The sequence below is a fragment of the Rhyacophila brunnea genome, unplaced genomic scaffold, assembly GCF_057557595.1.
Source record: "Rhyacophila brunnea isolate RB1 unplaced genomic scaffold, BYU_Rbru_1.0 scaffold_15, whole genome shotgun sequence".
NCBI lineage: Eukaryota > Metazoa > Arthropoda > Insecta > Trichoptera > Rhyacophilidae > Rhyacophila > Rhyacophila brunnea.
In genome coordinates, this window is record NW_028232806.1 from 6,429,304 (window position 1) to 6,490,251 (window position 60,948).

General features: G+C 34.0%; 2 protein-coding genes across 2 annotated transcripts; one reads left to right on the forward strand and one right to left on the reverse strand.

Moving 5' to 3' along the window:
• Positions 1–4,006: 4,006 nt before the first annotated feature.
• On the reverse strand, positions 4,007–7,593 carry ND-19 (NADH dehydrogenase [ubiquinone] 1 alpha subcomplex subunit 8). The gene is made up of 3 exons (XM_085943024.1): positions 7,391–7,593; positions 5,851–6,026; positions 4,007–4,333 (listed from the first exon to the last, which is right to left on the reverse strand). Exons 1-3 carry the CDS (start codon positions 7,517–7,519, stop codon positions 4,108–4,110), a joined length of 531 nt encoding a protein of 176 aa, XP_085799150.1. The 5' UTR covers positions 7,520–7,593; the 3' UTR covers positions 4,007–4,107.
• A 364-nt stretch (positions 7,594–7,957) lies between these two features.
• Positions 7,958–60,694, forward strand: didum (dilute class unconventional myosin). Its single transcript, XM_085943031.1, has 37 exons — positions 7,958–8,323; positions 12,035–12,276; positions 19,355–19,437; positions 19,697–19,819; positions 21,950–22,080; positions 23,191–23,410; positions 24,391–24,482; positions 24,586–24,735; positions 25,268–25,514; positions 25,635–25,771; positions 26,435–26,633; positions 26,799–27,019; positions 28,068–28,246; positions 29,430–29,510; positions 30,412–30,550; positions 32,049–32,206; positions 32,401–32,575; positions 33,628–33,717; positions 35,520–35,704; positions 36,339–36,595; positions 37,329–37,467; positions 37,596–37,674; positions 40,784–40,924; positions 41,358–41,607; positions 41,944–42,023; positions 45,038–45,147; positions 45,689–45,796; positions 46,695–46,794; positions 48,299–48,416; positions 49,543–49,692; positions 52,117–52,321; positions 53,337–53,482; positions 55,421–55,668; positions 56,141–56,290; positions 58,502–58,633; positions 59,398–59,514; positions 60,418–60,694. Exons 1-37 carry the CDS (start codon positions 8,297–8,299, stop codon positions 60,544–60,546), a joined length of 5,538 nt encoding a protein of 1,845 aa, XP_085799157.1. The 5' UTR covers positions 7,958–8,296; the 3' UTR covers positions 60,547–60,694.
• Positions 60,695–60,948: the final 254 nt, after the last annotated feature.

The window sequence follows — 60,948 nt, forward strand, 5'->3', positions numbered from 1 at the left end:
GTGAGTCCGGATTCAGCAAACCGGTAAGCGAAGGAATCTTGCTCATCTTGGCTCGCTTAGTCGAACTGTAACGCAGTATCGGTAACAATATCTGAATGTGTCTGTTCTGTTAGCCGCTATGAAGGCTTCAGAGAAGTTCCAATTCACTCGGCCGTCGATAATTATCTCAAGAAAGACAGTCAGAGGCGGCAGAAATTCATTAGATGTCCTCCAGATGGGCGATGATAACGGCGCTGCAGCATCCAAAGGTGGCGGACTGGATCGGCGATAGTGGCGGAATTATTTCAACGAAGGTGGCAGCTTCGTATTGAAATCAATCGGCGAAGGTGGCGGAGTTATTCCAATCGAGAAAGGAGGCGGAGGTGGCGGAATTCGTATCGAATTTTCTTTGTGTCGAAATTCGGATCGGAATTATTGTAATCGAAATGTCTTGAAAGCGTTAATAAAATCGAATCTGTATCGGTATTATTACTCGTGTCGTAGCTTGAGGTATGACTGTTCGCGGTGAGTGCCAGTCAGCGAATGGTTTCAACCGTATTATTTTTTATATTTTTATTATTTCATACTTCCTATTGTTGTCTGAAAGTTTCATATTATGCAATGTCATTGTTTGTTTTGTAATATTATAGTACTCAACCAAAAATAGCTTTTTAGTTTAGTTTAAATACAACCTTTGACTAAAACGCATCGACTGCATTCATTGTATTAAACAGTTAGACCATTGTATAAAAGTTACCCTTTAAAATGTAATCTGCTATATTAATCGTAAAAGTTACCTTCTAATAAAATCAGTGGAAATATAAAAAGTGTTTATATATACATGATCCCGCCATTTCATAATAGTACACAACACTTTTTCTGATAGTTTGATGAAAAAGCTACGGAGTTTTTATTAAATATTTTTGATTGTTTGATGTGAAAATAGACATTTTTTTTAAAGGTTAAGTAGGTATCTATCTTTTTAATCTAACTATCTAACAATTTATATCACTTCTTTTATAATGTATAAAAAGCCAATTTGCTATACGTCTTTTAAGTGTACAACGAAAAGGCAAATTAAAATAATATAAAACTGACCTACCAAATCATCGAGCATAGAGCCGACAATGATAATAGGTACATCTTATCAAATTCCATTAATATTGGCGACCATTTAAATTTTGAATCAAGGTATTAACAATAGGTTAACCATGATAATGGTATCGTTCTACTTACTGATATTTCTAGAGTGTCCTCAGCTAAAAGCTTATGTTCCAGTTATTACAGAAATCTGCCGTGTTTTAGTTGTTTACTTATAAAAATATATATAATATTATAATAGATGGCGTTGTATGAAATTTCCAATTAAAGCATCATCATGGCCCCTATATCCTGAAGCGGGCCTCCGGGCTAGTATCTTTAGCAGGCCCCCTTACCTATTGCTAGGGTTAAAGCCAGTGTGACGCTCTACAGTATCGTTTTCCAAGTGGTGTTCAAGGTAATGGTGGGTGGGTATTCAGTGTATTTTTGAATATGTACAAACTAGTAACTATCTTATACCACGATAGTTTATTATAATGGTAGCTTTCAGAAGTCTGAAGTTCAATGAACCTTTCCCAGATTATCACCAGAAGCAGAAGTATCTGGAGGAGGTCCACAGAGAAGAACCTGCCGTGTACCGGTGCTACTTGTGCCTGAGCAGCTTCTCAAGGTCCGGCCTGCGCTCCAGCCACATTCGGAGCAGCCATGTTCTTCTTCAGTGACAATCTGAAGAACCACATGGTAGTTCGAGACCTACACTGCACCGTCTGTGACAAGTCCATTCTCCGGGAGCACTTGAAGATACATTCAAGTGTGAAGAATCACTTCTCTCATGTTTACAGAAGGGCTTTCATGCAAAAGTTTTCGCTCAAGCAGAATTGGAAGGTTTTTAGTCGTCAATGGTATCAACAAAGTGTCAAAACACTGTTTAACGAAGTCAGGTGAAGAGAGATGTGTCTTCACTATTTCCCTGTTCCGATACGTTGAGATCATCAAGTCAAGTTAACACCAAAAATGTGTTTTTTGACTCCTATAAGTATCAAGTTAAAATTTGTCTTAAAAACAACAGTGATGTTTAACTGCTTTGCTGACCGATAATATGGCATTCAGCTCAAACACTCAAACAGGTGAAGAGTTACATCTATTTGAAACAAATGTCTATAAATGCCAGTGGCGAAGTCTGAAGATAGGCTGCGGATCCAACAAAAATAGTGCAGTAGTTTTTGTCGGATCTCCACAGTCCACCTCCACTGTTTTGGTTTGATTTGGGTAAGGGTTAATTGAAATTTAAAAACTAACCAACACCTTCTACACTCTAAAATATGTATTCTTAGTTCAATTGAAACAAATAAGTATAACTGAGAAAGTTTATTGTGCATTATTTATGTTGAATCTACACAGTATACTTGCACCCTTCACCACTGATAAACGGATGTATGTTTGATGAAATTGGTTGAATATCAATTAATAGTGATATGAAAGATATACCAGGCGTTCAATTAAAAAAAAAGACGACGTTTTAGTAGGTCAAACGTGCAACCGGTTGGTTTTATTTTAAACATCAGTTTCTTTATTCCATTTTATTTTATTTTCAAAAAATTTGCCCATTTCTATTAGCTGATAAACTCTTTTTGCAATTAATATGAGGAAAATATAATTTAACATATTGAAATAATCAGTCGTTGGGTTTTTAAACATTTTTTTGTATGATTTTGACGCATTTCTGAAGCGATAGAGACCATAGATCATCACATATTGTGTAAAATTGTTCATATAATAAGTATGTACTATTTTTAAAATAGATTTTGACAGTTAATGTATAGAAAAACTTTTTTGCAAATTTCGTGTGATTAAAATAAAAAAATATAATTTATTTATAATAGTTTTATTTACATATTTAAATAATATCCCTTCATTCAAAATATAACAAAATTGTCCCACTACAAATTTCCTTGCATAAATTATTGTTTTTACTATGTATTTATTCCCTTCTATTATTCTATAGAAAGAAGTTTTTAGTACAGCACTTCTCCTTGGATTATAGAATCATTTAAAACCAAGTAATTACCATAACTACAACCCATAAACAAATGCATCATCAACAAATAAAGCTGAAAGATTTGATGGATTCAAATCAAATTAAAATGTGATGTTCAAATTTCCAGTATTGTTAAATACAAATTCATTTCACTAATAGTATTTAATTGATTTTGAAACCGCTAAATAAATATCATTGTATCATATTATGTAAGTTATGTAAACCGAATGTATTATTATACCTACATTTTGTTATTTTTTGAGCATGCCAAATAGTAACATAGAATAAAAATCAGTACAATATCATAAAACATAATATCTGCTACAAGTACTGATTTTATGATTTAAAAATCTCTATAAATTGGCAACTTTCTTGGAATCCCACAAAACACATCTGTATGACAATGCAATAACGCCCGATCAAATTAAGCTATTGGTATATTATAGGTATTATACATCGCTGGTTAATATCGAAAGAGCCAAATTAAAAAAAAACCACATTCTGTTAATATGACAAGACACATTGTTGGTTGGTGTATTAAAATTTCGGTATGCACCATTTATCAACCATACCGTGGACGAACCATGTTAGAATTACACAAAAGCAAAATAGTACCAACGTTTTTTTATCTCTTGACAATTTTTTAATAAATGGTTCATTTGCAGCATTGCGTTTACACTGACGTTAAATTTTATTCCTAGTCTACAGCTGCGTTAAATTTGTCTATACTAAAAATCGTATAAATAATTAGCGCAATATATTAGGAAGCTCACATTACAAACGATTACCAGTGCCCCGAAATAACAATGCTACTTTAGTGCAAGAACATAGCCTTATAGACATTGCATAGCCAACAGTAAACACATCCAGTGAAAATTATGAGTTTCGGGCATGGCAATAATAAACCATAAAGATGCAATGAAACGAAGAAATAAATAAGACTGTAAGTATAATAATTGTTCAATATTTATTTTATAAATAACACCACACACTAATATACATCGACATTTGTTTAACGATTTCATTCACTGCAAAGTCGGCGAATGTTTCTATTCCGTGAGCCATCCAAACCTGCTGCCGTACTTGGCAGGCGGCTGAGGATAGTCTTCGGGCAGTGCCGGGACGGCATCCGGGTAGACAGCCTTCTTGGGAGCAGGCGGCGCCGGGCGTTTGCTGTCGTGGATGCGAGCGCGGCAGAAGTAACCAAACTCCGGGCGTGGTATGTTCATCTTTGACAGCACGCAATCGTCATACACCACCTGAGTCTTGCGACATCTGGGTAGAGCAAAGGAGACATTAAAAGTTAGTCTAACCGCCTTCAATGAAGCCACATCACTACTACAAGCATTGTGTGATATAAACAATAAGTTCAAGTCGACATCCTGGGATCCTCATTATCCACAACTTCAAGGTCTGTGACAAAAATAAATTAAACCAAAATCCCTTTCCTGAATGGTTGTAGTTATAAACTGCTACATAATACATTCTGCTTGCTGGGAGACATGCTGTCTTACCAATGCATAAAAGTCTAGACATTCCAGACTTTCAGTATCTAAAACACGAAAAAAATTCAGGGTCTCACACAGTAAACATCTGTTGAATACGACAAAATATGAATCTTGGGAAAGATCGATATATTCCCATATAAATATTATAGCAGTGGCGAAGGGTGGAGGTAGGCCGTTAAGATCCGCCATAAATGGTGCACACTAAACTTTGTCAGTCATACGTATTTGTTTTCATTGAAATAAGGGTACAAATTACAGATGGTGTTGGTTAGTTTTGAAAATTCAATGAAACCCTGCGAAAACCAAGCCATAATAGATTATAGTAAAAAAATAATCATGTATCTATAAAATATCTAAAATTATGCAATTAAATCATACATAATTTTGAATATTTTATAGATAGCATAATATTTTGTATCTATTATAGTTTGGTTTAGGCAGGGTTAATGAATTTAAAAAATTGAACCAGCAATATGTGTAATATGTATTCTTAATTCAATGAAAAAAAATAAGTATGAATGAAAAAGTGGGTACAATTTTATCGTATTGCCCAAAATATACAAAAACTATTATGGTTTGGTTAGGCAGGGCTTAATTGATATTTAAAAACTAACCAATACCATCTGTAAATTGTAGTCTTTGTTCAATAAAAACAAATAAGTATGACTAACAAAGTTTAATGTGCACTTTTTATGGCACATCTTAACAGCATACTTCCCGTCCTTCGCTACTGATATAATATAGTAAAAAAATATTTTTTTTGAGTTTTCGATTAGTTATCAAATGTTCCGAGGTTTTCCAAGACATGTCAAATGAAAATATGGACAGTTTACGTCGAAATACTGAAGAAATAAAAGCAGTAAGTAATAATATATTAATTGTTGTACACTTTTTTTTCATAGAAACTACACAAGCACAGGATTATTGCGTGATCACACATTCTCAGGGCACACTTACCATAGAAGCATGACATGTCTCTTCGCGAAATGTTTTTGTTCAATCGATTGAAAATTTTAAAGCTGAATTTTAAAAATATTAATAAAAAAAACTCTACACTTGCACTTGAAAAAATCAATGACCCACCACAAAAGTAACGATAAAAAATATTTTTAGTTTGGATTTAGTACACCATATTTAATATATCATGTTTTCTAAATTGGTACAATTGCATCGCAAATGTTTAAAGGATCATTTTGCATCTAATGGACACGATTACCCGATTTATTGAATTATAATAATTCAGGATAGCTAAGCCAATTATTCTTACTAAGCATGTATACTCACGCAGAGAATGCATAATCGCCTGAGCTCTTGTCCAAGCAATTCGCATGCTGATTAAATTCCTGGAGGCAGTTCTTCTTCATTAATCGGAAGAATTCCAGAGAACAAGCAGTCACTATCTTGCCCTCTTCGATACATTTACGAGGGTCGTTTAACTCTTGGCGGCATAACATGAACTCCTAAAAAGAATAATACATTGTATAGTAGATTATTATAAATAATAGGTATGCACATCACTTTACACCTAAAATATCATCTCTATTATAACTATACACCCACCGTGGTAGTGACAAAGCACTCGCCTCTGAATCTGTGGGGTTTTTCAGTGTGTATAATCCATCAATGGTGTCAAAAAAGTATGTTCAATTCAATTCAATTCATTTATTTTACATATTGTGGACATTACAAATTATAAGTTTAAGACGTTCACAACATGACATTTAGAAACAACGAAATATTATTAAAACAATATTAGGTACATAACAAAAGAGATAGATCAGTATTAAGTTATTCTACAGTATTAATGTGTAAATACAAAAAATTATATAGGTACAAGGAAGTACACCGGATGAGTTAAGCAGACCCTATTTTAAGAATTTATAAAATAACGTCCACCTATACTCATATTCACGTAGATGGAATATATCAACATCCGAAGCAATTTGGTTGAACAGAGTTATTGCCCTCCCAATTGGCATCACCAATGGCAGGTTAATTCTGCTCCTCGGGAGAACAAACAACCGATGCTCCCGATTTCTCAGATAGTTATCAGGGACACACAAGTCAATACTACCAAGAATGGCAGAGTTCTCATTCACACCACGTATAAGTCGAAAAAAATACGTGGCCAAATATTGATATCTTCTAGCACTTAAACTACAGTATGTAAGCATACCTACACTGCGGAGGTTCATATGCAGTGCCCGTCCGTGAGCAAGGTGATCTAGGCAATACCTACATATATCTCCTTAGACAGATTACAAAGCATGCGCTGAATTAGGCCCTAGCATTAATGAATCCAAGACGACGTTAACGATTTCTAATTGAACTAACAAACTTGTCGTCACATGTAGAATGAACCATTTGGAACGAGTGAGCGATTTCAGACTCGAGCCTCAATGCCTCCAGTAGCTGCAAGAAGGAAATTAGGCGAAAAATTTCGATGTCCATGAACCAAGATAACTATGTAAATATAATTTTAGGTTAAGTATCCTATTATAATCTTTAGTAAAACACTACTCGTTTTATTAATAAGTTCTTTAGTTTAGAGTATTTTGTTATTATCGGAAGTATATAAACGCAATTAATGCACTATATTATATTATCCAAAATAATAAATGCAAAATAATAGTTGTATACAAGAATCAGGGGAGGGGTATTATGCAATCATATTAGTTTGAATTAAAAATCAGTTTAATGTAAAAGCAGCATATCGCATTAAACATTTAACAGCTATAAGATAGATCAAGCTGAATGTGGAATAGATACTACATTCGAGCAGGACAAATAACCGAAATATAAAAATTGTCTTCACGATACTGACATTGTTTTTCTCCTCACAGTATTTACCCAGATACACAGACGCAGCGCGCAAAGTCGAAGCAGATAAATTTACTTCGGGAACGGTTAATTCTTCATCAGGAGGGAGGTAAAAATCTTTGGTCACCACCATTTCAAATTATTTTCTAATCCAGGCCAAAGCCTAGACGTCAAGATGAAAATTTAATATTTTCTTTTCTTCGGTGTGACTTGTCGACAAGGTGCTGCCTGATGGCAAAAACAGAATATTCAGAATATTGCCATACAAAAAGTATTTTTGATTTTTTACTTTGGACGCGGAAGACGCACACGGCGCGTAATAACCAGGCGGCCGATCGATGTTATTAACGTGTATTTTAAAGGAGGCAATTAAAAAATCATTATCGACTCAGCAGCTAGAGTTTTAATCGAGTGAAAATAATTTTCTCAAAATAAGTCTTCACATTTAATAGATTTGTTATTTAATTAATTTATTTTTTAAAACCGCCTAACGGATTTTTAGATATTTGTCACCGAATTCTTTTTTAACACATGTTTTTTTAAATGTTTCAACTGGCAATACAAATTTTCTGTCGCATTAATTTTTCGGCCAAGACATGGCCAGAATTTAGTTTTTCGTCCGCAAAATCAAAACAATAAATTCGAATTCGATTTTATTCACAAATTATGAAGTGGACTTCATTTCAATAACCGTGCTATCCGTATTTTCTTAAGTTTAAGTGATGTGCAATCTGCATTTATTTTTTGTTTGACAGCTGTCATCAATAGTGCAACATTTGCCAGTTGTGATTGACTACCCACGATATTTGATAAACGAAACAAAATCAATTTCTTTATATTGTAATTTATTTGTGAATGATGGACCCAATAAATAATTCCGTGTCATAATTGCGTGTTAATTCATTGAAAAATGACTACAAAGGAACTATATACAAAGGTAACATTCAATATTTTTGCAACGTTTTCGTTCATGAATTTACATATATGTTTTGTGACGTCACTGTTCACCTTTAACACAAATTCAAATTATATCTTTAATTTAATATGTACTCGACCACATATTTTTTATGACTTACAGTCTAAACATTCTAAATTTGATTTTTTTCCCTAAAAATCGACCATGACTTTGCTTTCGTTTGTTTTTGTTGTCATGCATAAATACTAGAGGCATGTGAATGACTTATAATTCTGAACAATTACCTATAAGCCTTACTTTAACAATCTAACTGACAATTTTATTACAATATCCTTATTATTATAAATGTTTGTCTCTTTGTAGCTTATTCATTCCATTTTATCTCTGTTATACATTATTTAAATTTTAAGATATTTCATTTATTATTTCAGTAGGTAGAGACAATTATAATAGTGACTAGACATTCTGATCTCTACATAATAAAGTATCTACCAATTTGCAAACATTAAAAAATACAACCATGAAAATATCTATCTTAAGTTGTTGTTGATTGTACACATTTTTAATCATTGATGTTGACAGCTGTCAGGCTACAAACCCATTGTAAAAAACAATATTCTGATGAATTATGTGTTTTAACCGAAAACAGCAACTGTGAACATCAATAATGCAAAAACCTTCTTAAAATTACAAACTACCACATAAACAGCAGTTCCATTGCTTATTAGATATATTATTATTTATAAATCACATAAATATCATGTTATATTTTAACCGTTGCCTATCCAATTTTATAAAAGGGTAAATAAATAATAATGCAGGTAAGTATGCAAGACTTCAGTTGTAAGTCAAGTTTCATACAAAATATTAAACTTTTTGACTAATTCATATTCAAAAATCAAACAATAATAAAACAATATATTTCTCATTAACTTCATTAATTAAATTTTTTTGAAAAAGTAACACACCCTGCAGGAATCGAACCTGCACCCCTTAGGTATCGCGCCCATGCACATAGACCACTATGCTAAAGGAGTCATACTTAATTGCGACAAATTTTAACTAATGGCTTTTAATACTCTCTGAAGCGTTTTCCAAATTGAGCTACTATTTACTATTGGCGATCGGCTTTTATATTTTAAATCAAAGTAGGTATTACTTTTAATTATTAACCGACGTCACGGTTCACTCCCAAGATTTTTTGTTGTAACTTACTTGAACTTGCTAATAATTTTTAATCAACTATTTTTTTTTATTCAACGAATAATTCACAAGATTTAAGAATGTGTCAAATTTGTCGCAATTAAGTATGACTCCTTTGGCATAGTGGTCTAAGTGCGTGGGCGCGATACCCGAGAGATGCAGGTTCGATCCTGCGGGGGTGTCTTACTTTTTTCAAAAAGATTTTTTCTATTGGTTATAATATCGTCTATGTTCTGGCAGAACACACTAACTGGAGAATACTAGTTTTGAGTAATTTGACTTTGAAGTTGTTAAAATGTTTGAAATGGTCTATCATGTGAGTTTATTGAGTAATTGTAAAAAGGATGACTTTAAAATAAAAACTGTTTATTTAAGGTTTCCACACGGTAAAGTTTGAAATAAGGAACATTTTGGTATAACTAACTCAATATGTCATTTTTTCGAATTAGTGTCTTCTGCCAGAACAGTGACGATATATTGTTTTTCCATTACAACTGCGATTCCTCTACTCATTGGTGTGATTTTTTTTTATATTCGTCACAAATTTTAATATTGTAAGTAATAAATTTTTAAACTAAAGAATGTGAATACACATGTGTAAAATATATTTTGCTTGCAGCAAAATAATAATCTAATTTGCAGATAAGAGTTTTTTTATCTTTTAAAACAGACAATACCTTGAATTTTTCCCCTGCTATGTTTTATGATTATCAATATTTTAAAATGATTCATAGAATGAGCCATTTAATGGGCCTGTTATTATTTGTACATTATTATTTAAGTTGATAAGTGATTAAATACCATACCAGTTGCGAAAACTGTAACATTTATTAAATTATGTTCTGTTATAATATATTCTTACTTAATAGGGATTACTTTTTTTGCGAGAGATATGCATTATGGCTTTGCGCCGGATCAAACATATATTAAAAAAACAAACCATGCATTTTATTTCTGTAACAATGGTGGTAGGATTCAGCCACTGGTTTCTAAAATTTCACTGAACACCGGCTCTAAATCACTAAATGCTATATTTCTCTGAAGCCTAGTCCTTCGGAGGCAGAAGGAGTGTTTTCCTCAATGAATAAAAATATATTTCATTATCGGCTGATGCAAAAATATAATTTCTTAATAAGATTCTAAAACAGTACCATATGAGACTATTGGTTTCAGAGTTGCTTACCTCCATTTTTTATTTTTTTTATTTTGATTCTGGTTCTCTAAATACTTTTCCCATCAAATGAATATTCATCAAATATCAAATGCAACTCAGTTTGTCAGTAAAATAATATTAACCATTGGTGATTAACATCGATTATATTCATCAGTTGCAATTTTTTATGTTTTTCGACTTACTTTTTATAATTATTTACCAATATATTTGCAAAAAGAAAGTATTTTATTTTTATTTTAGTCTTGTAGTGTTCGATGTGTGGGTTATGGTGTTGAGAATGATGATGAAGAAGTCGAAGATGTATGCAGGAGCGAGTTTTATTTGCAGCGTAACAGTCGGTACGATAGTATAAATACAATGACAGTACATATTACGTACTGAGATAGTTACGAGCCAGGTACTTAGATTCGAGTGACATTTTGATAAATCAGTATTCGTAATTTATACAGTCAAAAATAATACCTAAACATTATATTCCAGTACATAATTATATTGAACGAGTTAGCGGTTTAAATACGAGTAGCTGTGAATTTTATTTATTATTACAGTCATAATATAATATGATACTATGGGAATGGATATTAGACTAATTTTGCATTGGGATACCGTATTTAATATCGCCAATCAATTTGTAAACACAGGTAAACAGTTGTTTACCGGTATATGAGTCCCTGGGAATTTATTATTGCGGTCGAATAATCTGATACATTAAAAATAGATATTTGATCAATAATATACTGACAGCTACAGTCTTAAATGTGTTTGTTTTTTGCAATTATCTCAAAATTGTAGATGATGGGGATAACCGACTTTGAAACTGACAGCTTCATAATATATAGATACTTTTTTATCCCCTCATTTTTTTTAAATGTCAAGTCTGAAGTGTGTAGATCTCTCTTTTAGCATTACATGCAAGTAATGAAAGAAAGATCAGCGACAGTATCAGAATACATGGAGTATTGTACACTCAGATGAAAGCTGGAAGTCATGTCCTAGCCACATGAGGGACATCACAGTAATAATGTTGAGCTGTGTTTCGTGGCTTGATTAAAATTGGGTACATTCACTGATTGACAGCGAACAATATTAAATTCATATATATAAATGAGTTCGAGCACAGATACTGTATGTCGAATTTTTTTCCAAAATTGAGTTATAGTACACAAAACGCCTGTCTGCATCATATTCTACTTATGTAAAAATATTGTCTCATTCAAATACTTAATAATAATATATTAATTTTGCCTCCCAATTTCAATAGACTCGAATCAAACTTCAAATTCGACTGTTCCAAAACATACCAAACTGGATATACAACATTCATACAACTAATTAATTATTACTTTCTCTTTCAGGGAGCGCGAATATGGATTCCAAACCCCGAAACAGTATGGGAAGGCGCAGAGGTCACCGAAAACTTCAAATCCGGCGTCCTCGTCATCAGGGTAGACGAGTCAGGCGACTCTCGTACCCTGGTCGTGAAGACAGACACAGACCTGCCCCCTCTTAGAAACCCTCCCATACTCATTGGGGAGAATGATCTCACATCGCTATCGTACCTTCACGAACCAGCTGTGCTACATAATCTTAAAGTCAGGTAAGATAAAAAAAATATATTTGAATTCAGACTACTGCCGTAAACTGGTACGTTATTCCAATGTTCTTTTCGTGATCCATTTCGAGTATCTTAACGCCCTACTATAGTCAACCAATGGAGGCATTTGGACATAACATCGCCTAATACTTGTTCATACACAGATCAGTTCATAGCAGATAGAAAGTCCGATCGTGTAAAAACACGTATTATAATGGCACATACTGAAGAAGAACTATTTAAGTAAATGCAATGTTTACTTTTTTTACCCCTTTTGTGCATCAATCAAAAATTGCATTGCACAATGACATATTTTAAATGTTAATATGCCTGAAGTAAAATAGCGGCGCAGGCGATTTTTTTTACTATTATTGAAAAATTGCTATTTGTGTTTATCTCAGTTATCTGGTCAACTCATCACCCCGGGCCCCCAGGCTAGAGCCCTGTCAGCCTCCCCCTTGTGGTGGCCATGGTTTACTATGTATTATATTATACGATAATACCTATTGTATTAATTTTAAAAATAATTTGTATTTAATGCGATGCTTGTGAATGTTCATTAGCACAAAGATTATCGAATATTTAATGTAGGTGTTATTGAGGAGAGTGCTATTAAATGTATCTTTCAATGAAGTATCGCATGATAATTCTATCAATTTTTCCTTTTCAATTGTAAGTAGTCAAAATCCAAATTCACCAGCTTGTACATCGACAAATGGATTCTGTAGTATGTCGTTTTATGAACTATGCACTTGCAAATTGAAAACCAGTGGTTGCATTGTTCAATTTTTCGCACCTCCCTCTGCACTGGCCCGCGCCTCCCAGTTTGGAAATCGCTGCCGTACATAGTACTCGACGAAAATTATAGTATATATAAAATACTATAATTATAGTACGGTTGGCAACACTAGCTAGCAAGAGCGATGGACAACTGACTTCCGTTCCGATCGGATATAAAAATTTGAAATCGCTTTTATCTGCTTTTGCCGTTATTCAGCGCATCATGCTATAAAGGCGCCAATTTTAAACAAAAATCAAATTGGCCCTGCTTTGGTCAATCAATCTTGACTACAATAATACTTACATAGAATATAAAATATTTGTTATAATTATAATTAACATAAATTCTATAGTAATTGTTTTATTTACGATAGTAATATTATTTGTTCAAAGAAGCCATATATATGTAATTTGCATTCAGTACGTTTTACAATTAAATGACTTATATTTCTAAATTGTTTATGACTCTGTTATTATTCCATTAATTACCGAACTACACACTTTTTATTGGCGGGAATTATATTTTCATAATACTTTTGACGATAGATTTTATTGTGTGTGAAAAAGTTGGATGATATACGGGCTTAAGGCATTCGAAATCGAGTGAAATCCAACACCGAGTGTCCAGCCTTCCGAAGCCATTCATCTGTTTTGTCAGGGATCAACCACCGTTTACATGCCCAGCGTAACATATTATTAAGTGGTAAGGGAGCGCTATGGCAACACTGCATAGTTTATAATATATTATAACTATGACTAAAACCAATTGGATAAAGTTATTGTCAAACTTTTTTTCTCGATAATACCTAATAAACGAATTGAATTTGCAATAAGTGCAAATAGTAATCTGTATCATTTTTCAGACATATTTATTACGCACTACTTCATTTTAATCACAAAAATTTCAAGGTAATCAAAAAACAAGTTGTAATTTCTCATTATTACTATTATGAAATGTCTTAAAAATGCATAATTCATTTTGACTTGTTTATCATAAAAAAATGTAAAAAATTTCACACATATTTGAGCATTTAACACATTCAGACCAAAGTATCTTATTATAATTTTCATATACAATTATTAAATTTAACAAACATTGTCTTATCTGATTTTAAAATATACTTACAAGTATGTTTGTCTAACACAGTGGTTCCCAAAAACATTTAAAATTATTTCAGTTTTTACCTAACCCATTAACGAAAAGAAAAGTGGACATACCTACATACAATATAAAGAATGAATAGACTGATTCGATTTAAATGTATTTTATCCATCCATTATTATTTTTCTTAAATATTTAAGATAGCCAACAGTTGGATCTAGACACGTGCCAACTCACTGCACCGCTCCACCGTTGCTATCTGCACTTTACATACCCGTGATGAATTGTTGCAAGCTGTGCAAGTGTCATCAATATTGGTCCAGTAGTTTTTAAATTATAGCGGAACATATAGATATCATGACAGAAATAGTCAAAACGCTCATCAAAAACCAAATACAGTAAAATCTTGGATTACAAGCGCGAAGCAAAATTTTTTAACTTATGTCTTAGTCTTGCGATATGAGCAAAATTTTGTAGGGTAATGAAAATTTGACATACAAATGCTTCGGATTGCAAACAAGTATCCAAAACGAATTATGCACGCAATTCAAGGTTTTACTGTATTTAGAAATCACAGATGTACACTTACATTTTATTTATTAGCATAGATTGAACAACTTTATACAAAAACCCGTTACTGTGATGGTTATAACTGCTGTTTTTTCACTGTTTAGTTTTCTTCCATAATATGTTCCAAAATGTACATTCTTTGATGTGACAAAATATTAGAGCTGCAACTTTATTGGTCACATTGTAATGTTGAAAGATATCTGCATCTGACAAAATGTGAAAAAAGTTAATATGGCAAAAAGATATATCTGCAATGCAAGATAAATAAAACTTCAATTTTTTAAAAGATATGATTTCAGGTTTGTGTATATGGGATACTCATCCCGCTTATTTTGATATAAAATACTTCAAAATATCTTATTAACTAACTCTTGTCAAACTAATTTCAAAACTTTGTTTTGGTCTCCTGTAAAATTTTGTAAACAGCAGTTATAACCATTTGCCATCACAGTACCGAACTGTTATCGAAAAATTATCACAAAATAATATATAGGTACACAATGTTTTTAACCAGTAAACAGTGAAGGGCAGTTTGTCAATGTATTTACCTCTCTGATTTTTAATATGTATTAAGTACACCTTCTAAACACGCAGAACCTGTACTCTTTGGCCCTTTACAAAACATGTCTACCAATCGTTAGTGTAGATCGTCAAATGTGTAGAACAATTATTATTATGGGTTTATTTTGAATTTTGACATGGCGCAATGCATTCTCAATGATTATTCTTATTAAGTTTATCCGGAATGATTAGACATACATAACAAATAATTTTATCAGGCATTTCCGATTGCAACAGGTACTCAAAGTGTTTAGACACTTGAATAAACATTACTCATGAAGTAATTTAATACTCACTGTAAAATGAAATGTTATTTAATCTAAAGTAGTCTTTGCTTTTCATTGCCAGAGTTGTATAATAATAATTCTTATACAACTTTATATCCATGATAATCCAATGTATGTTGATTTTTTTTATAAGCATGTAGCAGCGCTCGAAATGGAAAGTTTACGAACCGGAGCGCTCGAGAATTTTCTGAAGATATTTACATACTGTCCGACAACAAGATCTCGTCGATAACCGGAAGCCGCTGTAGTCGCATATGGAAGATTTCTCAGTGACGTATCTGTCATGGCGGCATCGCGTGTTTAAATAATGTATCGGCTCTCTTTTTAGATGCAACTCCTTTTCTTCTTCACAATAAACCAAAAGTTTACTAATAATAATTTTAATATCACTCCTGATCATTTTATATATATATTTTTATTATTAAAAGTGTGTTAGATTTTCTATTACATGGCACATCTAGCTCAGATGGTCAAAATATTTTTTCTAAGAGACGGAGCGATAATTTTACCGATTTCACGAACCGAAACGGCGCTCCAGTGCACTCCGATCATTTTGAGCCGTGCCATGTAGCAAGAATGGCATAATTTGTCGTGTCATTTCAAACTTAATTAATAATTCTTACGGCTCTTTTTAGTGGAGTGTAGGAAGGGGATGATTTAGATTCGGGGGGAGGGCAGTTACCAGGGATTCAATCTGGGCACTAACCTTTATTTGATATAGCGGGCGCGCTGGGCTGGTTCTGTGTTCACGCACTCAAACAACTAGTATGATCATTCTCACGGTTACACTGTACTTGTGACGGTTAGATGGTATGAATTTACCAAGTTAAATTGATAGGCGCGGCGGACCATATAATTGTCATTCGTAATTGTTTTATGATCACTGTGATGTTGACGCTTTGATGATCTGAAGGTAACTGAATATGTTTATAACATGCCTGGACGCACAACAATGATTGTGAGAGGTTGGTTAGGAATTTGTATGGGATTAGCTCTATAATAATTGACCCAAACAAATTCCAAATCCTGTTCACTGCCAGATCGCATTCATACGGACACTTTGATCTAGCAAATAGAGTATTCAATAGTGGCGAAGGGTGACTTTTTGAAAGAGGTAGGCTGTGGGAGTAACCATGCTTGTCAGATAATATCTGTAATAAATATATTATATTTACGGGAAATAAGAAGATAACCCAATATTACTACTGATAGGTGAATAGGTACGCTAAAACGAAGAAATTTTAAAAGCTTAATTGGTTTGTTATAATTAGTTTATAAAAATAAGTAATTAGTTTGAATTACTTATGTATTTTCCTAAACATTTATAAACGTAACATACACTCAAAATATATTACCTATCATCTTTGAAAATATCAGTTGTTGTGTATATACCATATCAGATATCTAAATTGTCTAATGAGTGAACTAACAGATAAATAAAAATTACGAGATAAATTATTTTATATTTTTAACAACAATCAATACACATTTACGTGATTGAATCCCATAGAAATTATTTTCTTATTAATTATTTTGAATAAATGTGCTCTAGCGATCTAAGCGCTAACGAAACCACTTGTAGATTTTTATGCGGGACGCCAGACATTTTGAAATTATGAGAAAAAAACTTCATATTGCAAAACCCGACGATTCACGCCAAAATAATCCTATACAAAGTATGTGAAGCGAAACGCGGTGTGTTTTATTTTTTTAAACTTTCTAGAGATGCCATATATGGTGCTTATTGAAATATGGGAAAAGATCGTAAAATTATGACAATTATACGATATATGTCTTTGGGCATATTGAATATATTATTATTTGTGATTATATAAATACATCAATATGAAAATAAAAATTATTTTTCTTAAGAAGGTAGGCTTTAAATAATCGCCTAGTATGGAGTCTTTGCCACTGGTATTCAAGTTCTGATTCCCAACTGGATCAACAAATATGCCCAAATTTTGGCCTAGGCAATATAATACAATATTATAATAGCACAATATTTTTAATGTAGAGCAAACCAAATGTATTAATTATGGTTGTATCAAGAGGGTTTGTGGTATTTTCAGGGCGCACAATGGCCCTTTTAATAGGGTCAAGAATATTGTATACCTGTGGTCATCTATTGACACGGAAAGTGGCCTAGAAAACGAAATTAAAAGAAGAATTGTGTAAAGTAACAAATATTGTTTTGGTCTAATGAAGGGGCTACTTTCCAAAGCATTTTACCAACCCTTAAATTCATCTTGTCATCATCATCATCAGCCTGAATCTATCCACTGCTGGATGAAAGCCTCTCCAAGCTGATTCCACTTCTCTCGGTCTTGTGCGTTGCGTTGCCACGTACTTCCGCTGAACTTTTTCATTTCATCTATCCAGCGGCCTCTAGGTCTACCTTGTGAAGTCGATGAGTCGAAGACCTGGTGCATGACTAAAACCATACAAAAAGTGTTGGGCTCATTTTAGCGGACCATGCTGCATTGTATTTTCAAACCAATTAATGACGCACAGTTGGGGTGGAACATACAATTACGAACTATACGCTTTGTACAGTTTATCAAATCGGGCTGCCTTAGATGACTGAGCCATGTATATAAAATGGGTGAGTCACACATGACAAAAAAACTGATATTCGGGTAGCCGTAAGGCAAATGAAGACATGGTCCATCTCGTGCAAGTTTGGGGGATAGTGTTAAGTTGGGTTTAAAGACCTTGGTCATCCTAAACTGGAGGGAAGTCACTTTGGACGGACCTGGATGGAGGCAGATGCTAGATGGGGCCAAGACCCACATTGGGTTGTAGCGCTAGTAAGAAGAAGTTTTATCAGAAGTACTATCACTTGAATAATAGGATAAATAATAATTATATTGTATATAAATTAATACATGAAAAAAAACATAATATACGATTCTGAATAGAAAAATTTCGATTAACGGCCTAGAATACCTAAAGTAAAACCCTCTCACATTGAATTGTGAAGGGAAGATTTTCAATTGACCACCACAATAAAAGGATCTTTGAGGACTCTTTGATGCAGAGTAAAAAACCATGCCCTCGATCCAAACACACATATTGGTTGAAAAAACAACTACAGTCAAACTCAGTTATTACGATCTCGGAGATAGCGAGATCTCGGATGTAATGAGGAAACATTCGTTGACATTTTGGTTTATGATTTTCTCCATACATTTATTCACTGCTATAACGAGCAACTTATCGGATAAACCGAGCTAAAATGTGTCAATCGTTTAAAAACATTTTGACCCTAAGCAATAAAATCCGATCGGACAGAATGCCGCCAGGGTCGGATTACGTTTATGACACTAGTTAAGTGTCTAAGTACCTACCTAATTGGTGTTTCGCCGACAATAATAAAAAAGTATCCACGCATATGGTTGAAAAATCCAAAGTTTGTGAAGTCCGTAGGTGCCTACCAGCGTTCATTACAATAAACAACTTCTTTTGTAGTTTATGAATGCCATGCTTGGTTCGGGGAAAAATTCTAATTGTGTATTTTTGTTTAAATTGCGACTTTTTGTGTTATGTGACCGCTCATTTAAAAATACCTATTCTCTGATATAACGAGTAACGCTTATAACGAGCAAATTCAGTCGGTCCCATCTTCCTCGTAATAACCAAGTTCGACTGTATTTTTACAATTACCATATGTATTTTAAACATCCTTATATCCATCCAAACCCACAGTTTCCAAAATAAAGCTTTTGTTCCGTTGCGTTTCCGAGTACCTACATAATTTAATTTTCATTTTGTTTTTCAGATTCTGTGATTTAAATGCCATCTACACGTACTGTGGCATTGTTTTGGTGGCTATTAACCCTTACGATGAACTGCCTATATATGGTAAATATAAAACTAAAAATCAATAAACACTGTACTTAAAAATAATAATATGCTATCAATATAATTAAAAGTGTTTCACCTCTGAAGCCGTGGGTTGTGGATTTTAATCCCGCGTCTAGTATAATTCACATGTAGTTTTTTCAATTTATGTTTGTATGTGATTCAGAGCAATGACCCAATAGGTTGGACTGGAATAACAGAAAGTGGTAATTAATTGGTATGTATCAATGGGTAACTTTACAATATTGTTTTTGTTCAGGTGAAGACACCATCCTTGCCTATCGAGGCCAGGCCATGGGAGACCTGGACCCTCACATTTTTGCCGTTGCTGAAGAGGCTTACACCAAATTGGAGAGGGAACGGAGAGATCAGAGTATCATAGGTAATAACTGAAACACGTTTCATCATGTTTTGTGTGTTTTGAAGTTCCATCAATTATGGCTACCATCTTTATAATTTAAATCAAGGTAATAAGAACGATCGGTCCATCGGTTTTTATAATTTTTCTACGTACACCTGGATACATCTGCTCTCAAACAAATTATACAATTGAATGGTGTATTTCGAAAATGTTACATGTCACACTTTAAAAAAGAGTGACGTAAGTTGCAAAAATCTTCATATTACCTAAATACACAAATGTAAGGCAACTTTTTTTGTAGTTTTTTGAAGACTTTTACTATAAAATAATATATTTTACAAAAAAACTATTTATTTTTATATACTTAGGTAAGAGATTGTTTTCACTATTTTGACTAAAACAAAATTGTGACTTGTAACGTTTTCGAAATACAGCATTCAATTATTTGTAAATTTTGACCCTACACACAAATGCACTAATTAATGTTTTTTAGATGTGCTTCACAAACGTTTCTTTGAAACTCAATGTATTTCAAATTGTAAAAATTTGTGCTGTATAATCAAAACAATACTCTATGAGACTATTTGTTGTTCTACATCCGATGAAAGTAATACGAGTAAAACAATTTAAAGCCTTGTAAACAGTTTCTATACATTTGTTTATTTGTATGCTAGCAAATTCATATACCTAGGTCTGTTTTAAATTTAATATTTTGTATGATTCCTACGCTTTTATGAGTATGTAAAATAATTGAATTAATATGTCGAAGTGTACTCTTTCGGTAGTTCCATTTAACATTGTAATGTATTTTTTTAATGAAATAATATACAAGGGTGGGTCAATAAGTCCTTAGAAAAGCCGACAGGTGGCGCGACTAGTACTGTAAGCGGTTTGTTTTCATGCAGCGGCACTACCGATTCAGTATGCTGCGAAGTTTCAATCAGATTGGTCGGGTTGTTGTGTGTTTCTCGTACATTTAAAAAAAAAATTTGCTTGTTTACAAAAAAAAGGAGAAAATTGAGTTTAGAGCTGTTATTAAACATTTTAATATAAAAGGGTTAACAGCAAAGGAAATAAAAAATGAGTTGGATTTAGTTCACGGCATATCTGCTCCTTCACTTGCAACTATTTATAACTGGTTAAATGAATTTAAACGTGGTCTTACATCAACAAAGGACGAACCACGCTCAGGACGTCCTGTAGAGGTGACTACACCAGAAATGATCAATAAAATCCACGATATGGTGTTAAGTGACCGAAGATTAAAGTTGAGTGAGATAATTGAGGTTACAGGGATCTCAAAAGGTAGCGTCATTTCTATTTTACATGACAAATTGGGCATGAAAAAAATTTCTGCAAGATGGGTGCCGTGTTTGCTCACAGTCGACAATAAACGCAATAGGGTGGTGGCCTCTAAAGCCCTGTTGTCGCTCATGCAACGCAATCCGGATGATTTTTTTCGTCGCTTTGTGACTGTAGATGAAACATGGATACACCACTATACTCCCGAGACGAAAGAACAGTCAAAGCAGTGGATTGCGAAAGGCGAACCATGTCCAAAGAAGGCGAAAACCGTAAAATCAGCTGGCAAGGTTATGGCTACTGTATTTTGGGATGCACGTGGAATTATTTTCGTTGACTATTTGGAAAAAGAAAAAACAATAACAGGGGATTATTATGCATCTTTATTGGACCAGCTAAAAAACAAAATTGAAGAAAAACGGCCTCATTTAAACAGGAAAAAAATCCTCTTTCATCAGGACAATGCCCGTGTTCACACATGTTTACGATCAATGGCTAAAATTGAAGAATTGAAGTTCAAATTGGTCGACCACCCACCGTATTCGCCAGATTTAGCCCCCAGTGACTTTTTCCTTTTCCCAAACTCAAAAAAATGGCTGAGTGGACAACGTTTTTTTTCAAATGAAGAAGTCATCGATCGGACAAATGCTTATTTTGAGGACCTTCCGAAAACTTATTTTTCTGACGGTTTAAAAAAAATTGAGAAACGTCTAACCAAGTGTATTGAGCTCCAAGGAGATTATGTTGAGAAATAAAAAAAAAATACGAAAATAAAAACTTTTTTAATGCTTTTTTCTAAGGAATTATTGACCCACCCTCGTAATATACAATGTATTCCTCCTGTTTTAGTGAGTGGTGAGTCCGGCGCAGGTAAAACAGTGAGTGCAAAATACGCTATGAGATATTTTGCAACAGTCGGGGGCAGCACGACGGAAACGCAAGTCGAGAAGAAGGTCCTGGCCTCCAGTCCTATCATGGAGGTAATATATCTGTTCGCATTCTGCAAAAATCTATCGAATCATAATTCATTCATTCATTTCGACCATGTCCGATCCTAATAGAATCATATGGGCTTCCACAAAGTGGAAGTTTGTATCAACAGATTTTTTTTACGAGAAATGGATGTCAGCCACTTGCTCAACCTATTAGGTTCATACTCTAACTCAGGGTTTCCCAAACTATGTTCCGCGGAACACCAGTGTTCCACCGAACCTGAATAGGTGTTCCGCGACGGCGCGACCATTTGGAAAGGTTTATAGACTGCAACACATTTAAAGATCTTCTACTAAGTAGAAGTAAAATAAGTAAAACTAAAATAATTAAAGAATTTACTTCATATTGAAAGGCGAGTGATGATCAATCTCCACTGATATTTATGACGTCAAGTATCTAGATAGGTCATGGGTCCCACAAGGGGTTGGGGGCCTGGGCTTACGGGGGGTCCGGTGTGAGATATCGACCAGCCAAGTGAGATAAACATGTACTAATAGTAAAAAAATGTCGCCTGCGGCGCTGTTTCACTTCAGGCATAGGTACTAACATTTAATAACATGTGGTTTTGCCATATTTACAATTTTTGATTATTGTCGATATTTGATATGTCCATAATTATTGTGCAAATCAACATAAAAATGGGTGTATTAAAAATACAAAAAATCGCTAAAAAATACCCTCAATTTTACCTCGAACACCATTTGGAATATGCAACTGTAGATCGTCACATTGCCTTTAACCTTGGCGATAAGTAGGGGACTCGCCAAAGATCCTAGCCTGGGGGCCCGCTTCGGGAGGACCATCTTTTCTCACACCGTGCACATGAAAAAGATGGGGTAGGTATATTGTTTTTAACTGACCGGCTGACAAGTTTTATCAGTTTAACGACAGATGTCAATATTGGCAGAACGGTTAGCTGCGCTTATAAATAACCAACAATAAAGTGTTCCGTCAAAATAGCACAAAATTACTCCCATCTTTTCGAAAGTCATAAGTATTCAAATTCACTTTATGTTTCTTACGGTATGGTACATCCTCTCAAAACAGCTTCTCCTATTTATGATAATTCAAGATAAAATGAGATTGTTGCATTTCAGGCAATTGGTAACGCAAAAACAACCAGGAACGACAACAGTTCGAGATTCGGTAAATTCATCGAGATCCACTTCAGCAAAGCCTTTCACATAGTGGGCGCCTCCATGAGGACGTATCTGTTGGAGAAGTCCAGAGTCGTCTTTCAAGCGCCCGGCGAGAGGAACTATCACATATTCTATCAGCTGTGTGCTGTCAGAAACACGATGCCTGAACTGAAGCTTGGTAAATGTTAAAATATATTATAATACTTGATTGTTAGTATTATTCAATCAATTTCAACCATTTTATGTTCATTATAATTACTTACTCGAGTGCAGCTATAAACGGTTTTACACAACTTTTAAATGGTTTTTAAACTAATTAATAACGGCAAAGTGTAGTATTTATTATTTGATGCTTGTCTACTCATTGTGGCGGATTGTCTTTTTATACCCCCTGCAAATTGGCAAATAAATGTCATTGCAGTAGTGTGAAGTTCTCTGCAAATGAACCTGCAATGCAGTGGACTGTAATTTTAAGATGCTTGTGGATTACGTATCTAGGGGGAGATTTAAACAGTGATTCAATCAAGGCACTAACATTTTATGTTGAGAGGGCTGGCGCGCTAGAGCTGGTTCGGTGTTCACGCACTCACGCACTGGTAAACGAACTGTTCGGAATGTCACTCTCACAGTTTCACTTGTGTTTTGGGATAAATGACGATGACAAGTTCAGGAGGGATGATAGACGCGACATTCGCTCAAACCATATCAGATTTAGCGCCACGAAGGTCGAACAGATGCGTTTTAGATGAACACTGTGGTTAACGTGGCTTCGGTCGTATTGTATCAGATCACGGCGCGATACGAGTCTTAGCTTTAACAAGCCTAGGCGCGTACGCTATCTTGAAGTAACTGTATGTAACTCCCAATCACAGTCGACTCATGACCCGTAACTGCGGGTTGCCTGGTCTTGCGACAATATCTGAGGATTTGAGGTAGGTGGGTAAAAGCGACCATAATTAGCCCAACCAAACACTATAAACATTATTAATAGAACAGCCAAAAATAAGACCTTATTTACATAGTGTTAAAAACAGAATTTACTCATATTTAACTTAGATGTCGATTTACTGAACTTAATAATCGGTGCACTTTATTTGTTCAATTCTCAACTCCTGATTTATAATACGGGTTGATCAACTTTGTCTTATTGTTTTTCAGATCATCAAGACACTTTCAACTTCTTAAACCAAGGTGATAATCCAATCATAGACGGTGTTGATGACGCTAAGGGTTTTGCCGAAACTAAGCAGGTAAAGCATTGAACTTCAAAAATCTCCATGATTCATAGAAAACTTAAGGATTCAACCTTCTTCTGGTTTTATTTGTAATAAAATACTAATTGATGTTTTCCAGGCGTTGACGACGCTGGGGTTCACCAGCCAGGAGCAGGCGGACATGTTTAAAATCTGGGCGGCCATCTTGCATTTGGGAAACGTAAACATCACCGAATTGAAATCGGAGGAGATGTCGGGTGGCGACGATGGAGAGGCTAGTTTTATTAGTGTGAGTATCATAACATATTAATAACATTTGGATTACGGGAAACCAAGAGGAAAAGAAGCACCTTATATATATTTATTTGTCCTGATTTATCTGTAATGCGTGAGAAAACATATGTGTAGGAAAGATCGAGACAGGGAGAAGATGTTTTGATTGGGGTAAGGTGAAAGAAAAGATACACGTAAATTTGAAAAATAAACTGACTAAAATAAAGGAATAGTTTATTTTAATCGGGTCGTAAAAGAAAACAAATATTAGGATACTCTCCAGATAGTTTAATAGATGCTTACAGTGCAGCACTAGCATACTTGTTGAATGTTGGCAGGTGGCACTGCCACCTGGTAATTAGTTAAATAATAATGCGTACTTGTGACTACTTTCATTTAGTTGCTTAATGTAGACTAGGACGATTAGCTGACGCCGACTTAATACTAGAACCACTAAACGCCGACTGAACAATTGGTCAACTGAGCTAGCCTTACATATTAATTAGCCTTATTTGTTCACTTGCTAACAATCATATTACTTTTTTCAGCCGAAAGACAAGCATCTGTCGGCATTCTGCATGTTGGCGGGGTCGCCGCCCGAAGCGACAATCCACCGTCTCACCCACAGGAAGATCGTCTCTCGCAGCGAAACCATCGAATCGCCACTGCGACACACACAGGCGCACGCGGCCAGAGACGCTCTCGCAAAGAGGCTTTACGCAGAGCTCTTCTCATGGCTTGTGACGGGGGCCAACAGAGCATTGCGCTGCACTCAGCCCACTGCGCATTTTATTGGTAAGCATTTGAAATCCAGACGTGGAGTAATATTTTTTTCTTATTTTTTAACATTTCTGTTTTGGAATAGAATGTTATTACATGGAAAAATATTTTAATGGTATTGTTCTCTTCCTTAAGGTGTGCTGGATATCTATGGATTTGAGACATTCGAGACGAATTCTTTTGAACAGTTCTGCATCAACTATGCAAATGAAAAACTCCAACAACAGTTCAACTCGCATGTCTTCAAATTGGAACAGGAAGAATATCTTAGGGTGAGTATATTTCAATTTACTCTTTCCACTCCTCAATGACATCACACGGGGCTTCCAAGAATCCCTGTCACTCGCCAGTATTCTTGTACCTTACCAGGTTATGCCAGCGTCCCATAGCTCTTCTGTATATACATTATATACCCCAGTGGGTTGAAGGCTTATAATTGTCCCCTTTTACTGAAATACAACATTATTACGATAATGGTAGTTTTCGGTAAATCAGTTCAAATGGCACACCATACATCAGGGCCTGATCTAAAATTTCCATACAGTAAATCCATTTAATACGAACACGGCTAATTCGAAATTCACTGTAAATCGAAATATTCACTAAAATTCATCAAATCTATTTATAGCGATTTCCACTAATTCGATAAATCAACCTAATAGTTACCACTGATATTAATCTGAAAGAAATTATATCGGAAACCTTTTTAAAAAAGTTTTATTGTTACTTTGCTATAAGTACATTATGTATTTTGTATTTCGTAAATTCAAATTTTTTTCGATTTTCGTTCATGTTGATTTCAAATTAACAGGGCTTTACTGTAGTTTGTATTTTTTATCTATTCTTGTCCTTTGGTAATTCAGAGCCGAAATTATAATTGTAACTAAAAGCTAGCATACGAATTTTATATAATTTTTTTTAATTGTCTCTTGTAGGAAGAAATAACCTGGACGATGATCCACTTTTCGGACAACCAGCCGTGCATAGACCTAATCGAGGCGCGGTTGGGAGTGCTGGACCTGCTAGACGAGGAATGTCGCATGCCGCAGGGATCGGACGCATCGTGGTTGGCAAAAATGCACGAGCGGTGTAAGGCTTCGGCGCATTTCGTCAAACCTCGCTTCGATACAAATGGTAAGACTACCTTACTATCTTGATTTGAATTGAAAAAAATATACTTTCTGTATTAATTTATTATGTACTTAACGATGTTAAAAGTGTTTTAAGACTAAATTTTCATAAGGTTTATCCCATTAGTGTTATGTTACTTATTGACATCTATATCTTGTTACTTTGCAGCATTTGTAATTAAGCATTTTGCCGATGACGTTATCTATCAAACAACTGGATTCCTGGAGAAAAATCGAGACACCGTTCTGGAAGAGCAGATTGACTTGCTGAAGCAGCACGCCGCGTCTTCTCTTCTGCGTCAGCTGTGCGGGTCTCAGCAACAGTCCACCGACACTCTGGGAGTGCCAGAACCTAAACCCAGAGTCAAAATATCCCCAGCCAAACCGTCTGTAAGCATACCAATAATTATGATTCTATCTGTTAAATGTACAGTAAATTTAAAAAAAATTCGAATTACAAAATACAAAATGTACGGTAAAAAAAAAGTTAAGTTTTTGTATTGCAATTTTGTAATATTGTTTCCGTTTCCGATATATTTCTTTCAGATTAATTGATTAATGGTGACTATTATGGTACATGTGGTGGAAATCGCTGTAAATAAGATTTTTTTAATTTAGTGAATGTTTCGATTTACACCGAATTAACCATGTTCATATTAATGAGGTTTTACTATACTTATCCATATCCTCTGAGAATGTCCGAGAATGTGTTACGAAAGGGAAGAGATGCTCCAGTTGGTCCAACCAGCTGTTGAGCCCGAGCCGTCTGATCTGTTCGCCAAAAAGGCCAAGTATATTGCATTTTAAAAAGTCTTATCTCTTCACATAGTTTTGTTTGTTTGTATTGTTTTAGCTTTGTTTTTTTTGTATCTTATGTATCATTAAATTCATTTATTTTTGTTTTTATTAAATTACGTATTTCATTAAACTCAGTCAAAGCTCACTTGAGAGTGTGGCGACCTTAGTCTTGGGTATCTGCTCCTGAGACATTCACAGGCGTAAACAACTGCTGATGCTTCACATCCAAACGTTGGGCCTCGTGATACGCTCGATTAAGAACGAGTGTGGTGCGGGGCGGGTTGGTTTGGAGGGTCCATGTTTGTGTTGTACTTATAATGTCGATGCACTTTCAAAACCGTTTCCTATCCACAAAACTTTACATGAGAAGCATAAAACGCAGTGAACTTTAATGCATCCTAGAACATGGACATAATATTAGTTTTCATAAACGTAATTTTGATTCATTTTTATTTGCATACATATAGCCGATTAGTGGTCCTCCATAAATAATGACATCTTAAATTGTAAAAATTATCTGATGCAGCTAAAATCGATATCGGATTATTGGAGGCAAAAAAAATATATTTGGGCGATATTAAGCTCAAATGGTTTTATTTTTTGTCAGAATGTGTAAGTAATTCGATATCCTGTCCAAAAGGCACCGAGTGCGTCGACCAAGCAAAATCGCCAGAGCGTGGGAGCCCAATTCAGAAATTCTCTTACCGCTTTGATGGCCACCCTCAACGCCACCACCCCTCACTATGTGCGCTGCATCAAGCCCAACGATGATAAGGGAGCCTTCCAGTATGACCCGGCCAGAGCAGTGCAACAATTAAGGTATTTATAACATGTTGCAATTCTTATAAAGGGCAGTAGTGGACTTTATTAGCGGGTGGGGTGGGGTTACTGCATTCACATATAAAAAGGGGTGAGTATGAATAGACAATTGGCAGGCACTGAACTTAAAGATTCATTGTTGAACTTGTAGTCGGCGATTGTATGTCCAGGATGTGCATTTAAACATATTATTAGGCAAAATAGATTTCCGGAATCTGTATTAGATGTAATATCTATACATAGTGCGTTGGCAATCCATTGTGTGAGTTGGATATGTACATTCGACTACCTCATGGAATAACACACTAACTCTAAATTATCAACTTTTCAGGAGAGCAAAAAACCAATCAAAAAAATGTGTAGCAAAATCCGTTTATAAAAATAATAACAATAACTTGTGATACCAACTACAGGTGGATTATTATTCCATGTTATTTAAGATATTACAAAAATGTTATATAATCATAACTCTACTTACGAGTATTATATTAATCAGTATTTTGGGTGTTTTTCGAGAAAAAAATCCAAAAAAAAATTGGCCGGTGTGGTATTTTTTTCTATGCAACAATAGCTCAAAAAACGTAAAACACACTATTTTGAGTTGGTGCGTTATTCCACGAGGTAGTCGAATTACACTTAGTATTTTGACATTGTTTTGTTTGTCACTGATTTGAACTTCACCGCCAGTGTGCGACAACCTATTGTTGGATAGCGGCTGGGGCTAGAAGGGAAGTTAAAATGGAATTAGCTCTAGCAATAACATCGTCCGTTTATATAATTATTTTGTTACGTCTTGATAATCCTCTAATACTATCGAATATCCTTACATTGAAGTGGTTAGTGTTTCTCAATGTGTGTTTGATCCACAGTAAGGACCCAATGGCTAACAACCATTCCTAATACAGTCTATTAATATAACCTCCATCACGGTGTCCAAGAGTTTAAGCATATCTCTCGCATGTACACGACTGAAGAAAAAGAATATAACCTAAACTCTGTGGAGTGAAAATGGTAGTTTACCTTTCACTATTCCTAATACCCCTATTTTAGTACTAATCGTGTTTACTGGTACATAACACATTAATAACAGAAAATACGACTGCTAGAATAGGGCCAAAAATCATTAATTTACTCTTAGCTCCGACTTATTATTAACTTACTAATGATTTGTTTCTTTTGACAGAGCGTGCGGAGTTTTAGAGACAATAAGAATATCAGCTGCAGGATTCCCTTCAAGATGGCTGTACCAAGATTTCTTCATCAGGTAAACATGCTTTTGATTTAATTCAATTTACGTGAAATATTCCAATTTCTGAATATTTTAAGGCTTCTGCGCAAAGAAAGAGGGAGTCAACCGAACTCTTTGTAGTACATCACTTGATAATGAATTTTGGTAGTTGACGTGCGACGTTCCTGTACGACATGACGAGCCTGCCATTAAACAATTATACACCATCTTCTAAGCGAAGCTGACTGACTCATGATGTGATTGCTATAAAGCTATGTTTCCATTGTCGAGAGTCAGAGCCTGCCCGTAAAACAGTCACCAGTTTTTATATGAATGCAATATACATTTTCATGACGTCATCAGCAAGTTTTCATGATTCATGACTTGGTGACATGACTATTTCTTCAAGAATAGTGGGATGTCTACTAACTCAAATATCGAATGATTTAAATGAACTAATCAGTCAGAACTGATCATTACAGACCTACAAACTCATCTAAAGAATGGATGAGGAGCCAATGCCAAAAACTACCCAATCAAGGCTCGCAATTGGACAGAATCTGACGGTTTCAAAATGGTGTCCATATGATAGTTCGTAGTTCCATTTTTGACCGTTCTTTAGATAAGTTTGTTGGACTGTACCTCTAATTGAAAGAAAGTCTCTGAATCACTACTGAGTGAATCGGTTCTCTGAATACATACATTGTTTTTTAATAAAATACTAATGGTTGCTTGATGTTAACCGTATGGTTTTGGATAATTATTATTTGCTTACGTACTGTTTTTGAGATAATATCCTTTTTGTCATGAAAAAAATCTTTCAGGCTCATAGCAATATTATGTACAAGGTATTTGTATCAAATAAATCTCACGGAACAAATGTAAAATTTGTTACAAATGGTTTTTAACGTGGTTCATTGTGTATTTAATTTTGCAGATACCGAGTACTGTGTAACACCAAGGACATAAACAGAAATGACTCGAGGACTACTTGCTCCAAAATCATTGAGAAGTGCATCAAAGATGAAGACAAATACCGCTTCGGCAAAGCTAAGCTCTTCTTCAGAGCAGGACAGGTAATGAACCCGCAACATCCATCTATATGTGTCGCTGAGTTTCAAAACCCCCAATAACACTTTTTCATTATGTTGAGAAAATCAACAAAAACTTTTTGAACTAAAAAGGTTTTTGAATGTTTCAGTAGTGTTATAGCGGGATTTGATAGACACGTTGATTTTGTTTCATAAATGACAGTTAATCGTAGCGGCTTTTGAAAGAGGCGATAAAAATTTCATGTAGAGATTTTAATAACGAATCCAACGATATATATCTTAATTATTTCAAAAAAGTGTTATAGCGGGTTTTGAAACTCAGCGACACATATGTAATATGACATCGTAATAAATATGAACTTACTAGAAAGCGTGTGTGTATCGCGATCAACTGTGACCGAACATGAGTCATTTGGATATATGATTTGTTAGTCAGGATTTATTCAAATCACATTTAAACCGCAGATGTGGAATTATTTATTGACTAATATAAATATCATTGAACTGGCATTTTGTATTCTGCCTAACACAATATTTTGATTTATTGGGATTTTTCATGCATAAATATTCCAAAATCGACATTGCGTATGGGGTGGGGTATAAGCGAAGACACAGCATGAGCTAGCAGTGACATCTATGTAATTTCAATGGAATCTATGCATTATTTGGATTGTGATTCATGGATTCAAAATGTGTAAAAACTGATAGGGTCAGCTGGTGCTATAATAAAAATTCCGTACTAGTGTCTTCCTGCACATCTATTCTATACACAAGACTACTATCGGCAGCTATCGAGGGTAGTTTTTCATTTTTTGTATCGAAGTATTAGCACTTATTGTAACAATTACAATAAGTTAGCCGTCTAAACAGTCAAAACTGTCTATCTCGCTCAAAAATTTCACACAGCCATGAGCACCATTGTAACAGTTGGTTTGTTACAATTGTAATTGTTACAATGTGCTAATACTTTGATACAAAAAATTTACCCTCGATAGCTGCTGATAGGGGCCTATAGCAGTCTTGTGTATAAAATAGATGCACTGAAGAGCTATTGAATCTCGGCAAAGTGTCACTAAAATGTGACTTTGCTGCATTGATTGATTTTGTATTTCTACCATTCTACCTTTTTTCTGGCACTCCAGCCAGGGGTGGACTATAGCTGCCTCAAACATACTTTCCCATTATGCTCGGTCTTCTACTACCCAATAGATGATGCTTGCAAGACTTTCTGTAGGCCATCAAGCTACTGAAGGTATGCTCTTCTCTCTCTGTTATCCTTCTGGTCCACTAAATATGTGGCGCTTTATCATTGATTGATCATTCATACGTGTCATGTAACTGGCCCATCACAGGCATTGGGTTTCGACAAATCAGACTACAGGATCATTAGAAAGCTTATAGACGTCATGATTGTAACTTCTTGAAATCACTTGCAGTTAATGACCACGTAATGTTTTATATAGATTGAGTTCAATTAGTAATTTACTTTCATTTATTTATATTTGATTTTACAATGTTTAAGGTGGCTTACCTGGAAAAACTGCGTGCGGAACGTCTACGCAGATGTTGCATCATCATGCAGAGCCAAATACGAGCATTTGTCTGTAGAAAGAAATATCTTAAGATCAAGACTGCCATCGCTGGTCTTCAGAGATATGGACGTGGATTCCTGGCCAGAAAGTACGAAACTAACTTTTTATTATCCTAGTTATAATTTACACATGATAATTGACTGTATTGCATTTTGTTACGTCATATATATTTTTCATAGAATATATCGAAAATTTTGGTTTTTTCATTATAATAAAATTATTCCCACCACTCGTTTCTTGACCACTCTGTAAACTCTGTATTTTCTCTGTGTTGATTAACAGATTGGCCCAAGAGTTACGTAGACAGCGTGCTGCCACTATCTTGCAGAAACGTATTCGCGGCTGGTTAGCAAGACTTCGATACAAGAGAATCAAAGCAACAGTTCTTGGACTCCAACGTTATGCCAGAGGATACTTGGCTAGAAGAGCCTTCATGAAGATGAAGTACAACGCCGCCGTAAGTCTCTCCAGCAAACACTAACACAATCAACTAAATGATAGATTTATATCATGGCTGCGGACATCTTCATGGCGATTTGCGGAACTATAAATCCATCCGCTCTTTCGCGTACATATTTACCGCTGACCATCTTTTCCATCCTTTAAACTGTGTACTGCACTATAAAATCGCAACCATGGGACGTTGTTTATAAAATATTATCTGTGTTGACAAATGTACTACCACTACTGCCACTGTTAATTTATAATCATATTTAACATTAAATGCGATCGATTAGAAAGATACTAATATGTAAGTACATTAAAGGGTTGCCATCAAGCATTTAAGGGTTAACTGTAGAATCAATTATGCCCCAGGATTTTTCAACCATTATAAATCATTCGAATAAGAACCACATCGGGTAGAATCGAAATTATCAAAATGTGCATACTTACTTTAATGTTCATAACAATTACTATGAATTCCATGTTGAATTTAATAAAGGGGGACCCACAGATGGCACTGCCCATTGACTGGATGTCGCAAGCGTTATGTAGACGGAATAGGATTTAACCTTATGTTAACTCCGTAATTTTTACTCACAATCTTACAGCCAGTCTGATTAGCTCTGACCCTTTTGATCATACTGGTCCTCTATTTTGAAACTAAGCACCTTAGTTTATCGAGATTCATTTCTAGCGTTATGTGTGGTTATCTAGTTGTCAAATGCGATACCTACCTGAACTGAACAAATTTTTTGGCAAGTTCATCGGGTTATTTGATCGAGCAAGTCATCTTATCTTGTTAATCTATTTTCATGTAGGTACCGTTTGAAGTTTTCTCTGTTATTTTTGATTAATCTCTGTGAACTCTTCCACACCTCTACTCTGTGGAGGCCCATATGATCTTATTAAAATCGGACATTGTCAGAACTCTGAGTAAATACTAAAACCTGTGTTTTTATTTTATAAATAAACCATCCTATACGGCGTGATATTTGCATTGTGAGTTTTGATTTATGATCTATATACGATGGGTCAATTATATTTAATTTTATTTGTTTATTTCAGGCCATAAAGATTCAGACGCGGGTGCGAGGATGGCTTGCAAGGAAACGATACGCAAAGATGATGTACCGCGTTGTCATCTGCCAGTCTGCGGTGGGTTTTTGATTCATTTTCATGTAAATTTAATAAATATTGTGGCGATTCACTTAGGAGCAATCAATTCTTGGGAGCCTCAGTCGGGTGCATTTTAATATTTATGTATAATTAATTGAAAGATGTATTTATTGTAAGTGAAACTATATTATTTCTTTTCTGTTGGATGGGAGGTAATGGTGATGACAAATGAAGGAAATAAAGACACAATTTGACAGTTGATTATCATATATTTTGCAATATATAGTAGGTAACATACGGCAGTTTATTCCTTCATATTCAGTATAACTCTCTCAGAACAACCTGAATCTTTTATTTTAAAAATTATTTTTCTATAGAAACAAAATATTTCTTATGTATTGTGCGGTGCTAATTACCTATACCTACTCATATCAATCATATCGTCTCTGTTCTGGCAGAACACACTAACTGGAGAATACTAGTTTTGAGTAATTTGACTTTGAAGTTGTTAAAAAGTTTGAAATAATGGTCTATCATGTGAGTTTATTAAGTAATCGTAAAAAGGATGACTTTAAAATAAAGACTGTTTATTTATTAAGAAGGTTTCCAGACTGTAAAGTTTGAAATAAGGCACCTTTTTGGTACTAACTCAATATGTAATTTTTTCGAATTAGTGTCTTCTGCCAGAACAGTGATGATATTATATATTATAATCATAAGGGGTATTTTCAGATATATTATGTTATAATATGTAACCATTCCAAATTAAAAACACATTAATTTGATTTCCACTCATAGTATACAAAAATTAAGAAAGAACGTTCCATCTACTGTCACTTGCATACAAACTATGTTTATTTGATAATCTTTTTATTTATTGCTTGCAACGAATTCAAAACCTATCGGAAGAACTAAGGTGCCCTGAGATACTTATGAAAATTTTTCATTCAGTTTTTGTCCCGCATAGAATCAACAATTGCCATCTAACAAAATGGCATATGAAGTTTGTAAACTAAATGTTGTTAATTTATTCACATATTATTTTTTAGCAGATATCAACTTTATGTAATACTAAAACCTAAATTTGAAATTTCCACTATACTAATTTTATTTTTCATAAATAGATAGCAAATCTCTCACCACACTACATTTCCTCCCATAAGGAATAGTTCCAGGCAGCTAGTATTAGTTTTAAGTCATCATCATCATCATCAGCCTGAATCTATCCACTGCTGGATGAAGGCCTCTTCAAGCTGCTTCCACTTCTCTCGGTCCTGTGCATTGCGTTGCCACGTACTTCCGCAGAACTTTATCATATCATCGATCCAGCGGCCTCTAGGTCTACCTTGCGGACGTTTTGTACTTCTTGGATACCACTGGATGACTAGATTTGTCCAACGATTGTCTCTTCTTCTAGCTATGTGTCCAGCCCATCTCCATTTAAGGCTTTTAATAAACTCTATTACATCGCAAACCCTTGTCTGCTTCCTTATCCACTCAAAAATCTCTAAACTCAAACTCAAACACACAAAATGAAATGAGTGGATAAGGAAGTAGTTTTAAGTATTCAAAGGTATTTCTAGGTTGTCTTACAATTTCATTGCAATCATTACTTACTATATGATTCACATTCAATTCAGGCCAATTGCCTTGTAGGTATTATGTTTAGAAAATTCTCATATTTAAGTTATTTTACCGTTTAGTACTGAGTCTCCGCCGCTTTTTTATAGTACAGCTTTAGAAATACAAATCAATGTGATCGTCATATTCATTAGCTGCAAATATTCTTAGGTAATAAACAGACTTGAGAAACGGGTGATGATGCTGTTTTCGTCTTTTAGATACGCCGATTCCTGGCTCGCCGCCAATACAGAAAGCTGCGTGCGGAGGCCCGCAGCGTGGAACACGTAAAGAAACTGAACCGTGGCCTTGAGAACAAGATCATCAGTCTGCAACAGAAGCTGGGAAATCTTCAAGTCGACAACAAGCAGATCGCTCACCTGGTCAACGAAGTCTCAGACCTCAAGTAAGTGCATCTTGATAATAATTTATATATCCATTTTCCGCCACTTTCCCTAGACAATGTTTTAAAAGATATATGAAGCATACATACCTCATGCAATGGAAGTGACAACTGATCTAAAGTAAATTTCCTTCAAAGTTAATGTTCGTAATGATTTCAACGCATGTATTCTATACACAAAACTGCTATCGGCAGCTATTGAGGGTAGTTTATCATATTTATGTATTGAGGTATTATATATTGTTACAATAAGTGCTATGTTTTAACAGCACTTCTCTTGGCTGTGTTAACTTTTAGAGCGAGATAGACAGTTTTGACAGTTTAGACAGCCTTTTAATTAGTGTTAAATAAACAAAACAGACAGGTTGTTCACCTTTGTGTAATGCACATTTTGCACATATGGAAGGGTGCAGCCTTGATTTCAAGACACTTCAACTATCTTATAAGTACGACCAATGGTTTAGCTGATTGCTCTGACTGTCATTACATAAGGGAAGGATAATAATATATTCAGGGAAAATGTTAACGACAACCAATATTATGGGAAATGGTTAAGTTTGCCATAATCGGTAGCGATTATAAATACGTATAATCTGTATTGATAATAAAAATCTATACCTTCACTTATCTCTTGCAGGGTTAAACTGGAGCCGTTGAAGGGGCTGGAGGCGGAACTGAAGGAACTGAAACTCGCATTGAGAGACAGAGAAGCTAAGATCGTAACACTGGATCAACAGCTCACTCAAGAGAGAGACAATAGTATCGAACTCGTCGAAGAGAAGAACAAACTGAACGAGGAGTACATCAAACAGAAAGAAATTTGGACATACGAGAGCAGTAAGATGGCCAAGGAGTTGATGAGCCTCAAAGAGACCAACATAGTCAGTCAAAAAGGTAAGTCATTAACCTCATTATTTCTCCTCGGAATATAACTGGGATATTTCATATCATGAAATCTTCTATCGAAGGCTGGCAACTAAAAAACAGACATAATTGATCACACGGAAAATTGCTCACGTGGGTAATCTCGAAAAACTATTACCTAATCACTAGATATCGAAAAAAATTAATAATCACCATAGCATTTCAAAGCAATAATTGTGTATTGATCATGCGTCACCACAAATATGGATTAAAATGTTTCTTTTACAATTTGCAATAATTCGTGCCTACAGCCAATTGAATGAATTACACTTATGGATTATTCTTTTTATCTATACCTGAATAATGCAGCAACCATAAAGTAAACAAAAATTGTGGGTGGAGGGAAATCTGTACTTAATTATAAGGATATTTTTCATCCATGATCAATTCAGACGATTACACCCCATTTTTCAACGCGCTATCCAGAACCAGTCGTATCACATAACCAACTACTTGAACATTGAGTCATTTACAGAGGCTGCGTAGCTTAGAGAATATCCTTCTGCCTAAGCCTCTGCTGCCCTTTACTTTTCCTGCATTACGAATTGGAGTAAATCATATTTGAATCTTTTAGAAACAATGGCAGCAGAGTTCCGTAATACTAAAAGTAACTTTGTTTCCTTTGCTTCCAACAGCCTCATTTATCATTGCGGAAAGTCGGATACTGCAAACTGTTACTATTGAATTTTGTATATTTTTTCAGATTCGGAGAAGAAAATGAAAGAGCAATATGAATTAGAAAAGAGAGAACTACTGTCCGAATTGGATTTGGAGAAGACGGCTTACCAACGTTTGCTGACAGAACAGTACCAACTGCAGGCCAGGCTGGAAGAAATGCAAGGGTTGGTATACCTTAATTGATATTGTTAAAAAAGCGCTACATTTCATAGTACATACATAATTAATAATATATTAAATCAGGTGGGCCTTTTTTGATGGTTATTCTTACCGATGTTGTATTAACTTTCAGAAGACGAAGCCTCCGTGGTCATCAGAGATCTCTATCAAATGCCAGCACTGCGTCACAACCTGAAAATGCTGCAGAAGATGTAAGTCTAAGAACTTGGAGTTACTAGTGAAAAACAAATAATCTTGTTCATCTCTTTCGCATTTTTTTCCATTTATCATAATATGAGGTGTCTAATAACAAATAATGATGAGTTACACATGTGTTCAAAATCTGACAAAAGATACGTAACATATTCTATGTGCGATCTCACTCAAAATGTAATTCAATTCAATTCAATTCATTTATTTTTTTAACATATTGTGGACATTACAAATTATAAGTAATGACAGACAACTTCTAAAACACACCAAAATCATACAAACACAAATAATTAATATAAATATATAAATAATTTTAAATTTTTATTTAATTAAAGTTAAATTTTAACATCATCATAAGCAAGATAAATGTACAATACACAATAAATTATAAAATATTAACATTAGGTTTTAAATAAACATTTCCCTTGTTGAGTTACAAAAATTTAAAATAACGATTTTTGGCTCTCCTGTAAAGTTGCACTTTTGTAGATAGTGTTGTTTGACACTAAGCATCGAATTTGAACATCAAATACGATAGAAAAAAAATGAGCTAACATTAAAACCAACCAGTTACGTACGCTTGGCCCAGGGATATATAAAAGGACTTATCAGTTTTTGTAATTAGATGCCTATGTATCCTGCAATGCCGTTCATTTATAATATCCGTATCCTACAAATTCGTGCACTATATTTTTACATCCTGAGTTTGTTATGAGAAATGGTTGTTAGCTCAACTTATTAGATTCATGTTCTAGATCTAAATAATGTGCGAATTTTCCAAATATAGAATCTGAACCCACGATTCACGCACTTGGAGATGATATGCCACTATTGTACTGTGGGCGCCATTATAATGCTTACACAATTGTTAATGTAACTCATTATAATGCTTACACAATTGTTAATGTAACTCATTATAATGCTTACACAATTGTTAATGTAACTCATTATAATGCTTACACAAATGTTAATGTAACTCATTATAATGCTTACACAATTGTTAATGTAACTCATTATAATGCTTACACAATTGTTAATGTAACTCATTATAAGGCTTACACAATTGTTAATGTAACTCATTATAATGCTTACACAATTGTTAATGTAACTCATTATAATGCTTACACAATTGTTAATGTAACTCATTATAATGCTTACACAAATGTTAATGTAACTCATTATAATGCTTACACAATTGTTAATGTAACTCATTATAATGCTTACACAATTGTTAATGTAACTCATTATAAGGCTTACACAATTGTTAATGTAACTCATTATAATGCTTACACAATTGTTAATGTAACTCATTATAATGCTTACACAATTGTTAATGTAACTCATTATAATGCTTACACAAATGTTAATGTAACTCATTATAATGCTTACACAATTGTTAATGTAACTCATTATAATGCTTACACAATTGTTAATGTAACTCATTATAAGGCTTACACAATTGTTAATGTAACTCATTATAATGCTTACACAATTGTTAATGTAACTCATTATAATGCTTACACAAATGTTAATGTAACTCATTATAATGCTTACACAATTGTTAATGTAACTCATTATAATGCTTACACAATTGTTAATGTAACTCATTATAAGGCTTACACAATTGTTAATGTAACTCATTATAATGCTTACACAATTGTTAATGTAACTCATTATAATGCTTACACAATTGTTAATGTAACTCATTATAATGCTTACACAATTGTTAATGTAACTCATTATAATGCTTACACAATTGTTAATGTAACTCATTATAAGGCTTACACAATTGTTAATGTAACTCATTATAATGCTTACACAATTGTTAATGTAACTCATTATAATGCTTACACAATTGTTAATGTAACTCATTATAATGCTTACACAAATGTTAATGTAACTCATTATAATGCTTACACAATTGTTAATGTAACTCATTATAATGCTTACACAATTGTTAATGTAACTCATTATAAGGCTTACACAATTGTTAATGTAACTCATTATAATGCTTACACAATTGTTAATGTAACTCATTATAATGCTTACACAATTGTTAATGTAACTCATTATAATGCTTACACAAATGTTAATGTAACTCATTATAATGCTTACACAATTGTTAATGTAACTCATTATAATGCTTACACAATTGTTAATGTAACTCATTATAAGGCTTACACAATTGTTAATGTAACTCATTATAATGCTTACACAATTGTTAATGTAACTCATTATAATGCTTACACAATTGTTAATGTAACTCATTATAATGCTTACACAAATGTTAATGTAACTCATTATAATGCTTACACAATTGTTAATGTAACTCATTATAATGCTTACACAATTGTTAATGTAACTCATTATAAGGCTTACACAATTGTTAATGTAACTCATTATAATGCTTACACAATTGTTAATGTAACTCATTATAATGCTTACACAAATGTTAATGTAACTCATTATAATGCTTACACAATTGTTAATGTAACTCATTATAATGCTTACACAATTGTTAATGTAACTCATTATAAGGCTTACACAATTGTTAATGTAACTCATTATAATGCTTACACAATTGTTAATGTAACTCATTATAATGCTTACACAATTGTTAATGTAACTCATTATAATGCTTACACAATTGTTAATGTAACTCATTATAAGGCTTACACAATTGTTAATGTAACTCATTATAATGCTTACACAATTGTTAATGTAACTCATTATAATGCTTACACAATTGTTAATGTAACTCATTATAATGCTTACACAAATGTTAATGTAACTCATTATAATGCTTACACAATTGTTAATGTAACTCATTATAATGCTTACACAATTGTTAATGTAACTCATTATAAGGCTTACACAATTGTTAATGTAACTCATTATAATGCTTACACAATTGTTAATGTAACTCATTATAATGCTTACACAAATGTTAATGTAACTCATTATAATGCTTACACAATTGTTAATGTAACTCATATTTATCTACCATCAGAAGCTGCATACTAATGTTTGGAACTTCTTCTATAGAAATCATATTTCTTTTATGTTTGGTAATACCTAATATTTTTTTTTTTTTGATATATTTGCTAGGATATCGGTTACGGTTCAACGAGATCGACTACCTCTTCATCTACCATTCGCGCTGGCCTCGAGACCATCGACTGGCAAAAGAACAGTGCGCCTTCTGAAAATGCTGACCTGACCACACGTCCTGCTACTGACCAATCAGGCGTAAGACATCTATTTGTGTCGTTAATGATAATCAATCAATTTTGAAATGCATTCACCACTTTATATTGTCAAGTCCTGACAATTGTTCTTATTTCTTCTTTTTCATTTGCCGCCATCTTCTATCAAACATTGGTGACCGAATTGCAGTACATCTTCCTATCCTGGCTTGGCCAAATCAAATCAACAACGTCTTCACTTTGAGTTACTAACAGAGGTTACGTAGCCAAGAAAACGTCCTGTCTACATCTACTTTTCCCTTCATTATGAACTGAAATAAACCCTACTTCTCATTTCGGAGAATATGGGTGAAGTATACACCATTTTTGCACTCAGTGGTGTCAATATGCTGATGATCCATTCGTTTTTATATTCAGGCTTCCACCTCGTATTCTATCGATAATTAGTGAATTAGTAACAATGTGCGCTTCCGCAGGATCCCGGCTTGATAATACGTCTGCAGAGGCGGGCGAAACGCGCGGAAGAAGAGCGGGCAAGGCTGGCGAGGCGAGTGGAGAGATTGGAATCGGCACGAGCTACACAACCGCAAGCGCATGCCGCAGAAGACCAGCATAGGATCAATGATCTGGAAATTGAGTGCACGCGACTTACCAACGACCTAAACCGACTCAGAGCCAGCGTAGCTCGCGCCGACGGGGCCGATGTCAGCTCCAGAGAATTAGCCGGTCAGCCAAGCAATATTTCCAAAATATACTACAAAAGTTCAAATGCATACACAATTCTAACTATTTATTAAAAACATTAACTGATAAAATTTGTTGTATTTGCGTATGCAATAATAACTTGATTTGCATTATTTAAGAATAACATAATTTAAAACGATCAGTTCGTAGTCACTCTATAGTCCATATTCCGTTGGCCACTTCACTGTGTGTGTGCATTATTCCAACACCAGGAAAAGTTTCATTTCACCAACACAAAAAATACCGTTTGTGTATATATTTGAATCCACCATACAATACGATTTTTTTAGCAGCCTTCAATCATAATTTCTCTTTCAGAACAATTCTCTGCCCAACAAGAAGAACTGGAGAGACGTCGTGAGGAATGCATACAACTCAGAAGTGTCCTAGCTAATCAGGTAAAGATCGCTTCAATTGCGCTAACTAAGACTCGTTGCATTTATATTATCTTTATGATGAGCATTCATTAATTTATATACGGTCATTGTGATAGTGTAACTTTCTCCTGTTACGGTTGTCTTCGTGTCCGGAAACTTGTACGTATGCAGTTCACCGTATTACACTTCACCGTGAAATGTTGTATCGGAAATATATGGCCGTATATAAAAGACCGTCCAACCTCTTTGGGTCGTATAGTACTGATATAAAATTATGTCTAAATAAAACACGGTTTTTTTCGGTTTACACTTTACAGGAAGGCAGCAGCAAACAAATTTTGAAAATAGCTGAGATACTGAATTATTTGTTAGGTTAGGTTTTCATTCTTGAATTTTGCCAAAATCAGCTATGAAAATTGAATTAATGTTCATATTGAATTTAATAAAATTGGAGATCGTATAGTATACGGTCATCTCTTTCCGATAGAAAGCTCACGGTGAAATGTTTTACGTACAATTTAGATGTAACCGGTTGTCTTATGTGACATGAACTCCAAGAACTAAAGTAGTCCCTCATCCTAGAAGACAGTTGCTATGTAAGATCTTACCAGCAGATTTTTACATCTCCATGGTCATGTCCAATTTTTCAACCACTTCCTCCAAAATTTCACTTTATAATATAAAGAAAGACTCTTTATAAACATTCATCACGCATTTCAACTTCTTCGGTGTTCTCTTCCTTGATAAGAGGTTTTATCACCGTAATTTTGCACAAAATTGAGAAAGAACAAAAATCATTTGCCTTATCGTCACTTTGAATGTCAGGATCGCACTAAACTTGAACTAGACATTCCAACATCCACAGAATTTTTTCAATGTGCTCGTTATCTTCTTTCGTACTGAGGTAAATAAATTAATGAACGTCCCTCGTAAATATGGAAATCTACTATCTAACGTACCCAAAGTTTATCTCCAATTATGTAATTTACAAAATTTGACTTCATGAAGTTAAGTGTTTTTTTTATCAAGGAGTATTGATCGTTTTGACAAACATCTTTGTGTGAAGAATCATTACAATCTATTAACATAATTAACCATTTCACTTAACACTGACACCTTAACTTCAATCTAAATTTACGGTAAATTTACCTATTGTATTAATGTATTGGTAGACTAATTCATTTTGTATTCCTTCCCTGTTATAACAGAAACCATGGTTCCAAGCTCTCAAGAACGTTGTAAGTTAAACAACTACCGATAGGAATTAATTTAAATGTTCATTTTGTATCTTTATTAATAATTCTTTATTTTTAGCATGGCTTACGATAATGACATGTGTTACGCATTTTTCAATCCATAATATAATATATTTTTTCTTTTGCCGTATTTCTTCATTGAAACTCAGTGTTGCCAATAATGTACATGAAAAAATAAAAGACTAGTCCTTGTTCTTTTTTGTTTTGCTTAGGTAACATAATAACAATTTATTTCTTCTAGAACTAGATGATATTATTATATTTTTCAAAAAAAAAAGTTGCGTACTAATTTTTTTTCTGCTTTTTTTCTCGTTGTTTCAATAATTAGTCTTTTTCAATTACAGTTCATATTAAATTAAAAAACAAATTTAAACATCCGTAGCGTGTATACAACAAACTTTCTTGATAATGCTCCAAACTGTTATGGAAATCAGTATTGTGTTGATCACACAATACAGGCTACACAGAACTAACAAAAATGGACTATTTAAGTCACATATCTACTTTCAATCCAAAAAATTAATTCTATATAATATATTAATTTCACTTAAGGCGAATTCTTCACTGAGCCTTTTTTAAAGAGGCACCTAGCGGAAAAATACGAAGCTTGCAATTTGAGACATTTTTTTGATAATTTACAATTTCAACTGTATTAATGAATACATATGTATCTGAAAACATTAAAAATAAAAATATTTTTTATTTTAAGTCAAAGACAAACTTACAATTGTAAAAAATGTAATAAAATGTGAATTTGTTCTATCGGTCCGCACCCTATTATTACATATATTTTATGGTCATATTTATTATTAAACTTTAGTTTATTAAGTTTTCTAAGCATCACCTAAATTCATAGTTTTAATATTTTTTATATCTATTTTAAAAAACATCAATTTTTATAAAAAAATATAAATGTGTATAACTTGAAATCCTTTTTATTTATATTAATATAAATATTTTATTTATATTTATAAAAATAATTGATTTGATATAAATAAAAAGGATTTCAAGTTATACACATTTATATTTTTTATAAAAATCGATGTTTTTTAAAATAGATATTAAAAATATTAAAACTATGAATTAGTCAAAAATCGCTTAGGTGATGCTTAGAAAACTTGATGAACTAAATTTTAATAATAAATATGACCATAAAATATATGTAATAATAGGGTGCGGACCGATAGAACAAATTCACATTTTATTACATTTTTTACAATTGTAAGTTTGTCTTTGACTTAAAATAAAAAATATTTTTATTTTTAATGTTTTCAGATACATATTTATTCATTAATACAGTTGAAATTGTAAATTATCAAAAAAATGTCTCAAATTGCAAGCTTCGTATTCTTCCGCTAGGTGCCTCTTTAAAAAAGGCTCAGTGAAGAATTCGCCTTAATCATTCTGCAAGAAATTGATCGTATCTTGGGATTTCTAAGAGATTTTCAATACCACTTCGCGAGCCTAATACTACAAGGTTCTAAGTGTTCGTCCTTGAAAAAACAAACCCAACAATGAAGTAGTATTCTAAGCTGCCTCATTGTTACTTTTGTTTCTCCAAGGACAAACACTTAGAACCTTGTAGTTCTCCACTCGCGACTTATTATCAACAAAACATCATAAGATGCTTTTGGTTTACTGTTCATTATCACTGATAAAATTTTAAAAAGGATGTGCGGCTGGCAACCAGTGAACTGTCAGTTTTTTGCCACTTCACATTCATTTCACAATTGGCAATATGGCAGTGAGTAGAAAATAATGTGTGGTGAATATTTCCAGACTGTAAATCTGAAATCGTTGGCGACATCAAACTATGGATCAGATGTAGACGTCATCAATGAAGACGGAGAACTGGTGCAAGCTTTCGAAGCACAGAAGAAGATTACCAGGTGAGAAATCAGTGCAGCGTCATATCGATAGTGAAGAGATTTTAACTTTACCATTATTAATTCTCATATTATTCTTATGCTAACATGCGAAACAAAATAATCCTTTCGTAATTATTTTATGTATTTCTGCCAATCAACAATGACACGCAATATAGTATGAAATCAGTGTTGCCATTGTCATTGATATAAATATATCAGAGAGAATAAGAAAACACGCTAATTGCCAGAATAATGTTAGATTTTGATTAAAAAAATGTGTAGAAACCGGCATTAAATAAAATTTGGTCAATACGTTACGTTACATTTTTTATTATTAAAATATTAGGTACAAAAGGCATATTAATTTTCTAGATAATCTGGTATAATATTATAGCATTTTTGTGAGAACATTTAAGCTGTTTGAGGTGTGAAAAACACTAGATTGAAAACCTTATGCCAGATGCGTTTTATGCATATTTAACATACGCCTACCTATCCAAAATTGCTAGATCTGCCAAAAAACCGCCAAGTTGCAATACATATTTTTTTTCATCTTTTGTAGACAACTGGAAGACGAACTGTTGGCTGACAAGGAACACTTCAAAGAGACACTGGCCGATTATAAGGCAGACCTTGAAAAACTGAGAGAAGACAATGACAAACAACAAAAGTGAGTACAAATCTAAGTAACTCTTACCACAGAATATACATATCTTAGTACGTGTCAATGAACAATGATGGTAAGCAGTGGCGAAGGGTAACTTTTGGAAAGAGGTAGGCTGTGGAGATCTGATAAAAAATCGCACTCATGACAGGTATAGGTACTTACCAGTAATAAGAAGATAATACGATATTAGGTACACACTAATGACAACGACACACTAATTCAATGAAACTTCAAAAACTCACTGACGACATAAAATTGAGCGATGTGTTTAAATTACGTATTTTTCAAAACATTTATACCTACCCATCAAAAATCATTAGATAAAATCTCTTTTTATTTTTGAAAACAATCAATATTTATTAATATTCGATTAAAAGCCATAGAAATTATATTTTGAAATTTTTAATTCTAAACTAATTATTAATTATTTTGGACAAGGTGCAGTCACGACAACAATATTATGCACGAATGTTTTAGGCTCTGCGATAGGAGCTTACCTCATTTCATACAATTCGACAGACTGGCGAAATTGCGTGGCGTAAAGTCCATATGAAATAAAATCAGAATTATTTCACACATAATCCGACCTTTATTTACGTCAAAACAGATGGCGCGCTGTGGTATATTTTTTAAAACCTCTGCAGATTGTTTTGTAATCTGTGTAATACATTCCTACATATACGACATCTCTCGTTGGCAAAATAAATAATATATAGGTATAAAATATAAAATAATGAAGTGATTATATTATAATACAATGTCAATATACAATTAAAAATATTTTTCTTAAGAAGGTAGGCTTTAAATAATCGCCTAGTATGGAGTCTTCGCCACTGATGGTTAGTTAGGTACCTACTTTGACAATTAAAAATAATTTCTATGTATTTCATTTTACCTACAGGCTTCTGACAGCAAACCTAACCAGTGATCCTCAAACACAGATGGAGCAGTTCATTCATTACGAAGTGACAAGACTTACATCCGAAAATCTTAACTTGCAGGTAAGATGCAGTGAATTCTCGACCTATTGTTTTTGAAGAGACTATCATCTCACTTCGCTATCTATCTATCTATCATATCAGCCCACGATGGCCACGTGGCTTAAGCGCCGGTCTATAGTGTCGAGGGTCCCAGGTTCGAATCCTGGCTCTGGCAAGTACACATATTGTTTTTCAATTTGTGTACGAGTCAGAGTATGGACCTAATAGGTTGAGCAAGTGCTGGCATCTATTTCTCGTAAAAACAAAATCTGTCAATATAAACCTCCACTCTGTGGAGGCCCATATGATCCTATTAGGATCGGACATGGACGAAAAAAGAAGAATCATCTCACGTATTGTCATATTGTCTCTAGATTGTGTCTAAAATATGAATTTATTAAAATTCAGTGATAAAACCAATAGTTATGAAAAATTTAAACAATTGTTTTTGACGTATACGATCAGATGAGCGAAAAATTTCGGCACATAAATACGTGTTGCCACTTTGACGGACTTGCTCCAACTGCGTAATAACAACATCGTTTGCACAAAGAAGAAAATATCTGCAGTAATATTTCATATACTCTTTCTTTTATTACACGAATAATTCACGAGATTTGAGAATGTAACATTCTTTATAACATAAATTATTTAAAAATACATCAGATATATATACCTACTAGAAAAAATCTTGTTTTGAAAATAATACAGCGCCTGACAGGACTTGAACCTGCAACCGCTGGATTTGCACCAATGTGCTAATCAATTTCTAAATGAATTAAAAAATAAAATAGCTGTATAAATATTTATATATTGTTATGACAAAGAGCGTATTAAAAAACATACATTTATCGCTTTTATTTCTTAAAGATTTCCACGCAAACTTCTGATATTCTGTTTGACATGGCTTTTAAAAAATCTCTGAAAAATTGATAACTAAACAATAAAATATTCATCTTCTTTTTTCACAGAAATATAATATCTTCAAAAGATTCATATTTTGTTTTAGTCATTAGATTAGATCACCCACGATGGGTGCGCAACTTAAGCGTCGGCCTATAGCGTTGTGGGTCCCAGGTTCGAATCCTGGATCTGGTAGGTACACATATTGTTTTTCAATTTGTATGGGTCAAGAGTATGGACCTAATAGGTTGAACAAGTGGCTGACATCCATTTCTCGTAAAAACAAAATTTGTTAATACAAACCTCCACTCTGTGGAGGCCCATATGACCTTATTAGGATCAGACATGGCCAGAAAAAAAAATTAGATGTTTTCTATGCGAAAAAGTGGCTTGAATCCCTGCAATTTTTTTGTGTGACTCATTGAATTTTCCACTTTGTAATAATTATCAAGTCTACGCGAAGAATTCAGCAATATGAATTACATCTAAATGATAATAATATGCATGAACTTATTATTAATATCTATTGTCTTATCAATGATATTATTTCTTGTCTTATCTGGCTGTATTCATTTATTTATCTACATATTCAATATATTTATATATTTTATTTTCACTGCAGGATAAAAACGACCATCTCTCGGTGAATGTAGACAAATACAAAACGCAGGTGGCGCTCCTCATGAAAAAACTGAAAGAACTCGGATACCAGGACTTCAGTCAGCTCTCTCCCAAGACAGGTATAGTTCACAAACTCCATCACTCCATCATAAACGAATTGACGCCTCATGGATGCCTAACTTAGGAAGCGAAATAGCGACGGAAAGAGATTTTTCTTACTACAAAAAAAACAGAGAATAATATAAAGAGGACAATGGTAAATTGACAAAATATTTTTATGTTTCTCCTTGTTACAAATGCAAGCAGTGTTTATAAATGCAAACGGAAAGGGTTTATACTTATATCAGGTATCAAACAAGACACCTACGATGGCTGCGCGGCTTAAGGCCCGTTTCAGACGAGACACCGATGTCGCTCTCGTATATAATATAGGAGGTGTTTGTATTCGAATAAAGGGCCCTTTGTATTATGTTTATGAATGCCCCAGAGCTAATGAGTCACCAGACGTTTCCATAGAACTGTTAATGTCAATTGTGCGGCCACAGTTAAATTTCACGTGAGAACCACTGTCCTAGATGCACTATTTCGAGGTTTTTTAACACGTTGCTCTGTTGATGTAGACCTGCTCTATCTACAATCATAAGTTTCATTTTAGTAGTATTTATAGACGTTTTTGATGTATTACTTTCGTCAAAATATTAGTTTTTACTATATGACAGACAAATCAGTAGGACATTTTTTAATTTTCTCTAATTACATGATAAAATTAACAATGATATGTAGACGCAATACAGATAAAGAGATAATAATTAATTCACTTATTATACATAATACAGAAGTCCTAACTATTGCAATCTATTATCAGTAAACATTCTTTTACAAGACTATTTATTTTGTGTTATATTAATAAATTAATACTTTCTATCCGGCTTGTTAATTATATTTTTCTTTGATTTACTAGAAAGCTCTATCGGAATTTGGAAAGTGGATGAAATGGGTATAAAATATACATTATTTTTGTATTTCGAAGAATAATTAAAAGTATTCATTTGCATTTTGTTTATTTGACACATTATCTATTGATTGATTATATTTTATAATATCATAAGTAGGTACTGTCAATTATATTTTGTGTTATTGTAAAACAAATAAATTTATATGTTGGTATAATATATTACTTTCATAGAAGTACCTGTGTAGTATTGTAGTGTTTTTTTAATATTGATATTGTTCGTGTTTTTCCAGAGAATGCAATTCAAGAAAGTCAGAATGTACCGAAGGAGAAAGAAAGCAGCATGGTGCCGGTTGTGCGGAAGAGGGAGAGAGAAGACTACATGGGAATGTTTGAATACAAGTCCGGCATGGAACCTATCATCGTACAGAGATTAGTTTCAGGTATGATTGATGAATAATGCAGTAAATGCACCAATTTCCCCTACAAATTTGGAGAGATATCCTGACACTATCTATGAACCAAAAGTAGCAGTGTTCTAGAAGTAGACTTAAAATCACAAAAGCTGGTTGCCATTATTAACAGAATTTGAAGAACACTTTAGATGCGTATTTCTTGGGAAATATCTTTATACAAGTACTCGGGGCGATAATGTAATTGGGTACAGTTCGGTTATGAGGAATACAGCGGAAAACACATTTTGAAAATACCCGATATACTGGATTATTTGTTAGTTTGGGTTAGGTTAGGTTAGGTTTGGTTAGGTTAACCTAACAAATAATTCAGTATATCGGCTATTTTCAAAATGTGTTTTCCGCTGTATTCCTCATAACTGAACTCTACCTGTAATTGTTATAGTACTCAGCCATCATGTGGGTTCGAACCATATAATATGTATATTCATATATATACATAGATTCATTTTAATACTACACCAGGCCAAGAGGCCCATTACAGCTTTGTATTTAGTAATATAAGAGATACATAATTTGGAAACATCTCATGCATATACACTAGAAAAAATCATTTTGCAGAAGAAGAAAAAATTACGACACCTGACGGGACTTGAACATGTATCTGGTGGATTCGCACCAGTATGCTTTTACGATTTTAATCCAACAGATACAGGTTCAAGTCCCGTCATGTGTCGTTTTTTTCTACAAAATGACTTTTTCTGGTGTGTATATGTATGAGATATTTTCAAATTATGTATATTCAATATATATCGACTGTGGAAAGGCAAAAGGAGTTAATCCACACTAATCAAATTTTACAGGAGGCACAAAAAACGTTTTGATAATGATTTTGGGCCAAAGTCTAAATATAAAACAACAAACTTGAAGTACATGATGATTAATAATTTGGTGTTTTTTTTTCCCAATCCATAATTAAATAATGAAGTTATTGAAGAAAAACTAATAAAAATGAGGGTTAAGTCATTTTACCTGACAAAAAATTAGGTAGATATTAACATATTTGGAGTTAGACACGTACATTTTACTTGCGATTTATGTTATTACTATAATATATTAACATAAAACAGTGCATAATAATGATATTAGTCTATTACAATGATATTAATCGTAAATTAAAGCGAATTGAAAACAATTTCAATTGAGAAGTATTTTTGACATATCACATAACCTATAAATCGCATGGCGGTGTTTTAAGTGAATTAGCAAATATTGTATTACTTTTCTCAGATATTATGAAATCATCAAATCAATTAATCGATAATCGACAATTAAAACATAATATAAGTTGTAACAGGCCGTTTCATACCGATATAGATAGAATTTACAATAGCTCTTCTCGTGTGTGATATAAAAACTTCAAGATGTAATTTTAAACACTAACAGTTCTTGTCGGGATTATTTGTTGCGTCTATATTAACACCACACTTTTCAAGAATCATTTTGCTTCGTTCTGTTGCCATTTTCACTCAATGTTTAAACTTTAAATGATTTTTTATGAAAAGACTGTCGAAATCCGTGTTAACTGTCAAACAACCGACCGTGAAATGTATGTGGCTTAAGTCTTCCTTCTGGTTCATAACTTAACCGGTCGGCCGGCAGAGTTTAGTAAAACTACCATTATTTTCATACATTTGCAACGTAAGATGCATAACGCCTTTTTCCTTTCCGTAAAAGATTACTTGAACGACTAATAATGTCATTGATGTGGAATAAATCCTTTTACCTGGACGCAAATTTCAAACGCCCTTCTTTTTTAAAAATTAAAAGTTAAAATTTGATACTAATTTGGCATTTTGCAGCTTACATCCTTTAGGCAGAACGTGTATTTAGTTGTGTGCAATGCTATTATTCAATAAAACATATTTTGCAAAAAGTGAGGGTTAAACCCTTTTGCCTTTCCACAGTCGATATGTAGAATGTTACGTTCTCAAATCTTGTGTCTTATTCATTGAATAAAAAGAAATAGTTTATTAATATAAGAGAAATAATTATAAACATCCAGGCTACATAAATATATTGTGACCTCACAGAATCGAACTCGGAGCCTCCCGATAAAAGGCCAACTCCTTAACGCACTGGACTGTGAGGACCGCCGATTCCATATTCTCTCCAATATTTTTTTAAGGATTATTCTTTTAGGTATATTTGAGACTTCGAAATTATGTATATTAATGTAGTCATATTTACACTAAAGCAGTTTCCATAATTCTTCACGAATATCTGTTGTATTAATATTCACGAAAATACATATTGTCAAAAACATTTATAAAAACTAATCCCAAAATTGCGGGATTCCGACATTTTTAATTTTGGTATCTCAGGATTAATAAATCAAGCGGGATTCCGTGATGAAAAATTATTAAACATATTAATAATTTGTACTGTTTTTAGAACTGTCTCCGCGCACTGCAGTGACGCTGTTGCCCGGACTGCCGGCGTACGTGGTGTTCATGTGCATCCGTCACACGGACCACATCAACGATGACGAGAAAGTGCGTGGTATCCTCACCACCTTCATCAACACTGTTAAAAGGGTCATCAAGAAGAAGGGTGACAAAGTCGACACCGCTGTGCTCTGGATGGCAAACGCCTTAAGGTGATTCAATTCATATCTCATTGCAATCCGCTTACCCATTGTCTATATTGAAAAACTTGGCATGGCTAAATTGTAATGAGTAGTTTAGTTTCAAGCAGGCATGAGAGTGGATCTCTTGCTTGGGCCCCATGTCAGTCGAAGTACTTCCTTATGATGGAGAGGGTTCATAAAACATTTTTGTGAGTCCATTACTTGAGACCGTATGGATACTATCCGTGCTTTTATCTGACTGACTTTCTCTTAGGTATTCTTTAGACATTGGTGTTTACAAGCTTGACACTGAGATACTGATATCACAGAGGAAATTAACAAAAGAATCACTTTGGCAATCAAATGCTATTTCAGTCTTCAAATTTTACGAACTCATTGGACGCTAACGACGCGCCTAGCGCGTATTCATTAGATGGCCATTAGGTACGATTAGCATGTTATTTAACACATTGACTGCTGACTAGATAATTACTTTTTAATTACCACATTTAAATAGCATGCTAATTATATCGAATGGTCAGCTAATCGCTATGCGCTAGGCGCGTCTTTAGCGTCCAATGTATTATATGTGATAATTAAAAGGTCAGCAGTGAGTTAATACCACCCTGCATTATTGCTGATTTAATAGCCAGCTATACAAGCACTTATAAAGTTTGTGCTCACCTACATCTCGGATACCTGGATATCAACTATAATATGAGTGAGTCCACAACATTTTTATTCCATCATTAGTATGGGCTATTAGTGAATGGCAACAGAGGAAAAAATACAATGGTGCGTTATATGGTCTGTATGAAGATTTCAATCCAATTCACTCAATCAAGATTGGGCAACCTCGCAGTGTGTAGGTCATGATGTGCACGGCTATGAACCGACTAAGATAGTAATATCGATCAATCCAATAGGGCGGCAACAAAAATTCTTTAATTCTTTGACTAGATCTAGCTACCAATAAAAAATTGGAATAACAGCAAAATATACAAAATAAATCTTGTATTCTTAACTTTTCTTTTCTTTTTTTTAGATTGCTGCACTGTTTGAAACAGTACAGCGGAGATGCTTCGTATCAATTCAACAACACAGCGATTCAAAACGAACAGTGCTTGAGGAACTTCGATCTCTCCGAGTACCGACAGCTCTTGTCTGATGTGGCCGTGTGGATCTACCAAGGTCTGTACTATTTAGATCAGTGTGTCAATCAGTGGCGACGTTTTTAATAAAAACAATTGTTAATTACCGATTAATTTTTAAATAATAATTTTATTATTTTATATTCTACAAAAAAATATAATTTGCAGACTACATCTGTCTGAAGCTATGTATTATAAATTGGCTGCCGGCTTACTTAACTAGACAGACAAGTAGCTATTGGCACTAATACGTAAGCAGCTATTACGCCAACGTCACCAACACAATCAGACAAAGGCTTCAATTAATTTAGTACATTTCACGCATACAACTCATACATAAGATTACACACATATTGTAAAAAGCACCCACAATATCACACCGTCAGCAACGTTCCCTATAATTTTTCTATTGTGTGTGCGGATCATCAACGCATCTGAGCAGTGGCGTGACTAGGGTTGGTGTCACCCGGTGCAGTAAATTTAGACCTCCTACCACAAACACACATACAATTTTTCATTGAAACTGTTTTTTTAAGGTATTTATTAATTTCCATGATTTTATATAATAATAACACTAACAACGATAATTTTTTACGTATTTACCTAAATAAAAATAATTTCAAGATAAAAAGAACTTTTTATACACAACGTTTTTAAATTTTCTGTTGAATCATATAAACTTGACTTGACTAGCTTAGACGATCAAAAAAATTTGTACTTGATAGAAATACTGAATAATGAAATGTCATTTCATATTGATTTCCATAGTAACGCACGTATATATTATTTAATAATTTAGTTGCTAGGATCCCCTAGCAACCAATAATGGTATCGAAATAACTTTTCATGCAAAACAGAATTAACTAAAAATGAATTCAATTCTACTTAAAGATGGCTAAAAGTATTAAAAAAATGCATTGGCATCGTGTTCTGATATATTCTGAAAGTTTCAAATGTCTAGCTAGTCAGGAAGCTAGTTAAAAATCGATTGCAAGATTTGTACCGGACAAATAAGAATACGACCTAAGAAAAACGTTGTAATAAAATAGGAAATAAAGAAAAAAGTATTTGTTGATAAAATATATTAAATACTAAACTTGCAGAACATTTTTTTTATATTTATATTAAATCTATATATTTGTATGTTGGATTGTTTTTGTTCAGTATAAACACTTTTATGCAAAATAAACATATATAAAAAATGTGTTTCTTTTCACCCTGATGAATAGGGTAAATATTTTTCTTATTAATTTTTCAACTACGTCAACAAATTCTTTCTCCAAATTTTGTCGCATTTCTATTGTACCTACTTTTACTTTTTTGCGATAGAACGGGACGAATATGTGATATATATGATCCCACTCGACGTAAAATTTCACTTACGTGCTCGCGTCGTCACACTTGACCTTCGCCTTCTGAGAAATCTGTCAAAGAATTGGGCATGTGATGGTTTCGTGCATTCAAGCAAAACTAAAATCTAGCAAAGTTACAATATTTTTGTGTGTGGGCTGTGGGGGAGATGAAAACATGTTTGCGGACACATTTTGGTAGGTGTGCGGGGACACTGCCTTACAGGGCACATTGACTGTCAGGTGACCCGAGGCTGTAGGCATTTAAGCCTACACTTACAGAGATGTAATTTTTGTAACCTACCCACACAGTCACCGCAGCTACATCCATTTCTTTCAGCTCTTAAAACCACATCGACTTTTCTATATTACATATTCTTGAAAATATTTATGAAACCAATTGCTAAGCCGAGATAGGTGCTGTTCAAAAACATTTTTTTTATCGAGAGAGGACACATTTACTGCTACTCATGACCGTGCAATGACTGAAATTATATAATTTTTCTAACAACCTGCGGATGCCCCTGGGCTATTTGTCACAAAGCCTCAGAGCACTACGGCGAACGCTTTGAAAACTATTGTAGTCTTGTATAAATTGTGCTAATTAATTTGTAAACTTCGTATTTCAGCTTTGATCGGCATAGTAGAGCGGCGCATCCAAGCCCTGATAGTCCCCGCGTTGCTGGAGTATGAGGAGATATGTGGTGTGTCAGGCGGAGCACCACGCGGTCGCGCCCAGTCAGTTGCAGAAGGCGTACCCTCCACCCCCGCGGAGATCCGCAGCCCCGCCAATCTCTGCGCCGAATTCGCCCAAATCAAGAAATCTCTCGATTTCTTCGGTGTTGATCCCGATCTCGCTGTGCAGATATTTAGACAAGTGAGTCATTTGCGCGCGTCCTGATAAATAATTTATCGTAGAAACCACAGAATATAAAATCTTTTTTACAAGCTAATAAAGTCAGCGGAATCGCATTTTATCCAGTGTAACCAATGGACACAAAACACCAAAGGGACCTCCTATAACTAATGACCGAGAAGGGTAAGGGGAAGCTAGGGGAGGCCTTCATCCAGCAGTGGATTAACCCCTTTGACTTATTATTTTGTGTGACGCAGTTTGCATATCTTATATAGTTTGCTATCTGTTCCTGGCAGTGTATGATATAAATAATGAACGTTACTGATTTTTTTAATTCACATACCTTTTTACAAACTCCATTGTAAATCCTTCTCTTGTTACCTGTCCAAATTATCGAACATTACAGGTTATGCGATACATTTACATATTATCTTTGAAAGCATTAACATTTTTTTGATTGTTTTTATATATTGTGTTTCTTTCTTAATTCTAGTTGTATTTCTACGTATGCGCGTCATGCTTGAACCAGCTACTGCTGCGTAAAGATTTATGCCACTGGCTGAAGGGAGTGCAAGTCCGCTACAACATCTCTTACCTGGAAACCTGGTTCAAAGAAAACTGCGCCAACTACAACCAAGAACAGGTAATCATATCAGAATTCAATATTTAACCAACTGGGATAGTCTATTCCGTTTTAACCAATAGCCAATACCAAGATTACCAACCGCTACACTTCAATTAAAATAAGTGTGCAAACATGCACAGATATTTTCAAATCAATTATGATAACATGCATTGTAACACCACTCGCATTGTCTAGATCGAGCTTGTCCAACTTCAAGTAGGCTGTGACCTACCACACTCTCCCATAATCATTCTACAACTTGAATAAACATTATAATTTTTGACTGAGGACGTTACCGACGAAATACTCATTTTCTTATTCATCGTGAAAATGATAAGTTTTAGTCTTCCGTTGGGGCGAAGGGTGGAGGAAGGCTGTTAAGATCTGTCATAAATAGTGCACATTAAACTTTGTCAATCGTGCGTATTTGTATTCATTGAAATAAGACTACAATTTTATTTACAGATTGTGTTGGTTAGTTTTTAAAATTCAATCCCTGCGAAAACCAAGCCATAATAGACAATTGTAGAAAAATACTCATCTATCTATAAAATATCTAAAATAATGCAATTAAGTCATACATAACTTTGGATATTTTATATACAGTATTTTCTATCTATTATGGTTTTGTTTAGGCAGGGCTTAATGAATTTAATAAAATGAACCAACGGTATGTGTAATATGTATTCTTAATCCAACGAAAACAGAATGAATGAAAAAGTGTGCACAATTTTGTTGTATCGCCCAAAATAAACCAAAACTATTATGGTCAAGTTTAGGCAAGGTTTAATTGATTTTTAAAAACTAACCAACTGTAAATAATTGTAGTCATAGTTCAATAAAAGCAAATACGTATGACTAACAAAGTTTAATATGCACTATTTATGGCGGACCTTAGCAGCCTATGTACACCCTTTGCTACTGTCCTTTGGACATTCATTGCACTTATCGTTTAACTGTTCTCCTACTGTGTGACAGTAACGGGAAACTACGCCTTAGTTTAAAGCAAGGGATTCACATCTTCTCTTTATCTCACTCCTCTGCGGCAGACCGTAAGTGATTCAGTATGAATCATGTGATACGACGAGGTCACGTGGGTTTCCTCATGGTTAATTTGATGATGTATGAATTTCATACGCCCACGGTGGCCGCGCGGCATAAGCGTTGGACTATAAAGCCGTGGGTCCCAGGTTCGAATCCTGGGTCTGGCAAGTACACATATTGTTTTTCAATTTGTGTGTGTCAGGGTATGGACCTAATAGGTTGAGCAAGTGGCTGACATCAATTTCTCGTAAAAAACAAAATTTGTCAATACAAACCTCCACTCTGTGGAGGCCCATATGATCCTATCAGGATCGGACATGGTCGGAATAATTTGAAAGTGAAATTAATTTTAAAGTGAAAAAAATAGGAATGACTAATGCTTTCCCTTCAAAATTTCAATGAAATTATCTTATATTATAACTGAAGGCTCTAGAAACAAAAAATGGGAGTTTCCGTCTTATTTCTCGTTTATATGTATAATTTCTAAAAAATATACATTATAAATATCGCACCGTGAGTGTAAAACCAAGGCATCTGCAAAAGACATATTTTGGATATATTAGGGTTTAAAGTCTTCGTTTTGTTAGGAGAAATAGAGTTTCTAAAAAATAGCATAATATTTCGTTTATATCTACATTATATTGCATGTTCTTTTAGTTACTTCACTTTTATATTATCAAGTTCACGACTTTTGCAGCTGTTTTGCATTTAATCTCGAAATCGAACAATTTGCAGATGCGTTGGTTTTACACTCACGGTGCGATATATACAAACAACATTTTTTACGACTCGCCAACATTTTACGATAATGGAAACTGCCATTTTGTTTCTATGCCCCCTCACCCGAATGTAGACGCTTTTTACATTTCATTTATTTTTATGGGCCTATGATACAAAAATCTATCCCGCGATTGACACATTTGACACGACTGGTCCAGACGTTTGTATCGCTGAAAGCACCTAATATGCTGGAATTCATGAAACCGTAGTGATTGCAAAACACAATTTATTGCCACACCTACAGCAGGCAGGTTTATTACGAATCATACCACTTTGAAAAGCCCAGAGTTAAATTCAGGTTTTCTAATTCTAACGAAGATAGTTCAGCTATACTTTCGTCTTCGTACTGGATAATATGTAGCCGAGCGGAACTATCTCTAGCTATTACTTTTTGTTTTTTTCTAGGTTAAAGGTGTTCAGGCAACACTGAAGCCAATCATCCAAGCCGTATGCCTTCTGCAGGCGAGGAAATCTTCGGCGGACGTTCAGAGCACTTGTGACATGTGCCCCGACCTCACCCCCATGCAGATTTGCAAGGTACATTTTATTTATCTTTCATAACTGTTGTCGTAAAAACTTTTCTATGATAATATATAATGATACACACAGAAGACGAAGCTGAAATATAATTTGATTTTACTCTGCTTTCAATGGGATTAAATCAAATATATTGAAGAAATTATTCTTTACTAGACAGATTTTAAATATATGAAAATGAAGCTGAAATAAAGAAGTATAGCTACAAGTCATTTCACATTGGATATTTATTTTTACCAAATTTCATTATTAGCGCTTGCATTATTTGTCAAAAGCATTTCAACACAATTTTAGGTTCCCTCTATTGTATAAATCGTTAGATATGTAGATATTGCCAAGGTAAACCCTGAAACTTGTATTTGTTTTGCATGATTATAATTTTTTTCAATAATTGCATACATGATCAATGAGAATGCGAAAATGAACCACGCAAATTTAATGAGTGAAAAAAAACTATTTTTGTACATAGAGAGGCAGCCAAATAAATGAAAGTATAAATTTTTTGAATGTTTCAATTAACAATCATAAAAATCACATAAGTACGTCACGTACATATTTACCAAAACGACAACCAATAGAAATGGCGGCTATAGACAATGCTGCCATGTTTCAATGCAACAACTTAACAAAAAATTAATTCGCATTAATAATAATAATTAATAATATCGCAGCAAGCATAGTCCAAAATCTTTGGTTTATATCAATACATGTGCGCGAGATAAATCAAATATTTGATGTATTATTGACTTGCCTTAATTTTACAGATTCTAAACTTGTACACGCCCACTGAGGACTTTGAACCGAAGATCACGGTTGAGTTCATCCGTCAGATACAGGCATGTCTTCAGGAGAGAAATAAGGACAAACCTCACGGCCAACAGGTATTGTTTTTGTGTATTCACACAATTTCACACATTCACACAAGTGTATTCAACGATTGCCAGGCTTCAGTGACAGAAAACTCGATATCAAAATATTGTTTAAGTAATCCGTCTGTGTATAGCTCTCACTATATATTTATTTCATCATTTTCTTTGTGATCTAAATTGTCAAAATCAAATTTAAAGCGTTTGCGACATGACATAAAAAATAAGTGTTAACAATATTTAAATAAAAATACAGGATAATATGAGTGACACCGGGTGAACTAAGAAGACACAATCTTTAAAAACTTATAAAACAACATCCACCAAACTCTGCTTGGCGAACCCCTCCCAATTATTGGCATTACCAATGGAAGGTCAGTTCTGCGCCTTGGGAGAACAAACAATAGATCCTCCTGTTAGATAATTATCATGGGGTCACAGGTCTCACACCACCAAGAATGGCAGAGTTCATGTTGCCAAATATAGATCTCTTCTGACTTTTAGACTACAGTATGACATTGTCATCATACCTAAGATAAAGTCAGTCAAATAGAGCAACGGATAATATCCATACAGTCTACAGTAAAGGACACATGAAAATTTCTTTTGAACCCTCTTCATCATACTGCATCAAACTGATGCGGGCCCAAACAATCAACCCACTCTCAAGCCTACTTCTAACTTAGGAAAAGACCCGGGACGTACGCAAGACGAAGCCCAATATTTGTAGCGCCTTGTTACAGATGATAACCATATGGCTACTAAACGTCAATTTACTGTCAAACTCAACTGTAGCATGAAGTTGTAAGTTAATAAATTTTGGCACATTCATCCTTTTGACAGAATATGACTAAATTTACCGTTTACGTTTGGTAATATCTTGTGAATTAAATGTATAAAATAAATGAATACTTTCAGGCGAATCTGTTGATGGATACCAAGTACCAATTCCCTGTGAAGTTCCCTTTCAACCCGTCAGCCATTCGACTAGAGGACATTGAGTTACCGAAAGCGCTCAACCTCGAAGATCTTCTCACTAAAGTATAAATGGTGACCCCCGCAACTGTATCGTAAATCGACGTGTAAATTATATTGTATTGTTATTACCATACTCGCAACGCAGAGTAAAAAAACCAATTTATGTATATTATTATCTATCTCTACATAATTATTATGTATGTGTATATTGGTGTGGAAAAGCAAAAATGATTTTTTTAAAATTTTGCAACTAATACTTAACGTTTTAATTGGCATTTGTTTATGTTGGCAGTAAATGAAAATTCACGGTTAATTCTCCTAGTGTATTGTTTACGGAGAATACATTTATTTAGTTAAAATATTGGTAGCCAATCTATTTAAACTATTATCTAAATTTTTTCTAGTATTATTTTTACTCAATTTACAATAATAATAATTATTTTTTTATTATTGACATTCCTATAAATATTA

What these genes read in the sequence shown, in the direction of transcription:
- ND-19 (XM_085943024.1), bottom strand. Translation starts at nt 7,519, where the DNA reads ATGGTGGTGACCAAAGATTTTTACCTCCCTCCTGATGAAGAATTAACC. An exon ending in ACTGTGAGGAGAAAAACAAT is followed by an intron (nt 6,027 to 7,390) that starts GTCAGTATCGTG and finishes TATTCTTTTTAG; the next exon opens with GAGTTCATGTTATGCCGCCA. An exon ending in GGCGATTATGCATTCTCTGC is followed by an intron (nt 4,334 to 5,850) that starts GTGAGTATACAT and finishes TGCTCTACCCAG; the next exon opens with ATGTCGCAAGACTCAGGTGG.
- didum (XM_085943031.1), top strand. Translation starts at nt 8,297, where the DNA reads ATGACTACAAAGGAACTATATACAAAG. An exon ending in AGAGCAGTGCAACAATTAAG is followed by an intron (nt 28,247 to 29,429) that starts GTATTTATAACA and finishes TTCTTTTGACAG; the next exon opens with AGCGTGCGGAGTTTTAGAGA. An exon ending in CCCCCATGCAGATTTGCAAG is followed by an intron (nt 58,634 to 59,397) that starts GTACATTTTATT and finishes TTAATTTTACAG; the next exon opens with ATTCTAAACTTGTACACGCC.